General features: G+C 41.7%; 2 protein-coding genes across 6 annotated transcripts; one reads left to right on the top strand and one right to left on the bottom strand.

The window, feature by feature from the left end:
• Positions 1–10,882: 10,882 nt before the first annotated feature.
• COG2 (component of oligomeric golgi complex 2) lies at positions 10,883–43,808 on the top strand. Of its 5 annotated transcripts, none has more exons than XM_074863097.1 (18): positions 10,883–11,071; positions 11,879–12,040; positions 12,818–12,883; positions 13,816–13,896; positions 14,530–14,633; positions 15,956–16,064; positions 18,853–19,032; positions 22,022–22,146; positions 23,441–23,567; positions 27,259–27,398; positions 30,528–30,589; positions 31,897–32,048; positions 33,422–33,622; positions 34,466–34,538; positions 35,777–35,916; positions 38,212–38,351; positions 41,583–41,763; positions 43,369–43,808. In XM_074863097.1, the coding sequence occupies exons 1-18, from the start codon at positions 11,000–11,002 to the stop codon at positions 43,468–43,470; spliced, it is 2,217 nt and encodes a 738-aa protein (XP_074719198.1). In that variant the 5' UTR covers positions 10,883–10,999; the 3' UTR covers positions 43,471–43,808. The 5 variants fall into 5 exon arrangements, with proteins under 5 accessions (XP_074719198.1, XP_074719196.1, XP_074719199.1 ...); XM_074863095.1 differs by having other exon boundaries at positions 35,774–35,916; XM_074863100.1 differs by having other exon boundaries at positions 10,887–11,071; positions 11,883–12,040; positions 35,774–35,916.
• Positions 43,809–48,699: 4,891 nt separating this feature from the next.
• Positions 48,700–62,383, bottom strand: AGT (angiotensinogen). Its single transcript, XM_074863094.1, has 5 exons — positions 62,286–62,383; positions 55,923–56,739; positions 51,848–52,112; positions 51,259–51,403; positions 48,700–50,396 (listed from the first exon to the last, which is right to left on the bottom strand). The coding sequence occupies exons 2-5, from the start codon at positions 56,713–56,715 to the stop codon at positions 50,205–50,207; spliced, it is 1,395 nt and encodes a 464-aa protein (XP_074719195.1). The 5' UTR covers positions 56,716–56,739; positions 62,286–62,383; the 3' UTR covers positions 48,700–50,204.
• Between the last annotated feature and the right edge of the window lie 8,760 nt (positions 62,384–71,143).

The raw sequence follows: 71,143 nt of genomic DNA, 5'->3' as shown, positions 1-71,143 counted from the left end.
ATGTGGGTCCTCTCCATAAGGAAATGGGAGACTTGGTTACCCAGGATATGGAGAAGTCTGAGGTACTCAACAATTTTTTTGCTTCAGTCTTCACCGGCAAGTGCTCCAGCCACACTGCTCAAGGCGCAAAAGACAAAGGCAGAGACTGGGGGAATGAAGAACCGCCCACTGTAGAAGAAGATCAGGTTTAAGACCATGTAAGGAACCTGAAGGTGTCCAAGTCCATCAGACCTGATAAGATGCATCCACGGGTCCTGAGGGAACCGGCAGATAAAGTGGCCAAGCCACTATCCATCATATTTGAGAATTTGTGGCAGTCCAGTGAAGTTCCCACTGACTGGAAAAGGGGAAAAAATAACCCCCATTTTTTAAAAAGTGGAAAAAAGGAAGACCTGGGGAACTACAGGCCAGTCAGTCTCACCTCTGTGCCCTGCAAGGTCATGGAGCGGATCCTCCTGGAAACTATGCTAAGGCACATGGAAAATAAGGAAGGTGATTGGTGACAGCCAACATGGCTTCACTAAGGTCAAAGCCCTTCGGTGCCCAGGAAAACTCATGGAGCAGACCATCCTGAGTACCATCATACAACATGTGCAGGACAACCAGATGATCAGGCCCAGTCAGCAAGGGTTTATGAAAGGCAGGTCCTGCTTGACAAACCTGATCTCCTTCTACGACAGGGCGACCCGCTTACTGGATGAGGGAAAGGCTGTGGATGTTGTCTACCTTGACTTTAGTAAGGCCTTTGACACTGTTTCCCACAGCATTCTCCTGGTGAAACTGGCTGCTCGAGGCTTAGATGATCGCACGCGTTTCGCTGGGTAAAAAAATGGTTGGATGGCCGAGCCTAAAGAGTGGTGGTGAATGGAGTTAAATCTGGTTGCTAGCTGGTCATGAGTGGTGCCCCGCAGGGCTTGGTTTTGGGGACACTCTTGTTTAACATCTTTATAGATGATCTAGACGAGGGGATCAAGTGCACCCTCAGTAAGTTTGCAGATGACACCAAGTTGGGTGGGAGTGTTGATCTACTCGAGGGTAGGGAGGCTCTGCAGAGAGATCTGGACAGGCTGGAGCGATGGGCTAAGGCCAACTGTAGGAGTTTCAATAAGGCCAAATGCCGGGTGCTGCACTTGGGCCACAACAACCCCCAGCAGTGCTACAGGCTTGGGGAGGAGTGGCTGGAGAGCTGCCAGTCAGAGAGGGACCTGGGGGTGTTGATTGACAGCCAGCTGAACAGGAGCCAGCAGTGTGCCCAGGTGGCCAAGAAGGCCAATGGCATCCTGGCTTGCATCAGAAATAGCGTGGCCAGCAGGGACAGGGAAGTGATCTTACCCCTGTACTTGGCACTGGTGAGGCCACACCTCGATTACTGTGTTCAGTTTTGGGCCCCTCACTACAAAAAGGACATTGAATTACTCGAGCGTGTCCAGAGAAGGGCAACGAAGCTGGTGAAGGGTCTGGAGCACATGTCGTAAGAGGAGCAGCTGAGGGAACTGGGGTTGTTTAGTCTGGAGAAGAGGAGGCTGAGGGGAGACCTCATCACCCTCTACAACTACCTGAAGGGAGGTTGCAGAGAGCTGGGGATGAGTCTCTTTAACCAAGTAACAAGCGATAGGACAAGAGGGAATGGCCTCAAGTTGCACCAGGGAAGGTTTAGACTGGATATTAGGAAGCATTTCTTTACAGAACAGGTTGTTAGGCATTAGAATGGGCTGCCCAGGGAAGTGGTGGAGTCCCCATCCCTGGGGTGTTTAAGAGTCGCATTGACATATTGCTTAGGGATGTGGTATAGTTGGGAACTGTCAGTGTTAGGTTAATGGTTGGACTAGATGATCTTCAAGGTCTTTTCCAACCTTGATGATTCTGTGATTCTGTGAAATTGTGCCTGACCAATTTGGGCCTTCTATGAAGGGATTACAGCATTGGTGGATACAGGAAGAGCAATTGACTCATCTACCTGGACTTGTGCAAAGTATTTGACACTGTCCCATGCAACACTCTTGTCTCTAAATTGGGGAGACATGGGTTTGATGGATGGACCATTCAGTGGATAAGGAACTGGCTGGATAGTCATGCTCAAAGAGTTGCAGTCAATGGCTCGATGTCCGAGTGGAGAGCAGTGACGAGTGGCATTCCTCAGGGGTCATTACTGGGACCAGCAGGGTTTAACATCTTTGTTGGTGACACGGACAGTGGGATGGAGTGCATGCTCAGCAAGTTTGCCGATGACACCAAGCTGTGTGGTGAGGTCGACAGGCTGGAGGGAAGGGATCCATCCAGAGGGACCTGGAGAGGCTTGAGAGGTGGGGCTGTGCAAACCTCATGAAGTTTAACAAAGCCAAGTGCAAGGTCTGGGATGTGGGTTGAGGTGATCCCATGCACAAATACAGGCTGGGCAAAGAGTGGATTGAGAGCAGTCCTGCAGAGAATGTCTTGGGAGCAGTAGTGGATGGAAAACTGACTATGAGCCAGCAATGTGTGCTCGCAGCCCAGAAAGCCAAATGTATCCTGAGCTGCATCAAGAGAAGTGTGGCCAGCAGGTCAAGGGAGATGAGTCTGCCCCTCTACTCTGCTCTCATGAGCCCCACCTGCAGTGCTGTGTCCAGCTCTGCAGCCCCCAGCATAAGAAGGACATGGACCTGCTCGAGCAGGTCCAGAAGAGGTCATGAAGACGATCAGGGGGCTGGAGCACCTCCCTTTTGAGGACAGGCTGAGAGAGTTGGGGTTGTTCAGCCTGGAGAAGAGCAGGCTCCAGGGAGACTTTATAGCAACCTTCCAGTACCTAAAGGGGCCCTACAGGAAAGATGGGGAGGGACTCTTTATCAGGGAGTGTAGTGATAGGACAAGGAGTAATGGTTTTAAATGGAAAGAGGGTAAATTTAGATTAGATATAAGGAAGAAATTCTTTACTGTGAGGGTAAAGTGAGGCACTGGAACAGGTTGCCCGGAGAAGTTGTGGCTGCCCCCTCCCTGGAAGTGTTCAAGGCCAGGTTGGATGGGGCTTTGAGCAACCTGGTCTAGTGGAAGGTGTCCCTGCCCATGGCAGGGGGGTTGGAACTAGACGATCTTTAAGGTCCTTTCCAACCCAAACCAGTCTATGATTCTATGATTCTATGATTCTAATCATTGAGCAGTCCTGGGGTGGAGCCAGGGAGGAGAAGGCTGATGGCTGGCTGGGGAGGCAAACAGCACCCATGGGGCAGACGTGGGCCAGGGCCTGACAGGGAAGGCCAGGTAGCAATGGAGTGCCTTGCTGGCTCTCTTCCTTGTGAGCTCTGCCAGCAGCAGACAGCTTTAAATCACCTCTCAACTGGTACATAGTCCTCCCCTGCTGATCCTGTTTACTTTTGGGCTGGCTCCCAGCACCTAGCAGCCATGAGAGGTTGCCAGCGTTTCATGATGCTGCTCCCACTCCCCGAGGAGGTGCTGGGAGCTGGAGGAAGATGGGGTGAGGAGCAGAGCTTGGCCTCTTTGGAGTGCAGGAATAAAATTGTGGGTTTGGCAGAGATGGGAAGGATCTCACCAGGAAGGGAGTAAGAAAGATTTTTCATTTCTCATTTCCACTTTGTTTCTGATCACTTGCTCTGCTACAGGCTGAAGTGTCAGTGTTACTTCAGCACAGAAAATGGGAGGCTGAGATGGAGCCTGATCTCACTCGTTGCTAAGAGAGTAACCTAATTTGCAGCAGATGGTGTTTATTGTTACTTCCCATCTGCATGAGGATTAAGAATTCTTCTCAGAAGAAAATGATGCAGCCTGACAGCATCCTGGTAGGAAGGGGCAAAATGAATTCCAATCAAATATAGCTTTCTCATAAAAGACAGGTTTTTCTGAACCTTTGGGTAAGCTTAACTTAAATAGAGTTTAGGATTTTTTTAAAAAATATCACTCTAAGTTTCTAGCTGTGCAGAGTCATTTTTAAAAATGTACAGGAATGGAGTCAAGTAAAGGTTAAGCACATTGTTGCCGATCAAGAAGGAACTTAATGTCAAAGCTGAGATTAAATTTCAGCTCTCCAAGGTTGAAATGGATGCAGTTCCATGAAGGAACTGGTAGCACATCTTGTAAGCATCTGTCCTTGGCCCAAGCACTGATAAAAGAGAGCTATAGGTATGCTGTCTACGAATGATCAGTCCCTTAAAACCACAGATGTCTCTCTTACATGTGACTCCCATTGACCAATGTTGCCTCATGGCTCAGCATGTCTTTTTGTACATATTAAGAAACTAAATTTTTGTTCTATCAGTATAATCCATCTGAAGTCATAAGAGTTATACCAAGGTGATTAGTACACTGAACCTCATTATAGTCTGCCTGGGGTTTTTTTGTATCCCATACCGTAAAATTTACACCTTGCATATACCACTGCCACTATCACTTCAGTTGTGTCTGGGCTTTAATGAACACACAAACATTAACATGACTACAACTTAGAAACAAGGATGAAACTTCAAAATGCAAATGGAAGGAACTGATGGTGGACAAAGCAAAAAATAACAGTATTCAAAACAGAGATAGCAAAAGAACAAAGAAGAAAATGATAATTTGATCAAGTATGTGTTCATGTGTAAGGGCAACTTGCCTTAACATGTGGGCCAGTCCCCAGATGGCAACGGTTATACTGTATTTATAGTGTACCTTTACTTCCACTCTCTGTATGCTTGCTTATAGATTCATTTTTTGACTGGCGTGCCCTCTTTTCCTTCCTGCAGTTTATATCCTAGAAGAAAGAGCAGAGTCTGGCTATTTTTCTGGCATTTCTAGAAATCAGGCAGCCCATGGCAGATGGCTGGTGGTGCACGAGCAGATCGACTGGGTATGTCAGGAAATTCATGGCATTCCAGGCAACGGGAATGTGTCTGAGGCCAGTGGACCTGAGCAAAACATCTGCCTGCACTGCAGTAGACAGCCGTCCCTTGCATGGTGGCTGCACAGTTGATCTGTACATTCAGAGCAAATCCAAAGCAGCTGGGCTATGTCTGATATCTGGCATATGTGCTGCATAAATAGAAATCTCTCTCTAGGATTTCTTGAACAGAAATCTGGAAGTCCTACACACATCTGTAGCAGGTATTCTAGTGGTTGCTAATTTAATGCAAAAATCATGGCAGCATTAAGTCATTTGGTATGCTGCCTTCTTGAGACTTGCAGCACAAAAGGCACAACAGTAGTGGCACATAAATGGTGGTGTTGGCCTGAAGATGCTTTGCCATCTTCAAATACATTTATTAAAATCCTCAGATGTGTATTTTTCCTCTTAACTGGTTTATACAAGAATGTCACATCTGAGCCTTTTTCATGATTTCCTCTCTTGTGGTGTTACTAGGTGGATTCTGTGTGAGTGTACACTTATGTGCAATATCCATTATACATATGCCACAACTCACATTTTTCCCATGCGGAGTTTCTCTTCCAGCTTGGTTATGCTCATGCCTCTAACTGAGCTGTGCAAGAAACTTTGCAGGCTTTGTTCCCCAGAGTCTTACAACAGATGATCTGTTTGCTACCTAAAAAGCCATGAAGTTCAACACAACTTGGCATTCCCAACCAGATCTCTGCTTACTGCACACTGATGATATTTGCTCCAATTTCACATAGAAATCCTTCTCCTTCAAACCTTGTGCTCTTTAAGTCATTTTTTTTACCGTTTGGAAAAAGTGCACAGATTTCTATGTTTCTGTGAACCATTAGTGACATCCAGTGGCTACCAATGCAAATGCTAAAAATGAATAATCCCTACTGTGAAGGGACACCTAAACTGACATCTCTTTCTCTAACAGATAGCTATTAGAAAAAGGAGAAAGGTGAAAAATTTGTGTTTCCTGGCTCTTTCACAGCACATTCTTATAGTGGATTTGATTAAACCTCAGTGAACTTGCAACATACAACTGTTACCTTTTCTTTGGGATAACGGTAAGAAACTATAGAGCTCCCTTAAGAAACCAAGAGGCTGAAACCATGCCATCTCCAAGCAAAACACAGATACAGATCACAATGGAAAACAAACACGTGAAACCACTGAGAAATATAAACACATAAGGGTTTCACTAGGTAGTCTTCCAGGGAGGTATGTGCCCTACAGAGTGAGACAAGCTGAAGAAACAATACAGAATGAAAAAAAGCAACACCAGTGATCTTCTGGACAGTCATAGCATCATAGAACCACAGAACTAAAGAATGATTTGGGTCAGAAGGGACCTTTAAAGATCATCTAGTTCCATCCCTCCTGCCATGGGCAGGGACATCCTTCTCTAGATCAAGTTGCTCAAAGCCCCGTCCAACCTGACCTTGAACATTTCCAATGGTGGGGCATCCACAACTTGGGCAACCTGTTCCTGTATCTCATCACTCTCATCATAAAAGTTTTATTCTTTATATCCAATCTAAATCAACCCTCTTTCAGTTTAAAACCATTGTTCCTTGTCTGTCACTACAGACCTTGGTAAAAGGTCTCTCTCAATCTTCCTTATAAGTCCCCTTTATATACTGAAAGGCTGAAATAAGGTATCCTGGAGCTTTCTCTTCTCCAGGCTGAAAAACCCCAACGCCCTCAGCCTTTCTTCATGAGAGAGGTGTTCCAGCCCTATGACCATTATCATGGCCCTCCTTGTGAATAATGTAATCCTGATGAAAAGCTTAACAGGCACTTTTGGGCAGACCACTGGCTAAAGGAGATTTCAATCCATAAAACAATACATCATGCTGTTGTTTGTATCCTCTTGTCTTAAAAAAGGTAAGCTTTTGTACTTTGTCATAATAAGCACATTACCAAAGAAATAAACAATTCTACCATCTGTTTCCCCTCCTGATGGAAATAAGTTGATAGTCCCTGAATTTTGGGTAAGAGTCTGATGAATCAGATACAGGCAGTTATCTCAGTTTCAGTTTTGCTACTTTTGTGCTGCCTGGGATATCACTGAACTCCAATTAGCCAGCTAACAAGTCAACAACGCAGAAGAAATTTTGAGATGAACTCAAAATAATTGAGTCCCATTTTGAGAGATTTCCTCACTGTCATCATGAGCATGTCAGGAGGAGGAGGTGGAAACCCACAGGTTTTTTTAGTTATTATTTGGGTCACTGAGGCAGGATGTCATAAGTTATGTGGCTCCTTTATGCTATGATTTGTTTGGGCATGGCAACTCAAGCAAGAGAGAGAGGAAGCTTCCTTCTTCCCTGTCTCCCCTCCTGCCTCCCTCCTTCCTCATCTCTCTATACTGAACATATCTTTGATGTAAAGTATTAGTCTGTACTTAACACATGAGGGAAAGGAGACAATCCTGCAATATTTTAACATGATATATGTTCAAAACATGCTTTAATTTGGTCCATTTTCATACTGCAGTTCTACATTTTACATACATTCACAATAGATCTTAAAGCACGTAGAATCATAGAACAGCTCAGGTTGGAAGGGACCTCCAAAGATCACCTGGTCCAACCTTTCATGGGAAAGGCAGCCTAGATGAGATTATCTAGCACCTTTTCCCATTGTGTGTTGAAAACCTCCAGCAATGACGACACCACCACATTCCTGAGGAGGTTGTTCCAGTGAATGATGGTTCTTACTGTAAAAAATATCTTCCTATGTCAAGATGTAGGTTTGTTTATATCATACATATAAAATAATATCTTAATATAATCACAAAACAATGGCATTACTGCATTTTATAGTTGGCTTCCAATATCCACCACTCAAGGAATTTGCAAACTTCTTCTTTACCTTTCTCATTTAGGACCAAGGCTTTTTTAAGCATGACTGCAACCTCACTAGCTGCAGTAGGATTATTTACACCTTTGGAGTTAGGCATATGTTGCGGTGACTGACAGTTATCACAGAAATCAGCAGCATTCACTCATTGACTTCTTCAGTGTTCGGGACTGCAACCAGGGACATAAACTCCTCTACCTTTATTCATGTAAGCAATTCCATTCCCAAAAGGAAACAAAATAAAGGCACTCAGTAAGATCTCAATATTAGGAAAATACCCTTTTCTGCCTTGAATTTCCATTAATTGGTGTTCATTGTTTTTAACATCTACTAAAAGCAGCTAACACAGAACTTTTCTTCCACAATTTTTTCAGACAGCCAAGTGATACATTGATGGAGATACCATTTTAGGAAGGTAAGGTATTAAAAATAATTAATTAGCACTGGCATGTTAGTTTTTCTAATATTATCTGCATTTCCTGAAGGTTCTTGGTGCCTGGAGTGTCTGCCACAAACTAATTGTAGTATCTCTGCCCCTGCCTGCTGCACACTGTCATGCTTTTCTCCTTTATCATAAATTGTATGCAATGCCTTCAGCTTTTTAAAATACTAAATCCAGAGAGAAATCTTAAGAATGTGGTGGGAGGTAAACCTAGCTGCTTTCCTTCCCAATTTAACTGATATATACTGGAATGGAAGTATTTCCAAGATAGTGGATTAGTCACTGGCAGCCTTCAGGAAAATAATGATACAATTATACGAAACATCATTTGTCATATCATTACGCATCCTTTGAAATGTTCTTTATTTGAGAATAAGAAGGGATGCTGGAATCTTTAAAATTCAGCACCCACACAAGAGCTACAAGTAGCTCTTCTACTGTCTGGCACCTACATCATCCCTATTCAGATAACAGCAACAATATTGAGACAGACTTTCAGATGCCCTCTCTTCATTGATCTAATGGTCCATTAATGATATGTTATCCAAAAGTTGCAGATAAAATAGTGATTACAGTTTTCACAAGAAATTATTGTCATGTCTTTGTGGTTGGGAAAGGATGATGGAAAAAAAGAGTTTAAAACTCTGTTTTCTAAGCCTGGAAATCTTGAAATGACAGTGATGAGAGTCAGGAAAGGAAAGGGATGAAGGGACTTGTAGTAGAAACGAGCTAAGTAATCCTAGCACAAAAATAATGGAAGTAAAGAGAGCTTCATATGACTCTCTTGAATGGTTAATTTCCTCACTGCTTTGTAGTCTCTTCTGTCTTGGAGAAACTTTACTTTGTGCACCACTGTCCCAGTTGAAGATAGCTGTTCAGGAACAGCATGTGGAAATAACCCATGAGTCTAATTCTGGTTTTACTATTAACTTACTGAAGTTGTTATATTGCAGTTTCCATTGGCAAATTATTAAATTCCACAAACTTCATATTTAATTTATGACATCAATAAATCCAAACAGCATAAAGAGCCTATCAATAAACAAATTTAAGTAGAATTTTATTTCCTCGAGGAACTTTGTAACTAGAGCTTTGTAAACAAAAGCGTAAATGACAACAGTAGGTCTTTTTAGAGCAAGATTTGTCTTAGCTAATAGATAAGACCTTAAAAAAGTAGGTGTAACTCCTTTGTTAAGGAGTTAACATTAATAAATGGTTAGAATACTAATTTCAAGCATCCAGCTCATTAAATTAAAAAGATAGCTGAGCAGTAATGTGGCTTTATTCCTGTACCAGAATGTAAACATTTAAATATCACAACAAGAAATCCTTTTTGATCTGATACATATAGTCATATCTGTCTCAAAAAAGTGCCGGCGTGGATTTATGTGGTGGGTGTATCTTTTCTGCTCTCTAGCTGACAACACGTAACAGCTATAAACCCTGCCTGCCAACATTTGAGATCTCTGAGACGGTTGGACACCATAAAATACATCAGTCTGGAAGAGCTTTCCAAAGGGACAACGTGAAAGCAAGCAGGGGCAATTAGCACACAAGGAGCCAGCCAGCAGGTGCACGTGCGCAGCACATTCAGCACTGAACTGCTCGGCTCTTCATACTTCTAATAACTCAGGAAAGTCCTAACAAACTCAGTGCCAGTTATGAATCACTGGCACAAATCATTGCTTGTTACAGGCCAGCCGGGCCCTGCAGCAGCGCTGATGGAATTAGACAGGGGTGTATGCATTGGCCCTGCTTAAATGCTGGCTGCCCAGGAGGTCTGGGGGTCTCCAGCCCAGTGTACCACTGCAGCGGCACTGCACCCATGTCCATCGGGCCCACGGAGCAACCAGCAGAGCTACAGGAGATGCTCCCTTACAACTGTCTGGTAAGGCGCTGGGCTCACTCCTCATTTGAACTCACCAAGACAAAATTAAATCCATAAAATGTACGTGCAAGGAATGAGATCATTTGTTGTCTTCCATTCTGAGGCAGCAAACAGAAATGCAAGTGACAGCAGGGAGGCTTTTTAGAGTTAAATTTGTCTTCGTCCTTGACAAAAGACTTTGAAGGAAACAAGACCCTAATAGAGGAGCCTGCTGAAAAGCAGGAGGAGGGAGGAGGTAAGTTATAGGACTTGATCCTGTTACTCAGGGCCACGCAGGCACAAACTGCAATAAATTTAAACATAAAGAAAAGCTTTTTTTGGCTCTTAAGAGCAGTGAGACCCTGGCACAGCTTGCCTAGAGAGGCTGCGGGACCTCCACCCCTGGTGATACCCACAGCCCTGAGGGGATGTGGCCCTGGGCTGTCAGCTCTGGATCACCCTGCTCAGGGCTGGAGGTCTGAACCATGCTGTCCCCTGCGGTACCTTCCCACCTCCGCAGCCCTGGGTCTCCATGACTTGTACCATGGGCCCTGACAGCTGGACCCTGCAATTTTACATGCTGGGGGCTCACCGTGGGGCACCAGGCACCTACTTCAGCAGCCCAGCCCAGCCCATCTCCTCTAACTTCACAGGGTAGCAGGAACCCGAGGACATCCTGGGAAGAGGCTGCGTAGGCCAGCTTTAAAGGCCCGTGCCCCACACCCCAGCACTCACACACCGCCTCGACCCGCCATTTTGAGATCCCTGCGGCCCCGCCCTACCCCGCCCCGCCCAGTGCTGCCTGCAGGGCCTCTCGGAGCCCTCCAGGGGGCGCTGCCGCGGAGGCGGGCGGCCGCTGCGCCTCTCTGGGCGCAGGCCCCGGCCTGCCCCGCCGGTGCCGAGCTGGCGGAGGAGGCGTTGCTGTGGCAGCGGCGGGTGCTGCCGCTGCCTTGAGTCTGCCGGGCCGGGACCGCCGGTCATGGAGGCGAAGAAGATGAATCTGCCGCGGGGCCCCGAGAACCTCTGTTTTGACAAGGACGAGTTCATGAAGGTGGGTGGAGGCCGCCGAGGCAGGCGGGCTGCGGAAGGGCGCTGTGGGCCTGGGGGTGCCCCGGGGGGGGCCTCCTGAGGAGAGGGGTGGCAGGTTCCCGGGGGGTGAGAGGGCCCGGAGCCTTGGTCGGAATCGTCAGCGCCGCCGCTGGGTTTTCCCCGGGCTGAGGTCTCCGGCGAAGCGCTGAGTGTGTCACTGAAAGGGGTATCTGGGCCGTTCGTAAAGCCAGGCGGCTTGCACCCCGCGGTTGCACCCAAGCAGGGGTTGCGTCTGGGTCTGGCGAGACTGACGCGGAGTCTGGGCGGCGGGGGAGGCCCGCCCCAGGAGAGAGAAACCGACAGGTTTGCAACCGGGTGATCCGAGTGGCCCTGACCCGGCCGGGGCCAAGTGCTGCAGCTCACCTAGGGCAGGCCCGAGGTGTCCCCCCTCCAAATCCTGCTCGGCGTGCTTTGAAGCCAAGTTGCCGATAGACTGATAACCAGCTTTCAGGCCGCATTGCTTGGAGAGCTTAAAGTAGTTCTTAATACTGTATTTCGACTTTTGCTTGGTTGGGCTTTTTAAACTGTATACAGGGAATATAAATCCCTGTATTTTGGAGAGCTAGTCTTTTAGGTACTCTGACTCAAGACACTGTGTGCTTTTGAGATTGAAGACCAAGACTTTGGAACATTAGAAACTACTCTGTTAAGTAGCCTTAGTTTGCTCAACTCACTGGCATATGGAATACTTTATTTTGGGCGTGGGGAAGGGTGTGTTCCTGGTTTGAACTTTTTACTTACATCCTTCTCTTTCCTGTTTCATTTTCAGCCAGATTTTGATGTTGATCACTTTGTATCAGACTGCAGGAAACGTGTGCAGTTGGAAGAGCTCAGAGAGGATCTGGAGCTCTATTACAAACTCCTTAAAACTGCTATGGTAGAACTCATAAATAAGGACTATGCAGATTTTGTTAATCTCTCAACAAATCTAGTAAGTGTTACTAAGTTGTACTGTGTAGTTCAGACTTAATGTGGTTTAGTGGGATTTTTATTTTTCATATGAAAAGTATATGGCTTGTATTTTGGCATTGTTAAGATTTAAGACATCTTAAACCGTGACCCCTTACACAGAGAGAAACTGAAAGACCGTTTCTGTAGAACTTAGTTACTGTACAGAATTGCTGTTGGCCTGTAATAAATGCTTTTGATGTATGCTTTTTGTCTTGAAATACCGATTCGTTAGGAAGTCAGACTCAAGGCAGACTTTTTTTCAAACTGCCAGTAGTTTAAAATTGAAGGAAATAAATCATTAAAATAGAATAACAATGATACAAATAAGGCCATTCTGAAGGATTCTTTTAGGACTCTTTAAATTTCCTATACAGTCAATATATCATAAAAAACCCCCCAACCTACTTGACTGAAAATTGTAATAATTTTCATATTAAAATGTCTTGTCCACTGTGTCTCCTGCTCTTTCACTCCAATTTATCCAGGTTCAAAGACTGAGTTTTAACATTTTTATGGGAAGAAAAATTTCCATAGGTTGAAATTTTCTTTAATTTTTCGCTTTGTGTGACAAGCAGTCTGATACCTTTATGCCTGAATTTGAGGTAACATTTATGCATTGTGTTTAAAACTGGAGGCTATGAAGGGAAGTATCTTTTCTCGGTTCTCTTTTAATATCTGTAAAATGATAGACGTTGTCAGTAATTCACATATGAATTTACCTAAAGAGTCATAAATGTTTTTATGGTAATTTCTTTAGGTTGGCATGGACAAGGCTCTTAATCAGCTTTCAGTACCCTTGGGACAGTTAAGGGAAGAAGTTATGGTATGCTCTAAACAATCATTATACACAACTTGGTAAACTTCAGCTCACTTTTATATTATGTACAGAATGACTTTTACTCATATTAATAATTATTATAATAAACTTCTCTTTGAAAAATGATGACTTAGAGTGGTAGGAGGAGAGGCATTTTGTTTTCAAGCAGCTGTAGTAGTAGTAAATTTACATTTTCTATAGTGCCTTTCAACCAAGAGCTAAAGGATTCCTTAAACATGATAAATGAATGGACTCTTGCAAGACAAGTTTATGGTGAAATATTGAAACTGTTTCAATATTTGAGTAAGTTAAAGATGATAGTAAATAACTTATATGCAATGCAGTCCCATTAAGGACTTTTTTTTTCTCAGTCCTGTGGTCCAAGCATAAAAGATCACCCTCTTGAAGGTGGGTCTTATTCTGGCTCTTCCACAGTGACTTGGTATTTTGCAAAGGGCAATTTTTGGCCATCTTGGTAGCCAGTTCACAGGGATGTTTGCTGCATAAATGTGCCTTCAAAATATCACAGCCTTGATGTCCAAAACAGAAAATAGGTTCAGTTAGCATGGAGAAATACTTATTATGTGAAAACTGCTACTTAAATCTGATTTATAACTTCAGTTTCAAGACATAAAATTGTATTGGTTTTATTGCCTGTTTCTGAGTGAACGGTGGTTTGTTCTCTGTAAGGTACTGAAAGAGCACTTCTGATCAAAATAATGATACTTGTGGTGGCAGTACTTAAGGAGCAGGTTGTACTTTCAGTTATTTAGTCTTATTTCTGGCTTTTTTCACTTAGAGGGCAGTTGTACTGTAGCTTTTATTAGTCCTGTATTCTTATTAATCTGTCTCCTGGTTTTAGTTTAGATTTTTGAGTTAAGGATTTTTTAAACCTTAAGTGGAAAGCCAGCTTCACATACTGACTTTCTCTCTCACAGAGTCTTAAATCATGTGTCAGTGAGGGAATTCAGGCGGTAGATGACCGGATGACTAAACAAGAAGATATTAGAAGAAAAAAGGTACAACAAATAAATTATCACCTTGAAAAGATCCTCCTTGGGATGGCTTTGGTTTTGACATTAACCCAGAGAAAATGAAATTTTAAAAGTTCTAGGCTGTCTAGATGCACACTGGCAGGATTTTATACTTGTAAAAATAATTACTGACATTTTGTTCGACAGACTTCATTTTTCACAGTGTCTAGTTGATCATAAATCTTTATTTTACTTTACTTGCCAAAAACATGTATGTTTGATTTTGTTGGATTTTTAAAAATTACAGTTACTCTTGTTTCTGTTTGTAATAATATATAAACTTGCTTATTATGAATGTAATTGAAATATAACAGTTTAATTTTTATATGGGGAGACACACACTAATATTTGTTTTTGTACTTAACTTGGAAGAAAAGCATGGATAAGAACAGCTGTCCTACATCCATGCCAAACATTGTGTGTGGGGTTTTATGGACTTACGTGAGCAATACTCCAACTCAGACATGACTCAAGTATTAAGATGGAGGGAGAAAACTTCCACCAGCAAAAAAAACCCAAACAAAAAGCTAAAAAAACATCCAAAATATCTTCAGGGTCATTAGGTAATGTAAATTGGGATTGGGGTCAGACGTGAAAAAAATCTTTCTTTAATTACAGATGTGTGTCCTGAGACTTATTCATGTTATTCAGTCTGTTGAGAAAATTGAGAAGATTTTACATTCCCAAGGCACTAAAGAATTGTCCTCATTAGAAGGAAACAGGTAAAAAATCTGTAACTTTCAATTTTGTTCGTAACTGATGGGACTAACTTAATTTCATGGTATTGTTGTAGATGAATTTACAAGCATTAGAATATATCTTTAGAAATGTAACTCTGATGGAATAAGTGACTTATTTTAGTATTTTCTCAGTTTTAGTCTTCAGCAAACTGGTTATTCGCAGAATATGTAACTGAGCCTCCAAAGTTCTGAATTACTTGTAGTGCTTTCAGTAAACATGCTTTTTGAAGTTTGCATGCAGTCATTTTATTATTTTTTTTTTCTTGGAAGTCACTAATCCTGTCATGTCTAGAATACTCTCTATAGTATAGTTTAGTCCAATATCATTTGGAAGTAAAATGAGAAATAGCTTTTCTTATTTTCCCTGATTATATATAACTGAAAGGACTGCTGCAAGAATAGTCAAAGGCAGGCAAGCCACACATGTCATGCTTCTGGTACAAGGAGGGTTTGTGACAAATTCCTCTCAGACTCCCAAGTTTTGTTTTTTAACAAATTGATGGAAAATGTCTTCTCCCTTTGCGTTTGCTGAGGGATGGACGATGTCTTTCAGCCAGTTTTGGAACTGAGGTACCAGCCATGTGCTTGAAATAGTTGACTGGGATGCAAGCACAACTTAAGCTGGAGGAAAAAGGCAATTTTTTCAACCTGTTTGAACATGAGACTGTCTCTTCAGTTTAGCATGCTGGATCACATGGTAGTGAGTTGGGGGAAGTAGACAGAAGAATAAGTTGATACTTAGAGGGACAAAGCATATGAAGATGTTTTTAGTCAGGGTGAGGCACTTTGCATATTTCTGTTTGGAAGCAAGATTGTACTTGAGTGGCTGAAAATTTGGCTAATTATTGTGATTGTAGACCTGAGAAGGGTAGGAATTTTTCTCTAGATATAGCTGTCATTAGTTTTACCACATGACAGAAAGGGGAAACAAGAAACAAATCTGGATGGTGAAGAGCACTTACTGCAGTTTCTGAGCTCTGTAAGACTGGCTTTTCATGTGACAATGAACTACTGCTGTATAGAAAACAGTGCTTCATACTGCTGAGGCAAGATCTTATGTTCCTCTCAGCTTCTGCTTCACCCACTTCATATGCTAGTAGCTCCAAAACAACTCTAATCGTGTAGTCTGTTCCAGATTATTATTGCATGATTGCAGTAATTGTAGTAGTACCTATCAGAATTCCAAATATTTAGATTAAACCATAAAAATTGGGAGAGAGCATTAGCTATCTGCTGCAGATGAAAGTGAGTTGATTTGAAAGGATCTGACTGTGTGTTCTCATTTTGTATCATCTCTTTTCTAGTCCACTTTTAACTGGACAGGTTTTAGAGAGAATTGCCACAGAATTTAATCAACTACAATTTCATGCAGTACAAAGCAAAGGAATGCCCCTTTTGGACAAAGTGAGACCAGTAAGTATTGCATGATACCCAGCTTATCACTTGTAGGATCAAGGAAAACCAATATAATTGGAAGACAGATGCCTGTTTTGGCAGAGTTTTACTGAATTAATTTATGGGGGTGTCATGGTGTAAGCCCAGCCAGCAACAAAGCACCACATGACCGCTCACATGCTCCTTCCCCTGCCCCCAGTAGGATGGGGAGGAGAAACGGAAGAAAAAGGTAAAATGTCATGGGTTGAGATAAGGACAGTTTAATAGGACAACACAAGGAGAGAAGGAACAATAATAACAATAATAACAGAATATATAAAATGAGTGATGCACAGTGCAGTTGCTCGCCACCCAGAACCCGACGTTCAGCCCTTCCCAAGCCACGATCCCTCCTTGGCCAGCTCCCCCAGTTCCATACTGAGTGTGATGCCATATGGCGTCAAATATCCCCTTGGCTAGTTTAGGTCGACTATCCTGGCTGTGCCCCCTCCTAGGTTCTTGTGAAAATTAACTCTATCCCACCTGAACCCAGGATGGGGGAAAGCGGGCTTCAAGAGGTTGTTTTTGTCAGTTGTCTAGAAGTATTGCTGCTTCTGAGGGTTTATGCTTCGTTTGCTAACTTCTTTGGGATAAATTACTTAGACTAAGAGTAGGAAATACACAGACATTTTTGTCAGCCTAATGTAACTTGCATTTTATCTGCTTACTGATATTGAGGCCTAGTTCTAGAGATTTATGTTGGTTTTGTTAGCTGCAGCATACAGACCAGAATATAAATGGATTGTGCCTACAGAGTGACTGGTTTGAGCATATTCAAGTTTGTCTTCTGGTGAAATTTGTTGCCTCACTGGCTATTCAGTCTGGTATACTAATCTCCCTAATACCCTGTTTGTAAGAACTATCTACTGTAAAAGATGAATTGATGTTTTGGTGGGGTTTTTTCTTCTGTCCATTCATTGGAGAGAGGGCACAAACAAAGACTGGTGCTTAAAGGTAGATAGAATGGTATCCTGGTATCCTGGCTTGCATCAGAAATAGCGTGGCCAGCAGGGACAGGGAAGTGATCTTACCCCTGTACTCGGCACTGGTGAGGCCGCACCTCGATTACTGTGTTCAGTTTTGGGCCCCTCACTACAAAAAGGACATTGAATTCCTCGAGTGTGTCCAGAGAAGGGCAATGAAGCTGATGAAGGGTCTGGAGCACATGTCGTACGAGGAGCGGCTGAGGGAACTGGGGTTGTTTAGTCTGGAGAAGAGGAGGCTGAGGGGAGAAATCATCGCTCTCTACAACTACCTGAAGGGAGGTTGCAGAGAGCTGGGGATGAGTCTCTTTAACCAAGTAATAAGCGATAGGACAAGAGGGAATAGCCTCAAGTTGCGCCAGGGAAGGTTTAGACTAGATATTAGGAAGCATTTCTTTACAGAACGGGTTGTTCGGCATTGGAATGGGCTGCCCAGGGAGGTGGTGGAGTCCCCATCCCTGGAGGTGTTTAAGAGTTGGGTTGACATATCGCTTAGGGATATGGTGTAGTTGGGAACTGTTAATGTTAGGTTAATGATTGGACTAGGTGATCTTCCAGGTCTTTTCCAACCTAGATGATTCTGTGATTATGAATATGGAGACGGGCCAATTCTTTAAGCTGATAAGCATGGAGCTGTCATCCTTGATGGCTTTTGAGCTAGTGAGGTAGTTCATAGCCCGTTTTTCACTATGTGTATGCCTATTGGCAAAATATACATGTGTTTCAGCTCAAGACTTCCATGGCACCATGTTGATTCATGGACAGTTTACAAGACTGTTTTGGCCACTGAGTTATCAAACATGCATAATAACAGGAGTAAGTGTGAGCAACAGAGTAAGTAGTCATGATGGGAGAACCTTTGTTACTTTGTTGTGTGGCTTCCTTAATGATGCTTGCCAGGACTTCTGTCCTGTACCTGTTGTTGCTAAGGGTCATCAGATTGTAGGTTTCATGACTAGTCAGCAGTTGGGGTGCTGACTTTGGCTGTTCAGAATAGATTCTATGTAATCATTTTAGGATGGATGGACACAATACAGCATGCAGAAGGGCAGAGAAGAAATTTGACTGGTTAAATTGGTAGTTCAACTGGGACTACATTAATGTATTTCTGAACTTGCTTCAAATACAGAGTTTTAAGGGACCATCTTGGGCCAGGTGTATATGTGCAGGTAGTGTGGCAATGAGTTGGATCTAGTGCAAGAGATGTAGGAGGAGATCAGGGAAAAATTGTTAGCAAAAGGGAGAATATATGTTGACTGAAGCAGCTGTTTGGCAGAAGCCAGGAGTCTAATGACATGTCATTTTTTTTGGCAGTGTCACTCAATGTCTTTGGTTTGCAGTAATTTGACAAGTGTTGCTGAGAACACACTGTCATTTTGGGTTTTGACAGTGAGGGATTAATGCCATGGTTGTTACCCCTGGTGACTTACTGCAAAGCTTTTGTGTATTACCACACATAGTGGTTCAGGTGAACAAGGAACAATTATTGACCTACTTCTTCAGAATAAAGGGGACCTTAAATAAGTTACCACATAAATTACAACATATAGAGGAAAATAATTGCCTTTTAACCTTATTATAATAAATACGGTGTTAAATAGCATCTGTAATCCATTAAGCTTGTGTTAGTGTTCATTTAATGCTGACAGTTGTCAAAACTTGTGCACCTTTCAAATGAAAATGGAAAGCTGAGCTAGGTATTTCTGGAAGAATTTACTTCAGCAATGATGTAAAGCAAAGCTTTGCTTTTGGATTTTATTACTATATTTTGTTTCTCTTCACAGCGTATAGCTGGAATAACAGCTATGTTGCAGCAGTCTCTGGAAGGGCTGCTCTTGGAAGGCCTTCAGACTTCAGATGTTGACATAATACGTCATTGTCTTCGCACTTATGCAACAATTGACAAAACACGAGATGCAGAAGCATTAGTTGGTCAAGTGCTTGTAAAACCTTACATAGATGAGGTAAGATAAAATCAAGAGTCCTAAGAAAATTAATTGATTTGCAAACATGCTTATTTTTCCTGTTAACCTCTGGCTTTTGTTAGCAGCTTCAAAATGCCTTTGTGGAGAGAGCAGGAGAACTGAGCCCCAGCACAATGTCAGTTTGTTTGTTGTTGTTATTTAAGAAAAATGGTGGAGGAATTCTTTATCTGCCTGTCACCAATTTCAGGTTATATCCAGTTGGGATTCTTTTTCTTATCTACATTTTTCTTGAGGCAAGGAATCCGAAAAACAAACCTTAAACCAAGAACATGATGAGTAAAATCCTATTTATTCTGGATCAGGGTGCATCTGTGGGAATTGGATCAGATCTAGGGTTTGCATTTCCCCATGGCTGGCTCAGTACCAGGCAAAGGCAGCAAAAATAGTTCTTAGTGCAATGTCCTTCTCATTGTATGGAGAAGCAGTTTCTGCAGTTCCCAGCTGTACTGGAGCATTAGCAAGAGCAGGAACAAGGGTTTGTTAGTGAAGCATTTGCTGTTGTCTGGTGGGAAAATCGTGTCAGATGGCCAGTTTCTCAGCTCATGAGAAACTGATTTTAGTAGGTCGTCAGTTTACAATACCAAGTTGCACAAATCACAAAGTACTGATTGAATTTTCTGAAATTAGGGGACTTCTCATTCTCCTGACTGTGAAACTTGTTCCTCACCTTCATGTAGCACTGGTTGTTCTTACCATTTTTTCTGGCCTGAACAGTTGGTGACCTGTCTACACTACTGCTTTTCTTCTTGTTGTGGTTGATGATAGTGTAATTCCTCCAAAAAAACCTCTCAGACAGTAACCTGCCACAATAGTGTAAGAGTCACCGAGTCAGTCAGCTGTGTTCGATTTTTCTTGTATGTCAGCATACCTGCACTAAAAACATTTTTAAGGGCCTACAGTTATACTCTGGTAACTCTGGTTTCAAGCTTCGAGTAAAAATCTAAAAATTAATTTTAAGATATTTGATAGTCTGAGTTTGAAATGACTTGATAATACAGGTTTGCTAAGTTTTTAATGAGTGTGTTGAAGTGATGTTGCTATAATACCAAGAATTCTTTTGAGTGTTTTCATCAGTGTGTTGGGAATTATGTCCAGGTCAGGTAACAATCCCATATAATTTCAGAGGTTATTTGTTCCCTACTGAGATCTGAATCACTGCCCGTTTGCAATGTAGTTACTAGTGCTAACTGACTGCCCTGTTGCAGGAAGTTTCCCTGGCTTTTACTAGGTTGTCAGAGTATTTCATAAATGCATTAAATTCACTGTCCTTAAAGAAGTTGTTAAACTGGGCCAGCACCAGGGCTGTAAAGCTGTTCTAAAGCTAGCATTACAAATCTTTCAGCAGGATTAATTTTCCTGCTCCTGTGGGAAGGAAAAACTGTAAAGTAGAAGAGCTGCCTTGGTGATTGCAAATATACACTTGCTTGAATTTGGGCGTGTTAAGAGAAGGCAGAATAGATCTTCCCCTCATCATTGCCTCTGTAATTCATAGCATGTTTCAGTGGCTTTGAGTCCCAAGTTATGTTATTGATGTATCTTTGCTGGGGGAAGATCTATTTATATTATAATATTTAATAATCTTCTCTGTGCTCAGTAAACTGTGAGAAGCATGTTATGATGTGAGGTACTCTTTTCTGCTTTCACAATATTTAAAACAGTTCATTCTCTACTGATATTTTACAAAGAAATGAGACTTCTTATAGTATAGAATTAACATTTTTATTAAGACCCATAAAAGCAATGTGAACGTTGTTTCTAAAAGTATTGAATATGTTTCTGTAGGCATTAATGCAGTTGATTTTTCTTACACTGATGTGCCTTTCTGAACGTAAATGCAGAAGTGACCTTAAGGTATTTGCTTCCTTTTTAAGTTTAGTGGCTGTTTGCCACGGTGTTCCAAACCAAGGCAGGTGAAGAGTTAATCTGTATAACTTTTGCTGAAGTAGTTGTTCTGCTAAATCAAGATAGGGAAAAGAAATTACCTTTTTTTCACTCAGTAATGTCTTCAGCAGCCAAGAGATAGAATTGTTACCTTTCCCTTCCTTGTGAAAGAATAGGATGTCTGATAACACCTGAGCTGTATGTCATTGTCAGTAAGATGTTCCTTTTCTGCTGTTGGGAAGGAAAACTTTACTTTGTATTCATACAGATTTACAAAGCAAAGCCAGGTCCTGGCTTTTGTATGGGAGGGGGAGTTGAAAGGTGGTGAAGTTTCCTCTTAAGGGCAAACTTCCTTTGGGTGCTTGCTAATGTAGCAACTGCTGCGGTGGGGCACAGGTGGTGTTCCCCTCTCAAGTTTTCTCCCTATCTACTCTTTCTCCACTTCTGCACTGTTCCACTTGTTTATGTAGCAAGAGGCAAAAGTGTTCAGACAGGTGGAAGAATATCAAGACATATAAGCTATTGTTCTTATTCTGTATTTTCCAACTACTGTCTGTCTTTTCTTTATGCCAGAGATTATCCCTTTTCACTGAATATGAGGGACTGTCTCATCAAACTGCTTTACTAGCTGCGTTAAAGACTTAGCATTGTCACAGAAGATTCTTGGCTATTGTCTTACCTGCATTTGGGATTGGACCAACAACCTCTAAATTTAGAAGAAATTTTTTACTTTATTCTGAGGTTTGATTAGCTTTTGCCAGTCACCTGTTCAACTTCACAGACTGCTTCAGGTGACAGTGATGTGTGCAGGCAGTGGGGAGCCAGACACCATGGCTAACATTTAAAATGAAGGAGCTCATTCCCATTTTTGGGGCCAGTCTTGCCAGTTAGAGTGCTGCATTGAAGGAAGTAGTAATTAAAGCTGGCAAGTTACGCTTGAAAACTCTAATATAAAAAAGTAATAAACTGACTATCCCAGTATTTGGGGTTATAGTGTTAGGAGTTTTGAGTGAGCAGACTGTGAGTCTTGCATTACTGTATTTTATATTCACTTTTCTGACATTTAATGATGAACTCTTTCTGGCAGGTGATCGTGGAACAGTACGTTCAATCTCATCCTAATGGCCTTCAGGCTATGTACAATAGACTGCTGGAGTTTGTTCCTCATCACTGCCGTCTCTTGCGTGAAGTAACGGGGGGAGCTATTTCGAGGTAAATATCTTGGGGCTTCTTTCAGTTGGACTAAAGTTACAGCAAGTATCATATACTTTTGAAACGCTTTGCATAAGTAGTTTCCATGTGCAAACGACTTATCTGGCCTTTCCTGAAGATTTATAGTCAAGTTTGAGTTCTCTCTCATGTCTGTGTTTTTCAAAACAAAACAGTGAACAAACTCTCAGTGCTGTGGCCAAGACCTTCAGAGGAGGGAAAGAGAATCCTGTATTTCACTAGTAGAATAGAGTACTGTTCATAATACAATGTGTCAGATACTTTGGTTTTTTTAAATCCATGAAATACGATTGTACACTTCACTCAAGGAGAAGGGCATAATAAAGCTATTAAAAAATGTAAGTTCAAATGTTACTGGGTTGTTAGTGCACATCAGAGAAGTGGGGATGATCCCCAGAGGTTTGACTGAGTTATTGCGTATACTGGAACTACAGGTTTAATTGATTTGTGCTTCCAGTGTCTTCTCCAAAAGTGCTTAATTCCTCATGCAATTAAATTGCCTGTTTTGAAGTTTAAATAATTCAGGTCTACTGAATTGTATCCATTTATTCATCTCTTTGCAGGCTGGTTAATATAGTAGCCTGCTGTAATTAGCAGAACTACGGATGTAGCCCCTAGGGACTGCAGAATTACTATTCTAATTAGTCATCCATTGCTGAGCTTTTTATGACTCCTAAGTTTTACTAACATTTAAATTCTTTTAATTCCTCAGCAAGTTTTAATCTTTCTTCTTAATAATGGAATGTTTCTACTTTGTAGCGTGGTGTACTGAACTGGAATTAAATGCTTGTATCTCTTCTTTCAATTTATAAATTTTCATAATCAAGGTAGCTTTTAATCTTTTGCTTCGAAGCACAATATCATGTACAAATACAACTTGGAACAATTATGAAAAAGTTCTCCTTTTCATTGGATTAGTGACATTACTCCTATTTGGTACCTCTTTGAAGTTTGGAGCTGTTAAAACTTGAATTACGCAAGTAAGAATAGAAGTTCTCAGCTGAAATGTACTCATTTTCCAGAACACACTTGCAAAATACGTAACTGCTAAAATTTTGAAACACTTTGAGAGTTATAAAAAATACCTTGCATTTGATGAGACTGTGGGATCAGATAAGAAACCTCAGAGGAAGACTAGTTTAAGAGAATCAGCATACCTGTGTAAAAAAACTTAATTACATTTTGTCTAATGCAGTACGTGTCTTTTTAGTCATCCCCACCTCCAAATAGCCTGGTGGTAAAATATAACCATGGAATAATTACAATTTTATTTCAGTGAAAAAGCAGATACTGTTCCTGGATATGATTTCTTAGTGAATTCAGTGTGGCCAGAAATAGTACATGGTTTAGAAGAGAAATTGCCATCACTGTTTAACCCTGGAAACCCAGACGTGTTTCATGAGGTAATTCATTTTAATTTTTTCCATTTGTGATTCCTTTGACATACACAAGAATTGAATGAGTCATGTTCTCTAGCTTTTTTTTCCCTGCTGCTTTTCTGTAAATCCATGTTGTTGCATGGCTTGAAAGAGGAGGTTATCTCAAATCACTTGATTTAAGTTTCACAGAAATTAATTCTCCCCTCAGGTTTCTCAGGAAAGCTCATACAGAAATTATCGGAAGCCATTTAGTCATGTGCATTTGCTTTACACTATGGGAAGGTTAAAAAAATTCTTTGTTTCACTTGCTTGTGAAGAGCTTTTGCTCTCTTTCCGTGCTGCAGATTATGTTGTGATTAGAAATACAAGTCAACTAAAAGAAACAGAAATACATGGAGGCAGTGTGATAAGGTTTAGAACATGAAAAAAGTCTTTTCCCTGGTATTGCAACCAATTATGAAGCAAGCTTACCTTATAAAATGAATTTAAAGTACTCATCACCCTTGTATTTTCATCATTGGCAGTGCTGCTCTGTCTCTAAAAGATCATCTTTTACAGCTGAAGCAGATTTCTTGGTCTAGTATGAAGATTGGCTCTGACGGTACTTTATTAGTATGTCACAAGGAGAAAATACGAGCTTTCTGCTTTTCTTCATGTCCTGTCTGTCTGTATTTAACCATGATTGCTGAAATATTTGGATTTTTTTTTTTCCTTGCACCTTGACTTATGATTACTGTGAAACCTTTTATTTTCAAGATGGAGATGGCAGGCAGTGATAAATTGTCTGAAGGAAGGCATAGTTGGCAGGTCAGGACAGATGATTTAGGGAAATGTTAGATTGCTGGTGGAGGTTTCTAAGGCAAACGATTCTTCCTGTGTTCATCTAAAACTGTTTTTACTAAATACATTTTTCTTGGAATTTAAGATCTCTTTCATACAGATACATTGAATAATTGAAGGCAGACAGGTATGACAGTGAATGTTTGCAGGGCTGGCTCTGAATCAGAAGCAAATGAAATGGATGTTAAAGAAAGTTGTGGTAGTGCCATGCAGATGACACTATAGGGTCACTATTCTCACCCCGCCCTGGTGAGAATATTTAGTTTTCCATAAAATTTCAGTCACTCTTCAAGCTTTTACATAATGTTCTGCATACTGCAAATTGTGAGCTATGCTGGGCTTTTGTCATTTGTCATCATTCTTGGTTTATACCAGAATGTATTTTATCTTCAGAAGAGCTGGGTTTGCTGGTTTAAATTACTTATTTTTAAAAGGCTGTCATCTTATATTAAGCTGACCAACACTGACATTGTTTATTTTGAAACAAAACTACTATAAAAACCAGACACCCCCTCCATGACCCTCAGGTAAATCATGTAGTAAGTCTAAAGTACTTTCCACACTGCTTTTGACTACTTAAGTGACTCAGAGTCTAAATCATTAAAATATTTTATCTAAAAATCAGTAAGAAGTTGATGCCTTGGCACCTGAAATGCCAAGTGTAAAAATGCTGTTATGTCTAAGCCTAATAGTTCTGAATTAAGAGGAGGGAGGAAAACCCTTTAAAATTGCTTCTGCACTGCTGATAATCCAAGTAATGCAACAGATTTTAGACAGTGATCTTCTATCTCTGTTTCCTAGGTTGATAGAAATGCAGAAGTCTTTTTCTCCAGGTTTGTTTGCATATGTATACATGTATAGGTTTAATGCTGAAAAGTTTGAATATGCAGTATTATCTGTTAGAAGGTTTGTAGATGTAGAGGAGGGGAATGGAAAAAATTTTTTTTTTTCAAATCCTGTAAAAATCAGACTGGCAGTGTTAAGTGTGTATGTTTAACTATTTACTCATGCAGAGGTGGAGGGTTTTTTTTAATTGTTTCAGGTTGTCGTGCCCTTATTTCTGAGTCAGATTTGTAGATTTACATGTATTTGAAAAGAATGCTACTTTTATCCCTAAACTTTCACTTGAGATTGTTTAAATTTAGATTCCTCTGTTTGAAAATTGCTGTTTTGTTTCCCACTTTAGCTTCTCTTGGATAACTTTGTGCAGTCAACAATCCAATCCTAGAAGCTGAAATGGGTATCAATCTTGCAGTTCATTCCCTCTCTTGGATATAATGTTATCAAGAACTAGATAAATGTCTCTTGGGTTGTCTTCTATTTTGAAAGTGATATGTCTTTTCAGAGTGTTTGGTTTATATTTCTGACTAAAAATACTTAAGGTAGCGGAGCATTAAAGGCTTGTTTGCCTTTTTACAGTGCTGGGTTTACTGTCTAAGAAAGGAGGCCGGAAAGAGCACTAATCTGTCATTCACTCTGGATTTAAATCCCATACCTTTTACGGTTCCATTGTGTTACAAATACAGCCGTGCCGGGAGAAGAGTAGTTGCCTAAAAGCTTTTGTGTACAATTTCCAGAATACTGTCTTGACATACTGAAACTGCAGCGTCACAAGAAAAATATGCTGTCGTTATACCTTTAACAGAAAGTTACAAATTTATTGAGATACACAACACAAGTATGCCCGTGGCAGTGCGTGTCCTGTGGTTGCAGGAGTTTCTGAGAGCAGAACCTGTAAGCAGCAACTCAGGGTCTTCTGAGAATGTTTTACTGCTTCGTAGGAGGCAAAATCACATCACTCATGTAGTGCTCTGGATTGTGGTAAAAGCCTTGTTGCCACAGCCCTGCTGCTGCTCTTCCTAAAATGAAGTCAGAAGCACTGAGAGATTCAGTCAGGCTTATTTCATTAATTCAGCAGTGGCTTAATGAGCATGTATGATGGGTATGGCTGTTTTCTATTTTTTTTAATAGAATAAACTTGCACATAAGCCAAACTGTTTTTCATTGCACAGAGGTAGATTTTAACTTTAGCTGTATTTTGATTTTTAAATTGAATTACATAACCTTTGTGTTTTGTTGGCAAGGTCTGTTTTGTGTGAAATAACATTAATGCACTATTTTGCTTCTGGTTTTTGCTCGAGTGTTTGCTTTTCTGCTTTGTGTATGATTTAATTTATTACTTCATTATTTTCAGGGTGTTAATAAGTTACTGTTGAGAGTAAGCCCACAGTGCCTTTGAGGATTAATGTAATTTCTCTTTGCTTGCAACTAATTTAATACTATTTGTAAACATCTTATTAGAAGTATACACTGGATAAAGTTACTTTATCTGAAATTGTTTGAAGTTCTGCAAATATTTGGTATTTGCAAAATATTTTTAGGGAAATAGTTCTAGAAATTCCTATGATACAGGTCCTGTATAACAGAAAAAAGTCATGCTTTCATTCTTGTGTGTGTTTGTTTATATGTACTCCTGGGTTTTGTTCCTGATTACTTCTGTTGTATACCTTTATCTCCTGCAGCTGACTCTGTTCTGAGTACTGTGCAGCACTGTTGTTCCACCCCAGTGACTTAGGTTAGAAACACTGATGCATCTCTCAGATCAGTTCTGCTTGTTCAGGGTACTTGGACAATCCTATGCTTTTTAGAAGTGTCCTGAAATAGGTTTTCCTATGGTAGAGTAACACTTAACTAGCTATTTAGTTTTGGTTTCATTGCAATCCAGGATTTTAGCCTTGTATGATTAGGTTATTCAGCCCATTCTGAACCTTGAGCTTAACTGTAGCATGATACAAGAGTTCTGCTGAATGGGTGGTGGGCTTCCTTGTTTGCTGAGACCCTGTGCGTGATCAAAATGCTCATTTTTTTTCTGCAGAAGTACACTACTAGTATGGATTTTGTACGGAAATTTGAAAGACAGTGTGGCTCCCAGGCCAGTGTGAAACGGTTAAGATCTCATCCCTCTTACCACAGCTTTAACAACAAATGGAACTTGCCTGTGTATTTTCAAATAAGGTTAGTATGCATTTTTTTGTTCACTCTTTCAAAAGCAGAGTTCAGTCACAGCAAGATGAGCTGGCTTAGGGTCAGACCTCCTCATTGTTCAAAGTTTCACTTGTCAACAAGTCATAATAGAAGTCAAAATAAGAATTTAATTACTAAGACAAGTGACTGTTTTATACATCTTTCCGATGTAGCAAAATCACAGCCAGCTACTCTTCAATATGTACTGTGGTGTTGTTGCACTGAATTTGATATGCTACTCGTAAGACTTTCAGGAACAGATCTAGATGAGTCTTGAAATCGTGTTTCAAATTCTTGTTCTCCAGTGTCCCTGGAACTGAACTGTATGTTGAAGGATGCTACTAGTACAAATCCAGAGGAATACTCACTGTGAGGAAAGAAGCCTTTCTTTTTAGAAATACAGAATTAAAGGACTTGACAACTTGTAGCTTTTCCATATGTAGCCATGTTTCTGACATCCTTTTTATCTCACAGGATGCACTCTGTATAGTGCTCGGTCTTATAGTGTTGCCTTCCCAAAGATTGCCCTACTATTCCCTTTTCCTGAGGAGCTAAGTAGTAAGTTTTAGCTTACTTTTCCAGCAGGTCTGATGTACCTGTAGTATTACCTTTTACAGATCTTGCAGCTAGAAGAAAGCAGAAAGACCCAAGAAAGACCTGTTTTAATTCTAGTAATTCTAGAATTTTAATGAACAAAACAGAACGTAAAACCATACTTTTAGAAAGTGTAGTCTACACATAAGCCTCCAAGCAAGAAAGAGAACTGTTGATGAAGTCTGATGTTTATTTTTAACCTGGATCACTTCAGTGGCCTTTTCTTATTGCATGGTTCTATAACTGACAATAACAGTACAACCATAGCCACGTACGTACAGTTTCTTTGATACAGGATAAATCTACATTGCTGCTGAAAAATTCCATCCAGGAATCTTATGAATGCTATAGCTAATGTAAGAAAAGTGACAGGAGCATGGGGCTGGGAGCAGGGTCTTAGTGTTTTGCTGGTTCGTTGTGTTTTGTAAAACAAAAACCCCAGCCTCTGACATCCTGGTTTGGTTTTTTGCTTGCACATCTGTTCCTGCAGCTGTGTAGTGAATTGATATGAAGATCTGTTACCCTGGGCAGAGAAAGGCTGATGTTCAACTCCAATCAATTTCTCCAAACCACTTAACTGTACAAATATTTGCACTGGCCCAAGGGAAAGGGCAGGAGTACTCACTAAAGTAGCAGTGCTGAGTGCATAGACTAAAAGTGTCCATGGAACTGTAGCCTTTATGAACTTTTTAACAGATGTATATCATTAATAGGTCTGTGAGTCTGCCCCTTTTGTTTGAAAGTGCAGCTTTTCTAGTAAGTGACCACTTGATGAAACTTTGATACTCTTGCTCATAAAATTGAAAGGGAGCTTCAACATATTCTTTCTGTTCAAAAATGTTCTTTCCCATTGGGTATTTTGAGCTCTGACTGATAAAAAAACTTTTTAAAAAATCATTTTCCTTTAATCCAAGATTACTGTAAATCTAAATAGTGCACTATTTCAGTAAATGTTTGGATAACAGCAGCTAGTTCATCTTTCACCATGTTATTCCTATATATTGGAATAATCTGATAATTTTCAGAAGTGCCCATGAATTCTTTAGTGCACAACTGTGAAAATAATGCAAGATGTTCATTATATGTATCAGGGAAGCGTTTTCTTTGATGTATGTTAATATCCTTAAGTCATACAGGATTTTTATTGAAGTATTTTCTCACACTATGGCATTTATAGTTAAGATTGTTGGGTTTTTTCCTTTTTTCAATCACAGAAATTACCCAGAACAATCAGCCCTCACTAAAGCCTTTACAAACGATCCTTTGAGGAACAGATGGGTGTACAGGCATTTCTTCTGTAGCAGTGCTGGCACAAACAGCCCCTGTAATTCTTTCCCCTACCATTCCTTCAGTTACGTCAGTACAACTGATTGTGGAACTGTAGTGGGGAAATTTTTTTCATATGTAAGAAACATTCAGCAAAAATTCTGTCATTGGTAAAAATCTAATTCCATTCTCTAATCCTTTTCACCATAAGACTTAAACGCACTGCTCTGTTGGTGGAAGTGGTGCATAAGCAGGAATGAAGTTTTGAAGCGATTTAACAACTATTTCTAAGATTTGTTTAGCTGCTAAACAACATCTAGTCCATTAGGAGTTTGAACAAGAAGATCTAGGTGGGCCCCTGTTCTGATCTGGAAATGGCAGTTGAGAGGCTTTAAGAGGAGCCCTACAGGTTCATAATTAGTAAGTTTGATAGGGTTACAGAGTTACTATGATGCACATAAAAGCAAGAAAGGGGAAACCAGTGACAGTAGAGCTTTCTATAGCGGAACTTAAAATGACAACTTTGTTTTGGTATTTAGAGGGAAAACCTGGTGAAAGAAGAATTTTCTGCAACTCTTGCTTGACAGTTTTTAGATGAGGGAAATGCTATGTTGTTTATCCAATATGTTTTAAATACAGAAAAGTATCAAAGGTTTTAATATTAACTTTGCTGTTATACCTAAAAAATTGGAGAGGTGGGATTTTTTTTTTTTTACTTTTGCGAAGGGTGAATTTTTAAAAACAGGGGTCAAGGTATCCTGTGAGGAACTATTGATTTTTATCAGGTACAGAATTGTTTGCAGAACCTTATGCCACTGTTCATTAACTAACAAGTAGAAAGGTGAAGCCTCCAGTGTCACATGACATATCTGAAGGTCAGCTAAACCGAGTATGAGACAATGTGTTCACTTTTAGTTTAAAAACAGTAACAAAACAAAAAACTTCACTCCTCAAAAAAGCTGAAGACTTGATGCTCTGTGAGCTATCATTCTGATAATGTTTGCAACCATGACTTTAATAATTCCCAAACTGTAAGCTTTGTATTTGCCTGTAAAATGTCGAAGGTTTTCTTTCAAGTGTTTCAATGTTGGTCTGGTTTATATCCCAATTTGTTGGACAAAAATAACCCCATGTTTAAAATCTGTGTATGTGCATTGATAGCACATGGAAATAATATTGAAATAAACATTGGAAAAAATGTTTAGCCATCCATTTAAGCAATTGTTGAATTGTAATATTAAAAACTTTTCTGTCTCTCAGATTCAGAGAAATAGCAGGGGCCTTAGAAGAAGCACTTTCAGATACGCTAGAGGAAGCACCAGGTAAGCTTTTATTGCAAAAAAAAAAATTTCTCTATCGTGAAGGAATCAGTGGTATAAGTAGCAGTGGTTACTGTCTGTCTAGTGAGTATTTAGTAACATGCATCCTGTGGGTTCACATGAACTTTCTGTTTTCTGATGAACTGATTAAACAGTATAATACATTTTTATAGAGAAGGCAATATGAGAGTACTGTTCAGTGATCACTTTACTTACTGAAAACACCCCTTTTGGCAGCAGCTATTAACATATTTGTGGAATATGTTCAGTGCAAGAAGGAGCTAAATTGGCATTTGGCATCCTCTGAATGACAACCAAAAGGCTATGCTGTGTTATTGGGGCATATTTTTCTTAATTGTTGTAGGGCCATGCAGAGGCGAAAATGGCTATCTGTTGGCAGCATTCAAGCTTCCTGTGGTTTATAGTGTTGGTGTCTGCTCCAAAAATATACATTGATTTATGAGCAGATGAGGAGGTATGCACAGGAAAGACCAAAGTGGAAGGGAAAACCTGTTATATTCATTAGAAGTATACTACAATCAGAAAAACTTAATTCAGTTAACAGAGTAAATACTTATGAAGAAGGCATCTAAGAGCCACTTACATATGTGTGTGTGTGTGTATATATATATATATATATACACGCACACATATATGCACACACATGCTATCGGAAGAGAGCAAGGAGAAGAAAATCCTAATGGAGATGGAATGCGTAAATCCTCCTACTTCAAGGTGTTTGCCTGGAACTTGCAGACACATTCCTTAGCTCTCTAATTGTATGCTGTAAAATGTTAGTGCGTGAACTGCTTTAAAAGTATTTGGTTTAAATCTGGATATTCCCACTGTGTTTTAAATAAATACTTGTAGCACATATCTCAGACATAACTGTGACAGGACCAGTAGTTTAGTGTTAAGGGAGCATTACTGTTATGGCTGGCAAGCATGTCTAATATAACTACTTCATAAGACAGGCAAAAATTATCCTGGAAATGTTATCTCCTGAAGTGGATTATTTGGCCAAGCTGTTCCTGCCTTTGTTGCAGGCAAATTCTCATTTGTTGCTTTTGCGTGCATAGCTGCAGCAAGACTTAGTGGAATTTGAAATCTAAAGCAGTGAGGAGCTTATATTTTAAGAGTTTGTTTCAGACAGTGCTTAATAAATCCTCTTTGCTATCTTTGCGATTGTGTCTCTTTGGAAGAATTTTTTTTTACTTTTTTTTAAAATCTCAGGTAATGCAATTACATTGATCTTACATCTTTTAAAAATGTGCTTAGGAACTTGACATTTGTTGTCTGATTGTTTCTAGCTGGCAGCTCATACTGTCTTTTGGCCACTCACATGGTCTGGATGAGTCTTCTGAAGTGCTGGTCAGATCAAATGTTTTTACCATTATTAGCACACAGATTGTGGAAACTTAGTCTGCAAATTTTGGCACGCTACTCTGTGTTCATTGGTGAGGTAAGAGAACAGCATGCTTATGGTTTGGTGATTGGGTATGTCCATCAATAAGAGACCTTTTGAAACAAAGTATGTGACCTCTCTTTAAGCGATTTTTTTTTTTTTCCTGAATTTAGCATTCTTTAACAAGAACACTTTCAACCAGTTCATGAGTTGTTTTATAAAAAATATCACTGCAAAATATGTTATTAACCACAAATAATCAGTGTTGCTGCCTCTGTCTGATGGTTGCCACAGCTGCATTTCCATGTATGCTTAAGGCTGCCTCTGTCACTGAAAGAAGTAGTCACAACTTTTGGTTTTGTTCTGTGTGAGTGTTTACTTGTTGTGAAACTGAGCCAGGTGAAAACTAACCCTGCAAAAAAAAAAAAAAGGGGGGGGTAAATTAATCCAGATCAGTTGCTCAGTGCTGAGACTGTAAAACTGAAAGTTTCATGGGCAACTGACTCAATATCAATGATTCCTTGCTTCTGAGCAGGAGAAGTTGTGCTTTGGTCTTCTACTTCCCACTCCCAGCCATACAAGTTTCCCTGTTTCTTGTGTCCTAGAAAGACAGCATGATAGAATAATTGGGATTGAAAGGGACTTCTGAAGGCCCTCTGGTCCCAATTCCTGCTCAAAATAGGGCCAGCTTAGATAAGGTTGTGCCGTCTTTTCAGGTTGAATTTGGGAACCCTGATCCAATAACTGACCACTTTTTCCACGTTTTTGATCAGAATTTCCCTTGCTACAATCCATGTCCATTGCCTCTCACTCTGTCACTGTACCTCATGGAAAAGTCTGATTCCATCTTTTCTATATGTGCCCCTTAGGTAGTCAGAGGCATCAGTAGGATCACCCTTTTTCCTTTTCTTAAGACTCAGTGACTCAGTCCTCTCAGTTAAATTGATTTATGAAAAGTACCGATAAGTACCAGAGTTAAAACAGAGTGGTTGAGTGAAGCATGTGCCTTACAGCAGAGGGCTTGAGGAGGTGGGAGGAAGGAGTTGTTTGACAGCAATGGTTATGATTTTTGTATTCCAGCATATGAAAATAAACTGTGTTTCTGCGAAGCAGATAATGATCAAATTTTTGGTCTTGCACATTCCTCCAGTGCAATAGTTCATTTGAACACCACACAGGTGAAAATTGCTGTGGGACTGGACTGCCCTCTACTATAGTGACAAATTTGCTCCAAATGATCCAACTCCATAGTGTACCAAGAACTGTTTTAAAAATATCTTTTTTTGACAGAATTTAGGAATGCTAATATCCCTTGTAAGTGTGGCATTCTATTGCTGAGAATTTACAAATCCTGTATATACTGTTTCTGTTTGTCCGACTTTAACTACTTTCACTGTTGCTAGGGTTCACATCTTAATTTGATGTTTCAGGTTTCTGTAAGGCCCATTTCCAGTGAGAATACAAAGGAAAGCAAAAAATCTGTGCCAGTTGGTAGAAAGGAATCTTCTGTAAGCCTCAACCCTAGTGAGGACCAAGGGAATGGGTCTTCTCCAGAAGGTCAGCCATTGCCTTCTGTATCTAGTACTCAGCTGGTATATGTTGCTGCAGATCTGGAAAAACTCCAGGATCAGGTTTGTGCTTGTGATTTTACTTACAAAAGAGTCTTCATTGATCTATGTGCCAGTATTGTTTGGCATCTTTTTAAACTGTTTAAAATAATGTACCATAAAGCTATTTATTTTTTGTTCTAAATGCTAAAACTGGTGTAGTCTAATATAGAAAATATCACCTGAAATAAATGGTCTACTCTGTGCTTATTTGGGATGGCACATTACAGAAAAACCACTTAAGGTATTTAAACTCTTTTTTTCAGTAGCAGCCGGAATTAATCCCTAAAATAATATGTTTCTGCTCATTTTTGGTGCAAAGCGTCACTGTGCTAGAGTCTTACCTTTGCTAGTAAAATCTCTGTTGCAGCTTGGAGTGTGGTGCAATATTCAGCTTTAATATTACATTCTCCTTTAAATGTTTACTGGATTTAGTTTTTGAGGTTGAAAAAAGTTTTATCATCATGATTATACTTTACTAGTGGTCCACAATTTTGAAAAGAGATGTATGGTATTAATTTTCTTCCAGTAGGGATGACTTCTGTGTAGTATTGGTCAATAAGGCTGAAATTTCTGTAATTTGTGAAGTTCTAAGTTGCATCTGTGTTGATAATATTTTGTTAACTTTAAATTATTTCCTCTGAGGACAATAGTAAGGTAGCAGATTTAGTGCATGGGCCTTAATTCCCATGAATATTGTATTCTTCTAGTACTGGTTTCCCATAAATGCAGTAAAAATACAGAAAAGATTGAAGGCATCTTTTGATGCACTGGAAACTTACAGAATGTAGAAAAAGTAATTAAAATATATTTATAACATTATAACATAATATTATGACTGTATCTCTTCTTGGTTTTTTTGTTCAGATTCCTGACATCTTAGAAATGATTAAACCAAAACTTGAAATGATTGGCTTCAGGAATGTATCTTGTATTGCAGGTAAAGCTGAGAGGCTGAATTCAGTCTCTTTCACCTTTCTCGCAGATTCCCTCTGCCAACCAAATAAAATCAGCTTTTACATGTTATTTGTAATGAGAAATTTGAAAATACAATGTTTTTATTACTTAATGAAGCTTGCTTTAGGTTTAAATAATTGTTAAATAGAAACTATCTTGAACAGACATGTTGTGTCTGGAAAATGTTTGATTTAGAATTGAGTGAGTCAGAAGTGCATTGGAGTTGGGGGGGTGGGGTGGTTTTTGGGGTGGCTTTGGTTTTGTTTTGAAGTAACTTGTCATTTTTCCAGTTATTAGGGTACTTCTTCAGCAAGTGGGGGGCCTTAGACTAGAAGATTTATATCATATCTTTAAACTCCTACTTGTAAAGGAAATGAGGAAGAAGGAGAGGCTTTCCATTTTCCAGTTGAAACTAAAATATTTTTCTAAAAAGATTTTTCTTTCTCTGGCCTGATGAATCATGTAAGGAGGAGAGTTACCAGTTTCATAGTTAAATACATTAACTTCAGAGGACAGAAATTATTTTAGCCTCTCTTTCCTAGTTTGTATTTTTTTTAAGCTGATCATTCTTTGTGAAACTTGGAGTCTGATTTTAATTTAGTAATTAAAGCCAGGCATGTAGCTGGGTGAGTGAACTAGTCCCTGTCTTCAAGTATAGGTAGAAGTTCTGCACTGTGAATTCCATTTAAATCTCTTAAATCAGGATTATTGGTAGATACCCAAATCTCTAAATCAGGATTATTGGTAGATGCCCAAGTCCGTAAGAGAGGTAGGAGCCTGTGCACATCTCCCACTCAGTAGGTGGTCTGTTGTCAATCACAATTTTCAGTTGAGCATGTTCCAGTCACTCCACAGGGAATTTAGGTACTGTGAAAAAGAACTTCACAACCATGGATTCTTTGGTAGGTTGGAGCCTTTTGAGTCAAGTCCCTTGCTATATTGGTAATACTGAAAAAACTGTGAACCTGGAGAATATTACTTTAGCCCTTTTTTTTCTTTCCTTCCTTCCATCTGTTTTTCTGCCTGAGGAATGGTTGATGTTACCAGTGATGTTTCATAAATGGCTGGTGTGTATTTATTTAATAAGCATCCTGGATTCAACACCAGCAGCCATCTAGGATAGTGAGTGAGATTGGGATGATGGGGGAATTCACATAAATTTCTGTTGTGATTGGGCAGGGTAGCTCAGTTTAAACTTTAGCATTTTTACTTCAATAGGAGCCTTGGAAGACTCGAAGACTTCTTTATCTGCCTGTGTGCCTACCTTGAATAATAGGATTATCCAAGATCTCAGTGAGTCCTCCTTCACTTACCTGAAGAGTGCACTGGAAGTTCCAAGATTATATAGGAGAACCAATAAGGTCAGTGCAGGTTGCAGATGAAAAAATATATCTCAGAAAGGCCTGTGCTAAGAATGTTAACCGGTCAGTACATTTATGAGTTCTTCAGGCCTGTCCATATCTGCTTGATAGTAAAGAGCACTATTATATACCTTGACATAATTTAGTGATTTACTGTTTACCTCATTGCAAAGGAAAAAAAAATGGTATTTTCAAAATTTTAGCTAGGGTAACAATGATGAGAGCATAGACCTGAGATAGAAGGAAGGGCAAGGAGTAGAACTGTTGATGTGCAAAAGAAAAGGGTTAATGAGAATAAATGTGTTTCCCTCATGTCATAGCATATACCACAAGAGGTAGTGTTGCTGAATGGCACGCTTCTTTTGGGAAGATTATACTTCTGCCTGCCATTGCAAGAAACTTCTTCCCAGTGAGCTAGCTGCTTGGATTTGATCCAAGAAGTATCTTGCACAGTAAGAACAAGATGAGAATGGCTAAAAAGAGTAATCTGTTGAGAAACTAATAAAAAGTAATGGTGAAATACGGTACCAAAACCAATTGTCTGACCTTGGCTTGTTATACTACTGTGATTTGCCTTGGCCAGCCTGTCTGCACAGTTGTGTTGGTAGTTAGCTTGATATCATTCAGGCAATAGAGAAAAATCTGAGTAATGGGAACCACAGACTACTACGTCCTTGCCTAATTTGAACACAGAAGGCAGGCTGAGATGGGCAAGGCCACAGTTCTTTCCCATTCACCCCTCTCTCCTTGCTCTCTCTTCCTACTTGTTTGTGGGGTGGTTTTGGTCAGGGGTGGGGGGAGGGTTGCCTTGGCTCACCAAAATGAAAAGCACTTTCCTGACTATAATGAAGAAACTGTCCTGCCACCAGCGATGCTGTACTTTTTCAATGGCTACATGGAAGAAATTAGAGCTGTTAAGTCTACTTCTTTCAAGGATATTAAATTTTCTTTGGGTGCTAAACATTTAGGGTAAGCTGGAAGAGAAATTGTTCCTAAGGGAGTAGTTTATTACCTCAGTTTATTACTAGGGTTTCTCACTATCTTAGTTTTAAGGACATACTTAATAAGAAATTGTATTTAAAAAGAAGAAACAACCTCAAGGCTAATAAATTCATCTATGTAGTGACTAGATTGTTCCATCTTTAACACAGAATATTTTTACTGAAAGTTAAGGAAAGAGTAAAACAAAGTATGTAAGTCCAAGGAGGGTGAAAAACCCCACAACGCTACACTGCTTAGCTCAGTTACCTGAAAGCGAACTCTGCATAGTGATTTAGTGACTGCCATCATCATTGCTGTTCATGGGATATTTAAGCAGATGGTGGGCTAACTGTGCCAAAACAAAGACATAGGACCTAGCCACTTTCAGGTCAGTCGAGTTGCTAGCTTGAGCTCTGTACTCCATGAGTGTGACTGCATTGCTCTCTTGGCTGGCAGTCTAACTGGCTTTATGTGGTGCGAAGCCCGAACAGGAGACAACTTGGGTAGAGAAGGTACATTATTACAGTCATGTTAAGTTCTGGCAACTTTGTTTTGACTATACACTGATTTTTCAGCAGAATTCAGAATTTGGCATGAGGATAGTCTTTGCAGGAACTGGATGAGCAAAGGCCCTTTTGCTTGGCCAGGTTCTAAGATTTTGAACTCTAAGACGTTAATGAGGTATTTCAGGTGACAGATTTTGTGTACCCTGGATACGTTCTGTTGCTTTGCAGTGCATGAGGTTCACCCAAGCTATGTGTGGATCATTCCTGGAGAGATGAAGCATTCTGCAACCAAAACTAGCTGAGAAGATAGTGAGGGGATATTAGTTATCCCAAAAGCATTCTTCTGGAAAATATATTGGGGGAGCAGGATGGTGTAAGAACAGAAGGAACAACGTCTTCAGTTTAGTGAAGTATAGTATGAGATAGTAGGTATTAGTAGATATAATAGTCAGTTGTGGACACTGAGTCTGATCAGCTTTCTCTGAAATCAGCATGAGCAGGAAGTGTATTCAGGATCAAGCCCTGGTATTAGGAGTGGCTGGCTGGCACATGCATCTCTCAAAATCCTTGGTCGTTTTGAACCTTGTTCTATATTGTATCACATTGTATAACACTACTGAATGATTTTGTGATGGTGTCTTTCCTATCTATGATGACTTCTTCATTGGTTTGTCATGAATGGAGTGTGTATCTCTTTGCTTAGGTGCAGGCTTAGCATTTTATATATGTGCTAGAATTTGGTGTTGATACTTTCAGTGAGTAAATTACTGTTTCTTTTTCCCCACCTTGTTTCCCGGTCATCTACCAGGAGGTGCCAACTAAAGCTTCACCTTATGTTGACAGTGCTCTTAAGTCCTTCTACCGACTGCAGAATGAATATAAAGATACATTGAAGCAGCCCATGATTCATCAATGGTTGGAAGGTGCCCTGTCTGAAAGCACACAAAAGTAAGAGAACCATGTGGAACATTCTTTGCATTAATTAAAAACTCCAGTGTCCATTGAATGGGCACAGGAAAAAAACAAAACACTATGAATTAAAACAACTGTAACAAAAAGAAGAATATGCCCCTCTTTTGGCAGGGTATATCTTTTCAACTTACTCTGGTGTTGTGTATTCAGCAGGTGAAAAGCAGGGCAGGGAATCCAGAGGCTTGGCTTCTGCTTGGGTCTGTGCAAACCGTGACGTTGTGGATAGGGCATTTGAAAGATTATTTAGCTCTAGTAATGCAAGAGACAACTAAAAAGTTGCATTTTGTGTCAGAATTGATCTTAACCTCATGTTATTTTCAGTGAGCAATGGTCAAATTTTCAAGAAACTCGAGTTCTATTTTCCTTTGACTTTTTTAATGTATGTAATGATTATCCAACCTTTTAGTGGTTTAAAAAAAAAAGCTTTGGATTTTTTTAACTGCTGAAGAGCTAACTGCTCAGTGTAATAAGGCAGTCATAAAGCAATGCTTTCTTTAGTAGAGCTTCTGTTTCCTAGTTAACATCTTGAGAACTTCTTGAGCTTGAATATCCATCTGCATTAAGATCCGTAATGGTGTTTGTTTCCATCTGTTTGTCCAGGTGTATTTTAAATTCATACCGCTGTGGGATGTTGCATTCTATGAGTTCAACCAGTTAAACTGTGTAACATGGGAATGCAGTACTTGCTTTTGTTTGGAAGTTCTGCCAGATAATTTCACTGGATACCTCCTACTTCTTGCACTGTGAACAGTTTATTCCTTGTGCCAGCTATAATATTTCATATCTCTGTAATCTTGCTTCAGACTAAAGAGTCTGCTTAGCCTATTTTGATGTTTCTTTCCTCTTCCCATCTTGATAGTTATTGTTTGCTGATTTTCTTTGTCCTTTCTGGTCATAGATGGTATGATCAGAAGAGTCCATACAGGTTAAAGTGTGATGCTGTGATTTCTGTCTGTCCTTACATGGTTTTTATAATAATTCTTAGCATATTGTCTTGTCTGTTGACTGCTGCTGAGTATTGGATTGATGTTTTCTGAGAATTAGCCACATAATACTGAGGCTTTAAACTGTAGTTAGCACATGAATTCTTGCCTGCCCTTCATCTCCTTATCCCTCCCTGCTCCACTTCTGGCACCTCTCAGGTACTTATTAATGCCCAATGAATCTGCAGTGGTTTGCACTCACTTTTTTCGTTATTCAGAATAAACTTAATGTTATAAGACAATTTTGACACTCAAATATTCACCAACTATCCTTAAAACTGTTCTTAAGTGTTTTGGACAGGGCTAAGCATAGATTGGTCTGGATTCCACTGGTCACTTTCATTTAGCACAAAAATTAATTTTTCAGGCTTGGTGTCTCTTCATTTAACCAGTTACTAGTCCATAAAAAGAAGCTTACTCTTAACCCACAGCAGTTATGTTTAAGTAACATTGTTGAAGGACTCCAAAGATTTATGGAATGTCAGGTCACACCTAAAATATCTTAGACCTAAAATATCTTAGAGTGAATTCTTGTCTGTCTGTTTATCTACCTCTCTGTGTCTAGTAAGCCTTGCTTTTACAGTTTCAGTAAATCTGGTGACAGCACGCAAAGTAAGTAGCTGTTCTGTAGTTCCTTGGATCCAGCCAGAGCTTTTTTTTCCCCCAAAAAGCAGTTTCTCGCTTTCCATGTCAGCATTACCAAAACCGACTTAAGTGCTAGGTTAAAAATGGTGGTAGTGGTTAAGCATGGGTAAGACTGGCAGGTTCATTTGTTAATTCCTTAAAATTTTCTGTTGAATTCTGGTTTTGTGATTTGTTGTTACTATCTTTATCAATTTGTTTCAAAATGTCTTATCCTCACTGAACAAGAGAAGAGACAAAGAAACTGAATTTCTTAAATGGAAGAACATTGTAGTTTTTTCATTGAGAATAGTGCAAGTAATTAATTTAATTTCCTGCCATGACAATATCTTCTTACATTCAAATGAGAAGAACAGAGAAGAGCATAAACTGATTAAAAATCACTGAGGACTAAACTTGCTTAAATGGCAGAAGAACTAAAAAGAAAAGCAGAAGGAGGAAGCCTTCACAAGTGAGTGGAGTGGGACTAGGATATGAAAAGAGACCACAGTTGACTTTTATTGGGATACTTTTACTTTTTGTAGAATGGTATCTTGAAACAGTCCCCATGGCACTGGCAAGCAATTTTTCTTTACCCATTCTTATCCAATTATCCCTTAAAAAAGTTTGCCTGCTTTCTGTTGCTTCCCTGTTTAAAAGTAAGCATCAGGAAGATTCTTTCAACTTTCTTAATTTTTACAGTAGTAGCTTGTTCACTGTCATAGAGAGGGTCTTTGAAAGTTACAGATTTTAGCAAATTATAGAACATAGCTTGATCTGGTCACTTCTCTTATGGCTCCTCTAATATCCCATTGTTGCTCTATTTTCTCCTCTTAGCTATTCTTAACAACTCACTATCCTGGGCATCTGTTAATTAATGTATGTGATATTATGCCCTTCCCATTTAGGCATGGGATTTCAGTCCATAAGGTTTTTTGAACTTCTGTTGATTAGTTGGTTTCTTTACCTTGTTTGATTCTATGCTTTCTGTAATGTGGATCCCAGTATGTGGGAAGTGGTGTTTTATTCCACCTATGCTATTTCTAACTGGGCATTAGTGTTGTTCTGACTTTTCCTGCCAGCTTTCCAAGAGTCCTGTTTAGATCAGTTTCTTTATTTTAGAAATAGGCATTTCTGACTGGTGTGCACTTGCATGTTCTCATATACACATACACTTCTGTAACTTGTCTAAAACAATGTATTTTTTGGTCTGTCAGGCTGTTATTCTTGTCCTTTTTGTAAAAGGAATTTTACTTAGCGCTTTCTTGGTTGTAAATAGAGGCTGATCCAGACTCTTTAAAATTGAGCAATTACATTCCTTGGTCTCTATTGAGTTCAAATATCTTTATCAGGGCAAAAATATTGTGATGAGAAGAAGGCTTCAACACTGACTAGTAATCTTCAGATTGACTCTAGAAATAATGACGAAAATACTAATTAGTTGATAATGATGGAAACATGAGTAGCTTCCTTGCAAGGAAAACCATTCCTCCCAGAATTGTTCAGCATTTTTCTCAGGGCCAGTGATGTACTGGTGTGTATGAAGTAGGCTCTTCTGTAAAAGTGTAATTTTTTTCTTTCTCATTAATCTTCCTTAATTTAGGTATTATGAAACTGTATCTGATGTGCTAAGTTCTGTTAAGAAAATGGAAGAGAGCCTAAAAAGGTTGAAGCAAGCCAGAAGAACTGCAACTTCGAACCCTGTTGGTACAAACGGGGGCATGAGTGATGATAACAAAATCCGCCTGCAGCTGGCCCTAGATGTTGAGTATTTTGGAGAACAAGTAAGTTCTGAGAAACAAGTTTGTTTACTATTATTACTAGTTTTGGAAGGGAGTGAGATGGAGGAAAGGGAAGCTTGACATAAAAAAGCTTTGTCGGTATGGTTTGGGTTTGGGGTTTTTTTTCTTTGTTTTTTCACAACTGTATAATGGAGGTGACATGAGACCTTGGTGATTGTAGATCCCACTTGAGCAATGCATGTTCTCCTGTCCTTTCTTATACAAATACAAAGCTTGTATTTCTGACTACTCAAAATTCAAGTAGTGCTTACAAGCACAAAGAAGAAACACTGTGTGGACAGATCAGAGGGCAGGGACCTTCCTTAGCTCTGCTGGAAACATCTTTATGGCCCTGCTTTTGTTTGCCTTCTCCCTGGATATTTCCAGCCTTGATTTACTGCATAGTCAAGGGTCTGTTCCCAAGACCTTTGAAGAGGTTAGCTTTATTTCTTGTGCTGCATAACTGTAAGTTCCTTTCAGTGCCAAATATGAAACCTTAAATAAAAAAACAAAAGAAGCTAATATTCCAGGAAATGTGTGCAGCAGCTGCATCAAATTGTATAAGCCTACTGTTTGTACTCATTAATTTCTGAAAATTATATATAAACAAACTTCTAAGTGTAAGTCCATATCATTAGTTGCCAAGCAGTTGTCATCAGTCTTGTTTATGAGCAGATGCTGTTGATGCATTGTAACAGGTAGATAAAAGTCCGTCTGTGTGTGACCAGATGCTTTTCTCATATCTGAGGCTTATCACAAAGGAAGAAGATTTGGGTGAAAGTATGGAAATCTTACTAACAAGAACTACTATTTGACAGGTTTTGGCTGGGGTTGGGCTTTTGTTCTTTTAATTCCTATTATGTGCACTAACATCACTGCAGTGTGAATTTAAGCTGAACTGGGATAGATTATTCATAATCATTTAGGAGCTGTTTTGGTACATGTGAACATTACAAAGAGTTCCAGCAGCAAACACCTTTTCAGAATCATTCCATTATGGTTTCATTTTGATCCAGATTTTCTTTTTCAGTGCACTCTTAGTTTTCTCATGGCTGTATTTTTCTAATTGTCAGAGCAATAGATTTCCTGGGTAAGAAATGACTCATAGCAACCTCTCTATTTGTGGAGTTGTTTTCATCCCCCAGGAAGTTCGAGGGTAGAACCATAGGCTCTTGCAGCCTATTGAAATGCTTTCATCATCATGCTCTTGGCTGTTCTTGGATGTGTTCATGTTTATCTTTAAAGTTTTGCCCAGAAACCTCATTTGGGGTTTGAAAAAATTTCAGTTGAAATCAATGCATTAAAAACAAACTTACAGCCAAGTTTCTCTTTCTGACTGTTTCATTGGAAAACTTTCAACTGGCTTTAGTTACAAGTTGCCTAGAAGATGGTTAAATATTTTCCTGCAAGACACTACATTAACTGGAAAGACTTAACTGAGCAAAGTTGGATACAATTTTTTTTATAGCGTGCACTATATGCAGTTGTGGGTTTTTGCCACATGTTGATGCAGGACAAAACATATGCTTTGCTAAATGTTTTAAGTAGAATAATTAGTGAGCTTTTGATGTTTTAAAGAAAATTAATGTTTCTTCTGTGTCTTTTTAGATACGAAAGATGGGACTGGAAACAAGCAACATAAAAAGCTTTTCAGCCCTTACAGAGCTGGTTCTAGCTGCCAAGGATCAGGCTACAGTGGAACAATCCTAGATATTTTTGAAAACATGTGATTGAAGATAAACAATGTCCCTAACAGAAAGAGAGAGAATTTAACTCTTCTTTATTTTACCAAATAAGTAGCAATGAAGTGCTTCCTAATGTATCTAGAGCAACTATTCAGTTCATCTTCTGTCAAGATAGGCTTGCTTCACCAAAAGACTGAGAATTTACCATAGTTTTCCATTATATGGAAAGCAATCAAAAGTTCTAAACTTTCTACTATAGAACAAAAGTGGAAGAAAATGTTTTTTATTTTTGTTGTACATCTTAAAATTGTAGAAGAATGAACTTATATGATGAAAATAATATGTAATAAATTGTCTTCCTAACTTTTTATGTCCCATATGTTTTTGAATCAAATGTATTCATTGATGGCTGTCAAAAGCTTTCAAAGTGACTTTATTCCAGCTCTTCTGGAATAAAGAATGTGCTCACAGGAATAGGAATCTGCTATTTCTTGTTACTGCTTTGCACTTACCTGCTTTCCCTCATCATGGGATATGGTTGTCTCCTTGTTTGGGTTTTGAATGTTTTCATTTTACTGATTTGTTTTTTTCATGGACCTTGTTGTTGAGAAGTACTGCATTAAAAAAGCTCTTAAAGTACTTTAAATTTCAAAAAGAATCTCTAGTATCAGTATCTAACTTACTGGCTGTTACATTCAACAGACCTGTTTTCCTACAGACTAAAAATTCACTAAGCTAGAATTTATTCAGAGTTGACATATTTCTGATTTGTATTATACTTTCTATTAGAATTCAGGGGAATATTTTGCCAGAATACATGCAGAATTCTTGTAACCTCAAACTTAATTACTTAGTACATTTTTATATAGCAGCAAATTTGAAAGTGTTACTAGGATTTTAAATGGTAGAAGGATTAACAAAGAGCTTTCTTGAACCTAGAGTGATTTTGCCTATTGATACTTCACTTTTATATGTGAAGGACAGGTAATGCAGTGTGGAGACAGTAGGAGGTGAATTTGAGGCTTTCAAATGGCTGAATACCCTGTCTGAGTGAAGGAAAGTTTAGGTTTTGGCTTTTTTTTTTTTTTTACCTTGTGACAATTTAACACTGGGATTCTCGTTCATGTTTATTAATTAAGAACACCCATTTCTTCCTAAAGTATTTAGAGAGTTTGGGTCTTAATGGGAGAGCCAAAGATGATGCAAGTCTTCCAACTACTTAGAGACAGGGAGTTCGTAGCACATGGCTGTTATGTAGTGTTGAAGTTGTAGTGAACAAACCTTTCACAGCATTAAGGCTTTTATTCTTCCTCACTGTTGGAGAATTGACCGTACTTTAGTTGAGAAGGCACAGCTATGTGATCACTGTGCTTTTGAAGCGATTAGGATAGGTGATTGTTGTGACTTTTCTAAAATTAATTTTGTGAAGAGGGGCAGTGGGTAGAGTACTACTGCTTAAAATTATGTTCATTCTTTGATTCAATCTGAGTAATAGAGGGCAGGATTTGGCTCTTCTAATTTGCTTAGCACCTCTCTGTTCATGGCAACATATACAATAGAAGAGCATCCAAACTTATTGCTGAAGAAAGAAACACCAAAGTGAACCAACTTGCAGATGTCCCATCTGTTTGTCTCATTCGGTGACATTGAGATACTCAGCCAGCCAAGGGCTTAGGTAGACGCTTCTGAATAAACGTTAACTCTTACTGCTTTTGAACAAGAAGCTTGTGGTCTGTATTATATTTTTCCAGGCTTCTAATTGATGAACCTGGAAAGTTTGGTTCCCTGCATCTCTTCATTTGCTGTTATTACGAGTCAATAGTAGACACATCTTGCTACCACTTGCTACTGTTGTTTTCAGTGATGTTTTATTATAAAATGAACGTGTACGTTGTAGGCTGAGACTGAAATTGTAGTACTGTAAATGCGTGGTGCAACTTCTTGTTTTGGAAGGTGTGTATAAATTTAAATTCCTATAACAGGTCTCACAAAAGTAGCTGATTCTGAGATCTGTGCATACTAGTGATTGAAGATAGAACAGCTTTGTTTGTAGCCTCCAAAATCAGGGAAAAGGTTGCAATCTGTTTACCAAACCAAAAAGGCATGAAAAGGTTACTTGCCCTTTTGTTCCACGTGATTTCCCACATCTTCCTGCAATAACAACACTTCCTACTTGTTGTCATCATCAGCTTGCTGAATATACAGGCTGAATTCTGTTCTTTTCCATTGAAGACCAGCTCTAATTTCAGGGCAGGAAATAACACTGTATAGCAAATCAAAATTATTGAATGATCCCATGATTGTGGTAAATGTCTAAATCACTGGTTTTATGTCAGTTGCCCATCTTTGGTTTTTGTTCACTTGAATAGCTTTTAATTTTCTTTCAGTGAAATACGACATTAGTTAAAAATTTGTATGATACCCCCGTTGAAAGAAAGAAGAGGTGTGCATTGGCTTTGTCTTAGGTAAAATGAATTTTAGCATTTTCAAATACTGTGGATCAGTCAGGAGGAAGGGATCTACCTTGTAAGTAAGTGTGTTCTCATAGAGATGTCTTTTGCTACTAATCCTCTTTCTTCTATTCCTCAGATTTTATTTTTTTTTTAAGTACACTTCACTTCATGACAGTAATGCAGATTTTGTGCCTCCTTCTTCCCTTCTAGGACTTCTAGAAAACTTGCTATGCCTTTCTGAGTCTGAAAGGAATTTAGCTGGAAGTGGTTTTGTATAATAGCATTGAGGAGGGAAAGAGTGGTGACATGGTTTTTTCTAAAATGGTAATTGGATTCTCAAGTTCATGGGTTATACCAGAAGTGGACCAGACTCTTAACCTCATCACCTAAAGATAACTAGCTATATGTATATTTGGCTGGACCACTCAATATTGAGGAGTATTTACTCTCCTTTTTCCATCAGCAATTGTATTTTATATTTTCATGCTTGAACTGAAGGGATGAGGAAGCAAACTGCCTAGATCTTTTTTTTTTTTTTAAAGCTTATCAGCATAATTGGCAGCTGTGCTCAGGGATAAACTATGATGTTTTGATGAAACTTTAAAAGCCCATCTTTGTCTTTGTTTTCTTTCTCCAAATCTTCTGTCTGTTAGAGCATGATTTTAGGTGCTTTGTTCACTTAGGCTGTTGAACTGTAGACTGCAGCTGAGAGCTCAGTGTGTGACTGATGCTTGGGATGTGCATCATTATGTGCCTAGCAGAGGAATGTGGTGGCACTGGAGGAGAGTGAAGAGTATAAAATGTCATAAAAAGTTTAGATGGAAAACTGATGCCAGAAACAAGTCTCAGGAGAGTATGCATTGTTGGGGAAGTGGAGAAATTTAGTTGGGATTTTTTGGGGTGGGATTTGTTTGGGTTTTTTGTGGTGTTTTTTTTACCATTTGAGTATCTAGGAGAACGGGTACATGTACAGATAGCTTATCTTTTTGGTACAGTAGCACTTGCTCCAGAACCTTTCTCTTCTCAGTCCTTACTCTGGCCAGTATACTTTTAGTTACCCATCTCTGCACTTTCTTCCTTTCTTTTCTTCTCCAGGGTGTCAGGGCAGAGGTGCTTTCCACCACAAAGTTTCTTTTCACAGAATGGAAGATCACCCAGTCCAACCATTAACCTAACACTGACAGTTCCCAACTACACCATATCCCTAAGCGATATGTCAACCCAACTCTTAAACACCTCCAGGGATGGGGACTCCACCACCTCCCTGGGCAGCCCATTCCAACGCCTAACAACCCGTTCTGTAAAGAAATGCTTCCTAATATCCAGCCTAAACCTTCCCTGGCACAACTTGAGGCCATTACCTCTTGTCCTATCGCTTATTACTTGGTTAAAGAGACTCATCCCCAGCTCTCTGCAACCTCCCTTCAGGTAGTTGTAGAGGGCGATGAGGTCTCCCCTCAGCCTCCTCTTCTCCAGACTAAACAACCCCAGTTCCCTCAGCCGCTCCTCGTACGACATGTGCTCCAGACCCTTCACCAGCTTCGTTGCCCTTCTTTGGACACACTCGAGTAATTCAATGTCGTTTTTGTAGTGAGGGGCCCAAAACTGAACACAGTAATCGAGGTGCAGACTCACCAGTGCCGAGTACAGGGGTAAGATCACTTCCCTGTCCCTGCTGGCCACGCTATTTCTGATGCAAGCCAGGATGCCATTGACCATCATGGCCACCTGGGCACACTGCTGGGTCCTGTTCAGCCGGCTGTCAATCAACACCCCCAGGTCCCTCTCTGACTGGCAGCTCTCCAGCCACTCCTCCCCAAGCCTGTAGCGCTGCTGGGGGTTGTTGTGGCCCAAGTGCAGCACCCGGCATTTGGCCTTATTGAAACTCCTACAGTTGGCCTTAGCCCATCGCTCCAGCCTGTCCAGATCTCTCTGCAGAGCCTCCCTACCCTCGAGCAGATCAACACTCCCACCCAACTTGGTGTCATCTGCAAACTTACTGAGGGTGCACTCGATCCCCTCGTCTAGATCATCAATAAAGATGTTAAACAGGAGTGGCCCCAAAACCGAGCCCTGGGGGACACCACTCATGACCGGCCGCCGACCGGATTTAACTCGGTTCACCACAACTCTTTGGGCTCGGCCATCCAACCAGTTTTTTACCCAGCAAAGCGTGCGATCATCTAAGCCTCGAGCAGCCAGTTTCGCCAGGAGAATGCTGTGGGAAACGGTGTCAAAGGCCTTACTAAAGTCAAGGTAGACAACATCCACAGCCTTTCCCTCATCCAATAAGCAGGTCGCCCTGTCGTAGAAGGAGATCAGGTTTGTCAAGCAGGACCTGCCTTTCATAAACACATACTGACTTTTCTGGAATGTGGTTGGTTTTGTGGGTGGTGGGGTTTGTTTGTTTGTTTTTCTGACTGTAACCACTGAACAGGGTATAGAGTCCTGCAGCAGCATGCAGCCCCCACCTGTGAGTAATGGCTTTTTGTCCCAGAAGTTACTGGCAGCCTGACCAGGGCCTCCCTTTTGTTATCCTCCATCTTCATCATAGAAGTGGAACATTTTGTGGTCTGAAATTCTGTTTGTGGCTGCCACCTTCTGACTTTAATGAGTAGATGGGATAACCCTTAAATTAGTATGAACACTTGGAAGCTGCTTCTTTCATGCTTAGAGCTGTATCACTGGCTGTATTGCATGATAATTTGCAATTTACTGTCTTAAAAAACACAAATCTGACTTGGAGCAAACTTCAGAAGCCAGAACAAGGGATGTAGTTATGGACATAAACCCAAGTGAACTGTGGCAAAGCAACTTGGAAGTGGTTTTATTTGCATCTTTCTGTCTCTGCATATTTATAGTTAGTTGCTTCTGTATATAATACCAGTACAGTATTTAGATGTTAGGGCATCTGGAATACATACAGTATAATCAGATAAATACATGGATGCTATATCGTAGCACTCAAAATCCTAGTATTTTCGAGAGTGAGTTGTGTTACTTATTAGTCTTTCCCATTAAGCTAGAAGGATCTGTCATGTATCTACATCACCGCGGGCATTAGTGAGTTTGGATTAGACATTTGGGCCACTGTGGATGACGATGGGCTATTGTGCTCTGTAGGATACATCTGGCATCACGTACTGAAGAAGTTCACAGTTATTTTCTAAATGCCATCAGTGCAAAAGACAAATCTAGAGATGAGAGGTGGAAATCCTTGTTCCATGGAGAGGCTTTCCCTAGTACCAAGATTTCACTCCCAATTCCTCACTTCCTAATTCAAGAATTGTCTAATAGTCTCTTGTTCCAGTTTAATGTTTCAAACCTTTATGACTCTGTTAAGAGTTGGATTGGACCACTGAAACCTTTTTATTCATGTGTAGCAGCACATCCACCATTTATACTAGTATAGGTTATTGCCACTACTCCTTTTTTTAAAAACATATGGTTTGGCTATGTTATAGTGTGCTGATCTGGGCTCTATCCAGTAATGTTCTTTTTTACTATAGGGCCGTAATAAATGCTTCTCAAGTTAGAAAGTAATCCAAGGAATGGAACTGTATTGGAACAGTAGGCCTTTTTTTTTTTTTCCTGAGAAAAAACTGAGATAATTCTGTCAGGCTATGAGAATTTATCTATCACAGTTCATTAATGCTACCAAACCCTATTTTTAGATTTTCCATAGAGTTAAGAAATGAACGTATCCATCTGGGCTGCAGAAAGAAGAAACTTTCTCCAAATCTGTTTTTGCTTCCAAGGCAAAAAATCTTGTCTCAGTGGGCCAAGCAAAGCCTGCTCATACTGTTGGCAGCATTTTAAAGGAAAATGGTGCTGATGAAGCTCTGTGGACAACTGTAAAACTTTCACTGTAATGTAAAAGGGGGTCTCTTGCAAAACTGACCAAACTGAAAAAAAGTGACCTCTTAAAGAATAAAAAGGTCCTTTTCTATACCTTTCTATAGTGAATGCTGCTTGTGCTTAAAAAAATAATTTTGTAAGGCAGTGCCCTGCTGGCTACTACTTTGTTCCCACTGCACTGAAAAAGGGAGCTGGGGGCAGCAGGGAGACAAAGTGGGAATAAGGAAAGAAGCTGGAGGAAGAGTTTGAGTCACCTCATGTGAAACAGATGAACAAGGATGAAAAGTTGCAATGTTTTAGCTTTCAAAAAGCTGTATTTCAAACACTACCTGCTTCATCTCAAGCTAAGTAGAGCACTCAACAAAATCATAAAAATAGCTGATGAATAAGAAAAAGGTGATGGGAAATGTGCATCATTCCCCTCCCTCCCCATCCCTCGTGCTTGTATTTAAACCCCGTGCAGAGGGTTTGTTACTCTGCCAAGGAAAAGCATTGCCCTTGACTTCTCTTCAAAAACAGCTAAAAGGAAGGGCTTGTTCAGTGTTACATCCAGGAACACCACATCTTCCTTCTGTGCTATGGCATCTTCTGGCTGATCTGTTCCATCACCAGTCAGTTTGAAAAAGGCTTTATTTATTACCTGTAAGGCAAAATGGATGAGTAACTCTGGAGTCATTGGAGCATGATAAGTGAAGAGACAAATGAGAGTTTGAGTAAATGATAAAACACATGAAGTAATTAATAACTTAGATCAGCTGTAAGCAGCACAGGATAGGCTCCATGGATGCTTAAGAAAGGTGTTGGAGTACTTGTTCCGTAACATGAAAAAGCTCTACAACTACTTATACACTCGAGCTGTATGAAATCCTGGTACCCCTGAAGCCCCTGACAGAACTTCCAAGGTAGGGCACCTTCTAAAAATAAAACTAAATAAAAGTAAAGGCACTTGAATTCTACTTCTGGAGCATAATTTGCCGCCTTTTTATGAAAGACAGTCCTCTCCTTCAAGGTCTCCTTTCTTCCCCTTGGGACTTGAACACTGGAACCTGTCTCCAGGTGAGGTCATGTGCTGCATGCACCTCTGTGTTTGCAATTTCTGGGAGTAGTCCCTAAGGGATGGAGGATTATCCTCAACAGCCCAGTAGCTGCAGCCTCTGCTGTACACTCCAGCTCTGGTGCCTGGAGGTGCATAAGCTGGCGGTGGTAACGAATGCAGTCTAATTTGGATGTACAGCGCCTAACACACTCACATCTCAAACTTTGATCAGTGCTGCATGTTGTATTTGCTGCAGTGATGAAATTCTAATATTTTAAGGCAAACCTGTTGCTGCTGATAGATTGATCTAAGGAATATTCACATCGTTCAGTCATCTTGAAAGTCCCCTACTGAGCATGTGTCCCACATGGCTCTGACTGGTTTGTTCTAGGTAAATTTACACAGTTAAAGAGGCTGAAAGTGAACAGGAGGCATATTTTTTAAGTGCTGGTGATGGGTACTGTACCTTTCCAACTGTTAGATTGATGTTGCTTATTTTACTGAGATCTGCCCCCTTCCCCAGCAGTGCAGGCAGATTCATATCTGCAAGAAGCTCCTGTAGATCACAGCTGCCTTCTATTGTTAACTCCGGCAGTCTTAATCTAATTTCTCTGCAGAAAAGAGAGAGAGAGAGAAGTGAGTACGTGCTCTCCACTATGGAAGTGTGGTGTTTGGGCAGTCCCGGGGAATGGGCATGTGAAAACAGCTGCAAGAAGTGATGGGCATCATGGTACTGTTTTCAAGTGGGAAGTCACCCTAAATCTGCTCTGGGTATGTTATTAAACCCTGGACCATCCCACCTCATGGGCCCTGTGTTGTCAGCTATGGAAAGGCACTTGCTCGTTTCCTTGAAATACCCCCAGATAAAAAGCTGATCCCACCGAAGTCAAGCTCCCTCGGAGTGACCCCTGCCCCTGGTTTTGCAGGTGTTTCTCTTTGTGCTTGGCGTTAAACCCTCCCTGGCAGGATCCGACCTGCTCATCGAGCAGGCAGGCCTGCCGGGAGCACCCTGTCCCCTTCGCCCCTGGGGGAGGGTGCGTGTGCCCAAGCCCTACCTTGGGGTCAGCTGCTGAAGCCAGGCTGAGGACTGCAATGGCAGCTCGGACTCCACCTGTGCCAGGTCGCTGCCATTGATGGGCTGCAGCAGCACCAGCAGTGTGGTCTTGCTGATGGGGACTTCCACCACAGAAAAAGTCCCACTGGCATCAGTTTTGTATTTGAATGTCCCCGTGACTGACAACATAGGGACCAAGACCTTCGTGTTTGAATCCACCCAGAACTCCTGAGGTTCTTTGAGCCGGGAGGCTTGCTCAATGTTCACTGAAAAAGATTGAGAAAGAAGAAATTGATTCTTCTCTTTCTTCACTCCTCCCCTCTCCCCCTTAGCTGGTATATATGTTTGTTTAAAAACAACAGACTGTGCATTGGACAAGGGCTGTGTGTATAAAATCATGTTTAGCTACTATAAACATACATATCCTGCCTTTAATATGCCTTCTGGTAGCATCAGGCAGCGGCTGGTGCAGGCTCACAGCACAGGGACAGCGGTTGGTGCAGACTCACAGCACAGGGACCACAACTGTCAGGGCTGCAGCCAAAGCTGCTGTATTTCTACTGACTTTGTGGCCTTTCTTGGGCACAGTATTTCTGCTTGATTGGTTGCCTGCTTTCTCACAGACTGCCGCATGGCTCCCAGCTGCCTCACAGGCCTGTGCACAGGGTCTGCTTGGATTTCGTCTCCATCCTTCAAGTGGTGCTGATTGCAGGTTTGGGAGCTCCCCATCAGGGCCAGCCCTTACTGCAGGAGCGCTCTCAGGTGAGCTCAGGAGAGGGAAGGCAGCACAAGCTCTGGCTGAGGCCTCACCCTTGGCGATCTTATGAACCAAAGCAATGAGGAAGGTAGTAAGCATAACGCCAAAGCATTGACTGAGCCGAGGAGGTTAAAAAGGACATACCTGAACGCTTGCTAAACCTTAATATGAATTTCTTACCCAGTTCACAAGTATGGGAAGCCTTGCTCTCACCTCCTGCTGCTTCTGTGCAGCTTTGCCTTTCAACATGTTATCTGCTCACTGCCATAGATCAGTGCTGCTGCCCCATTAGGCAGATAATCCTGTTGGCATTAAAGAAACTACTGCCATCAGCAAGAAGGGCAAAGATCAGAAATCTCAAAATTGCTCTTTGGTGGAATTAGGGAATTAGGAAAACAGATGCATAAGTTGCGGTAAAGAAAGGAACACCTTGCATTAAATTAATATTGGTATAAAATAGGAGCTGGTCTAGCTGTACTGTTAACTAGTCCATTCTCCAATAAATCCAAATAAATGCTGGACCCTAACATATTTAATGTGTAGTAAGTGGTTTTGCATAGGAGCACTTGCCTCTTAAATGAGCTTGCATAAAAAGAGCATTTAGGCACTTTCACCTACTATAACTTCACCAAAAAGAAGCAGCAAGCAGGACATGTGACAGGTGTAAGCAAAACAAAGAATAAGGAAGTAGAGTTGTTCACCTTTTTCTTATTTTATAAGAATAAGAGATGCAAGCAGAAAGAAAGGAGCCACTTTCACAGGGTCTGTATAACCTGCAGAATTTATTCTCACAGGATGGCAAAAGTCAAGACTGTAACAGTTAAATAAAAGGGAAAAAAAAAAAAAGGCATTCAGATAGCTAAATGTATCGATGTGGGATAGTAATTGGTTTTAAATAGCCTTGGGAAAAATATTGCAAAATTTCAATGCTCTACTATTGACTTTGGGACTGAATCCATTACTACTGTGCTAGTCATGAGCCATGACAAATCAACACTCCTGTATTTGAAGTGGCTCCCTGTGGCCTTCTGCTAGGTGAGGGTCTGGACACCTGTGATCTCAAATGTGTAACTAGGTGTGTACTCCCCTGAAAGTGCTCTAAAAGCTGTTAGTTGTCTTAATATGACTGTTTCTTACAGCGTTTTTTTAGCGTACAGGAGAGATGTATTTACTAAAGCAACCCTGCTGCTTGCCTCAGACACCTGGAATGTAAAAGGAAAACTGAAGAAAATGAACATCCCCTTTATGGAAGGTGATAGCTGACACACTGGAAGAAAAGTTTTCTTACAGTGAGATCTTTCATATAAGGACACAGAAGCTGTGGAATTGGGCAACCTTTCAGCAACCACACCAGAGCAGGGAAGAAACCTGTGTCTGCAATATAGGGAAGATAACTGAAGTGAAAAAGGCTGTCAATCATAGAGCAGAGATGTAGCCTGGGAGGGTAAAAGAGTACTCTGCAGTACTGACTTGGGAGTATAGGAAAGAAACATTGGGCCTCTCTGCTTCAGGTGATGATCTTCATGTTCTGTAATACAGGCTTTATGCCAGGCTGACAAGCTTAATGAATGCATGACTTACTGTGGAAAGCTATGACTTTTTACTTTTAAAAAAAAATAGCAAAAAGTATCCTACCAAATTTCTAGTTAAAACTGAAGTTGTTGAGGGTTGTCTGTTCAGAAGAGAGTTTAAATTTGAGAAGGTAAGGGTGCAGTCCCATGGTGCTATTTTCATTCACTAGTTTGTAATTATTTTGCAACTTTAAAAAAAAAAAATTATCAGTAAAATTTGGACCTGATGCTCTGTATTGGAGGGCAGCCCCTGCTCAGCAGCAAGTCTACAAATGTGAAAACAAATATGTGCAAGCAAATAACAGTTGAGAGTGTTGGAACATTTAGCTGTTGTTCTGTATGGATTTCTGTCATGTTATTAATCCTATGGCTGTTGATAGCATCTCAGGAGCATATATAATGTGTTTCAGACCAAAAAATGTACTTTTTCCTTTCTGCAGCTATAGGAAGAGACATAGAACATGACAGCCTTGCAAAGCAAATGCTGAAGTCATCTCCTGTGTTTATTAGAAGAGAGCTGCTTATCTAATTCATTTGTTCTTGAGCCAGTTTTCTTCATCTCGCATGTGGGGACTACAACATCTCAAGTGCACCCTTCTGAGAGAGAGGAGGTAGTAGAGCTGATCCAGTGACTCAGACCCTCGAGTATGTGTTCCTAAGCTAACAAAAATACAAATTTTCAGTACAGAAGAGGAAAAAATTGTTCTGCTAAAGGAAAACTGCTCTTGTGTCTATGCCTAAGTCTGTAACACGAGAATTATTTTTGCAGTATCATCTCTATGCTACACCTTACACTGAAGAGAAAGCTGATGCTCACAGCTCCCTGAGGAGTTGGGATCGGTTAATGACAGCACCCATGAAAGGCAAAGAAAACCTGATATCCAGTTTACAGGTGAGAAGATGAAGGCACAAAAGCATTTCATGGGCACCACAGCTCCACCTTAAGCAGCAGAGGCCCACTTAGAAAGTTAAGGCTCACTGCAAGTTTTCTGAAATACAGTCACTGGTAGGCAAGCTGTCCTAAAGCGTGTGAGCTCTGGTATTGTGTTCAGCCACAAGGACATTGAAAAGCAGCTACACTCAGAAGAGGAGGGTCAGTTGTGGTACAGGGGGATTTCTGGGACAGCAGCATGGAACAGCCCTAGGTAATCATGGGATTGCCTTAATTCTTCTGGTTTTGTATATGCTCCCTGCTTTCATAACCGGTAGCTTGTTTGGTTGCTTCCTGAGCCAGAAGTTGCTTCTAGGCTTCTGTGTTTAATAGCCACTAGAGGAGTCATGTCCATTATATTTTTTAGCCTTTCTTGAAGCTGTATCTCCAGCCTGTTACCACCAGCTCCCCTGTGGAAATACAGGTTCTGGGGAACAGTATTTCTTTGACTTGCTTTAAACCTACTTCCTGATCATTTTTGCTAGAGGCCCCACATGACTTTTAGTTCCTTAGCAGTCAGAAATGCTGCACAATTCTCTCTTATTCATCTTCCCACACCTTTCCTAATCCTTGGCTTCCTGGACAAGGAAAGGATTCCCTCCACCTCCTCCTGCTTGCCCTTGCTGATTCATGGCAGAGTGCAGGCAGGATCCCCAGCACAGTGGTGGGGAGCAGGGCACTGTACCTGGAGCAGCAATCCAGCCTTTTATCTGAGCCCTTCCCTCTCACCACGGGCCAGGCACGACCTTGCTTCCTTCCTGGGAGCAGGGCCACTGTCCGTCCTCCGCCCAGCCTGCCCCCGAAACAAGCAGTGTACCTGTCAAGCGGACATCCACCGCAAACAGCAGCTCGGCAGAGGGATCAATGTCTGTCAGTAAGCACTTGGTTTGGCCCTTGCTTTTGGCCTCCATGAAGGCGTTTATTTGCTTTGCTGCCTTGCTTGGGTTTGTAAAGTCAACAGCTCGGACGTAGAGAGCATCAGTGGAGGGGAGCAAATCCTGCACAAACAGTTGGGATAAAGGTACACCAGGAGCAGAAAACAGGCAGAGCATCTTGGAAAACAGCAGTTCCTCGTCCATGCTCTTGATGAGGCTTTCGATCATCCTCAGGCTGGAAAGGACTTTGTGTCCGTCCACCCTGGAGGTGCAGTCAGGCTCTCCAGAGGGGGGAACAAATCCCAGCAAACGCTGCAAATCAGCTGCCGTCTGGTTTGAGGCACCCAGGTAGAAAGACACCAAGGAGCCATAAAGACTGGTTGGGGACAGGAGCACGTTTTGGCCCTGCCGTGCTTCCCGCAGCACGCTGTAAAACCGTGCACCCAGGATGTACACAAAGTGCTTCAAGTAGCTCAGTTTCTGTCTCCCCAGGACACTCAGGCTAGGGGCTTCCAGCTTGTCCTTGTCATCCAGGTCATCTTCATAGGCAGGTGTGGTTTGGGACTCAATGGAGACTGGGACAAAAGTTTCCTTTCCCTCCTGGACCAGGCTTTCCAGCTCCTCACAGGTACTCTTGTTGAAAGAAAATAAATTGAAAGGGTGGACATAGACCCGGTCACAAGTCACTGCAGTGAGGCACGCCAACAAACAGAGAAGTTCTGCTACCAGGTTCATGTTGAAAAATTGCTGCCACGGTGTCTATTGAAAGAAAAAGTGGAGAGGAAAGAAGACTGATCAACCTGTTGTAAACATGGTTTCTCTTACTCGCAGTGTGAGGTGCTAGTGTTGAGTTGGAGTTACAAAGGCAGTAATTTCAGTATTTAATGCTGGCTGGTCTGACTCTGTCCCCTGAAGAGCCCAGGGTGAGATGACCACTGGTTTCAATGATGGCAGGTGGGGAAATGCTAAGCACAGATTTTACTCCATTACCCGCTGCAGTACCCTAACGATTTAGCATGGGAAGCAATATGATTGTGCATGCCGACTAGTCAGGCATGCAAACTAGAGTGTGCTAGTTCTGGCAAAATATTATAATAACGCAACTATATTGCTCCTGAGACCTGGTCAGAGCTATCTCTGCAAACTGCTGCACTAAATCTTGCTGACATATGGACAGGCTAAGTGATTTGCCTGCTGTTACACGGGAGGTGGGTTTGGAAATCAGGTCTCTTAAGGTCTGACCACCGAACGATCATGCTTTGTATGTCTAGTCAGCATAATACTTGGCACTAGCAGAGTGTTTTGTGTTTTCATAGCCCAGTGCAAGCATTCATTCTAGCTTCTAGGCAAACACACTCCAGGCTTCCTTATACAAATGTGCTAACACTGAAACCATTTTCATAGCACCTTCTTTATCTGAATACAGAGTTAGAAGGGGTAAGCTGAGTTTTACTCTACTGTACAGGCAGTCTTCTCCTGTGGTAAAAGACCACCTGCCGCTCTTGATTTTTTTTGACAAGTAGAGAATTTTACTGGATGTGGATATCACTGGTGTTTTGGCACAAAGGATCTGGTGCATACTGGGAATAAGAAAGTCGTGGGCACACATACACACACATACATACATACACACATATGTGCAAACACACTGACAAATTTTTGCATTTTTATATTTCTAACTTTTGCTATATCTGATTTTTTGATAACTAATAGCTCTGCTGTACCTTTCCTGGAATTCTAGTATATGACTTTGGATTTGTGTATTTGAAATCCAAATGTGTTGGAAATTATGAATCTATAACACTTATTATTGGCCAAAACACTGTTATTCAGAGCTGTATTTTTATTATACTAGTAATTTTTTGTTTATTGTAGCTCTGTTCACCCTCTTTTGCCCTTGCCAAGCTCTGCAGAGCTCATTGGATGGGCAAAATGCTAACAGCCTTGCCAGTAACCAAGTACTGCTCTCTGCCTTCTTTCTCCAAGATTTTTTGAGGATCATGCCAGCCTGTCAGGTATTGTAAATCTGGCAGTTTGAGCCTTTTGAGAGGACACAGTGCAATGTCTGTCTCACCAACACTTTAATTTACATAGGCTGGAAGTGTCTGGGTTTAAATCCAGCCATTCAAGACCTGACACCATCCCGATTTACAACGTATAACTATATTCATTTCACTGAGGGTTCCTCAATTGTTTCATGCCTAATAATACTGCAGTTTACAGTATCACCACTCTCTTGCAAATACCAAACATGAGATGCGCAGATGTTTGGTAATTAGACATACCTTGCTAAGTACATATGCCTGTTAATGTGCACATCTACATTCCCAGGCTGTAGGCTCCTGCTTAACATCTTGGTTTGCAAATGGAGTTTCTGCTGTTGTGATCCCTCAGGATGTCTGAGCGTCTTCCTAGTGGGTGTCTGTGGGTCAGGCCTGAAACTGTTTGCTATCCAGAGGCACTCAGGGGAGGACCCACTGTAGAGCTCCAGCCCTGTGCACTTGCTCATTAACTCCCACCCCATCCTCTAAATTAGGGTGTAGGCAGTGGCAGTCGGTGCTGCTGTCCCCTCTGCTCCCTGCCCTGTCTTCACCTCCCCAGCCCCGCTGGCAGCAGGTGACATGCATCACAGATCTTCATTGCTTATGATGGGTGAAAAAATTATCTTGGGAGGTGCCTTCCCAGTTATCCCAGCCACGGTGCTAGTGCATTTCTAGACTTCTCGCTGCACTTTCCAGATTGGGACAGCTCAGGAAAACAAACCAAAAAGCCACACTGCCCTTCCCACTCTGTTCTCTCCATAAAATAATTCTTTTGAAGCATTTCTTAATCTTTCCTGTAGCAGCAGGGAGGATGACTCTGTGCCACCCAGTCAGGCTGTGCCATTAGGCTCTGTTGGTGTCCGGTGGTTACTTCTCTACAGCTGCCAGAGCCCCCATGTCAGCTCTTTTCTCATGAGCAGAAGCAAGAGGAGCAGTTCTCACTACCAGCACTTACACTAAGCCCCATCTTTAGAAAGCCATCATGTTTTATTTCCCTAAAGAAGTCAGCCCCGAGCCTTTCAGAAATCATGAAAACCTGAGTTGAATATCTGGCATTCAAAGCAAATCCAGTAAATGTGCTTACTCGCCTCTGTCCCGGTACGTGCCGCCCCTCCGACACCTTACCCCCTTGGGCAGGCTCCTCACAACAACTCTTCCCCCTGGAGCAGGCTGGCGTGATTGCAGGTGAATTTATGCCCTTTCCATGGGAGGGCCCTTTCTACATGTCTGCAGAGGCATTGCACAAAGCTATCTTACATCACAGGCTGGGGGGCCAGAAAAAGTTAGCTCAGGCCAGACAGGACCCAATGAAACCTGAGCACGGCATAACACCAGCTGCGTAGAAAGTTCCAGGGATGGATACACAACCTTTAACCAGATCCAGCACATTTGTGTAGCCTGCAGTTGCACATTTACTAAGACAGACACGGGCGTTTTACTGTGCATAAGAACCAATTATAGGACCTGAAAATAGCTCAGCTTGTTTTGTGCCAGACTGAAAGGAATGCAGATTTCTTTGTACCTGTGTTTGTTGTACAGTTGGACCAGATTTTTTTCTTCCTGGATAAATTGCCTTTAATCTCTACCTTGCAGTCTAGGTATCCATCAGTGAGTGGGATATGTACACTACTGCAAAGTAAAATGATTAAGCTCTCAATTTTTACCCTTTCCCTCTTGATCTATCCAGAAGATCAAAAGTTTTTTCTTTTTCCTCTTCAAAACAAAATGTGTTGAAAAGGAGAGGATGAAAGCTAGATGGATTAGATTGCCAGAGCCAGATCACAGAGACTTCATCCCTCCCAGTTTCAGCTTTCCAAGTCCTGTTTGGCAAAAGGGGTGGGATTTGGAGATCTTTCTCCTGCTTTTGAAATGGTCCTCCAGTTTTTGTGTGCCCCTTCTTCCTCTTTAAGCAAATAAACAGTGAATCAAACCAGGGATGATGCAGTTGGGTTAGACTGGGTCTCATTCAGTGCCCCTGTTATATAGTTAGTAATTAAAAATCCCATGGCTGTAATGGGAGTAGGGCTGATTTAATATCCATGCCCTGCTTTTAGAGGGCCCGTCAGGCGTAGTTTGTGCTGTGGTGCCCAGTTACATGTTGGGTTCAAGGAGAGAGCCGAGAGAGATGTTTTCAGTGCACCTGGGCAGTCAGAGCTGGTGGAGCTGAAGTTGGAGACAGAGACAGCCAAGTCCTGCCAGCCTGAGTGCTGTATGCCAGGTGCCTAGTGCCAAAGGGATGGCAAATTTCTGTTTCTGCAGCTCTACTTTTCATTTAAACAATCTGATTACCTTAGCATGAGGTCTGAAAGTGGTTCTGAGCACAGGCCCGTATGACATGCTATTATGCACACAAAGCTTAAACAAACAGCTTGAAATATTCAAGGTGTTTTGTCCTCTTGCTGCTTGAGCATCTCAGTTGAGGGAGCATCTGGCAACAGAACAGTCCCTGAGCATTTGTACTGTCTCCAGACGGCTATAAAATGCATGCAGCCCAGCCACGGATCCAGGCAATGGGAGCAGTAGTTCCTCCATTAAAAAATACATTTTGTTCAGCTAAACGCTAAGAGAATGAGCTAGGTTTCAGGTTGCAATCCCCCTTCTTTCCCCTCTGCCCCAAAGAGCCCTTCCTGCAGACAGAAAAAAGCAGGTCCCTTAGAAGCTAGTGGAGTTGCAGGTGGGACGTGTGACAGCACAGCCCAAATCCGCACCTCCTGCACCACCACCCATGCGGGTCTGCATGAGGCACTGGGCACCAGCGGTGTGCATGAGCGGCCAGACCATGCTGTACTTGTGAGCTGTAGCTGGTCTGCTATATCCTCCTGGGTGAGGCTTGGACACAGGGGAAAAGCAAAGCCAGCTGCATACGCTCAGTATCATGGATGCAGAAACAAAGGCTGTTTCAGTGAAGGGTACCTTGTGTTCTGTAAAACTCTGGAAAGTATCCTTATTAGCAAGAATGATTGACTTAGCCTAATAAGCTACAAGTGATGCTAATAACTTATACTACAGCTGCCAGACTTACGTGTTTGCTGCGGACAATAAACACTGGAAGGGGAAATCACATAACCCCCAGCCACTGTATTTTTTTTCCTTAAATCATTATGTCTCTGTGCTGTAGCACAGAGGGCATTGTTGTTTGGGTATCACCTCCTGCTTCCAACTCCCCTGTGGGCCATGACGAAGTCATGCTCCAGCTGGTGGTCTCCTTTTGCTATAGGTACCAGCCCCAAGTCAGGCATCCCTGGCTGCAGAGGGAGCAGGAGGCACCTGAATGATAACCCCAATGTGGCACTCTGGTGGCTCTGTCACATAAAGAAAGTTCAGGTTTTAGTTGAAAGTTCTCAGGGTTTTTGACCTTTGGGGCTCTTTTGGTGTTTGTGCACTTATTCTATTGTTTTCTGTTGACAAAAAATTGTGAATGTCTTTGAGAAGCACAGGAATCTTTCTTCCCGCTCCCCTCTTCCCCCCATCAATAAAGTCATTGAATTAAAATACCCAGCTTTCTCCAGAAAAAAGTTTCACCAGAAAATGTTCAATGACCCACTTTCACTATGGTGCTCCCCTCCTGCTTTGGACCACTGGGAATTTGGCTGGCCTCAGTAATGAGGGCGAACCTTTGATTTCACCTTACATTCATGCCCTACTACAAAGCTCAGACACAACTCCCCCCTAATTTGCTGGTCACTTATGCTCACTCAACTAGTATTCCCCTATTCAGATCCATCACGCACTAATGCACCTCTTAATCCTTGCCTTTTATCTTCTCACAGTTTATACTAAAGGAGAAGCTGTCAGACTATGCAGAACACCTGGAACATGTATTATCCTAGTAGGACTTAATTACAGTTAGTCTTTCATTTTACTTCTGAGCCATTTTTAAGCAGGAGTACATGAGCATTACTCCAATTACTATATGTGGACCCTGTTGTTAGACTTTTTTTTGGGGGGGGGGGGGGGGGTGCCATGGTTTTAGAAACGAGCGTGTGCTTAAAGATAGAGCTTCAGCTTCCGAAGAAGAGAGTCTCAGTCCTGCCCTTCGGCTCCAGTGTCCGAGGATTTGGCTCCCTGAAGAGAGCTGTGCCAGAAAACCTGCATTGGGCCAAACTTGAGCAAAAAACTTTCTGGCAACTAGGAACTGAGGAAGGTGAAAGTACTGCTGTTCCTACAGGCATCCCCTCTGCAAAGCAAGCCCAGGGCCCACGCACATTTCCTAATGAATCTTTCCCTGCAAAAGCCGCAGTAAAGGTACAAAGAAACACAGACCTCTCAAACTTGCTCTTCAGCGAAGAGGTTCACGGTCTCCTTTTGCCCCACTCTTCCCGATTTTGGAGGGGCACTCAGCTCCCCCTTTTATACGTGCTCTTGCATAAGCAGGGCCCTCCCTCCCTCCTCCCCCCCACTGCCCTCATTTCTCTTCAAAACCTGCCTCTGTTTTTCCTGCTTGTTATTCATGGTAGCTGCTGAGAGGGAGCAAAGAGGGGTGGAAAAACACTGGTGCTGTAGTTACAGTTCCTTTCCTTTACAGCCACTCTCAAAAGAATCGGATCTCCTGGTCAGCCTCTAATGGGGAAACACTCCTCTCTGCCCCATGAAAATTTCTCAGTGATGGTGCTGCTAGCACTCCTTCATGTAAATACTGTCAAATAGGCTTCAGATATTTTAACCCTGGCAGAGGAACACTAACCCTACAGCCGGCAGTGTGTAATTCGGCCTTGAGTGGGAAAACAATTTTGTCCAAGCTAGAATTTCGATTGATTGGCCAGGTGGCTCTTCTTTCGCTGAAGAACATCATGTCTCCACTCTGTCAAAAAGTGTTTTCATTGATCCAGAACGTTCTGGGAAAAGCTGTATTAAATTCAGCACTTTGTGTGGAGACAATAGTAAATATTTTATTCTGTTTTCTTCAGTTTGTTTTCCAGTTTTCCCAAATTTTGCTCTGAGATATGAACTCAAAGGGGCAAGACATACTCCTGTGATGATGTTCTTGTCTCCCGCGAGGTTATGGTGAGAGTCACGGATGAGGGATAATAAATTACCCTGCTCACAGCCTCAGACCACAGACCTTCACATGGGCTCTTTGTAGGTTGAGTTGGCATGTCTGACCTACACAGATTATGAATTAATGTATGGCTAACTCAGACATAATAGCATGTACATGGTCATATATCATTTCTAACTAAATTTGAGGGTTTCTTTTTTTAAGACTAAAAGTACTTTGAATGAGAAGTAGGCCACAAATAGTTTGTTTATACAACCTGTGGGTTGATGTGGGTAATTGTAAACATCTATACCCATCAACATTCATAATGTTCCCTCTCTCTTCTGCTTTGGTAAGGGAAGACAACGTGGGATCTCGACAAGGTACCCAACAGAGAGGGCAAACAAGAGGATCCAACAAAAGGAAGACAGGGATATCACTTCATCCGCTGGTGCAGTTGTTGCTCTAGGTGTGGCAGGCAGTCATGACGGTGGAAGGACCACCATCTGTGGGACACCCAGGAAAAAACTTTGTAGAGCAGCCAAGTGCCTACAGAGACTACAACACTTCGTTTTGGAAGAGAAACCACTGGTATGGGGAGTATAAATGTAAAATGATGAAAGTGAACAGATAGTCCTGAATTACTGTTTTGTAAGGATGCATCTCTTCAAAATCAGCGGGTTCCCAGTAAAATTATCAGGCAGCAAATGTAAATGAAAGGAAGGGTCCTTTTGCATATATAAGCTGCAGGACACACTGCCTTAGGATGCTGCAGAGACTGAAAGTCTTAGCTGGTACAAGAAGAGATTAAATGAAATCACAGAGGGCATGGCTATTGGAGGCTGCAGAACATGATGGCCCAGGTATGACTGCTAACTTGGGAAATCCCCAGACAGCCGGCTGTCATGAATTTTAGCTTGATCCATAAACCAGCTCTCGTGCTTCTCTCAAAGGGCTTGTCTTCAACTTGCAATGGAAATAGAGATGTCTGAGCTGAGGCTAGTTTATGCTGGCTCATTTTTCAGCACAGACTGGAAACACTCTTTCAGTAGAGCTATGCCAGTGAAAGATCACACCCAGCAAACCCAACCCTCAGTCTCGGTGTTGCTGGGCTGTGCTCCTGTGCGCAGCGTGTTTAGGAACCTGCTGCTATCTCTTCAAAATCAACAGAAGCCCTGGAAAATATGAACAATTTTCAAAAACTGTGGGTAGGCTCTTAATATTTGTTAGTCACTTCTCAGTTTTTTTCTCTCTTAATCAGGGTGCATGTACTAACCAGTGACAGAGTTACTGCACTGGGGTCTGAAATGTGTCTCTGTCTTGTGCCAGACCTTTGGGCTCTGTTTTCACTTCAGCTGCACACAAAGACACGGTGACTTTTTCCTGGGTAAGTAAGCAGGGAAGAAGGGGTACATCTCTGGCAACGGGTCAGGGAGGTTTCTAAACATTAGTAAACCAATTTTCCCCCCATTCTGTGAGAACTGTGGCAAGCTGCCATAGGACTGATTTGTTTGGTTTTGCTGTCTCTGGTGGGGAAAGACTCTGCAAAGTAATGTGGTTTTTTACTGTTTTAATAAAACTTTGATAAGGAATGGGTTTGCATTGATTTTACCCATGTTTTCTCTGTACACCTGACCTCTGCCCCTTGTTGGCTGGAACCACTTTTCTGTGAAAGCAGCTGGTGAGCATGGGGGATGTACTCAGCTTGCCCAATATTTTGTGTAAAGAGGATTGCAAAAATGCTTTTCAATTATAGCATTCAAAGTACAGATGATGAAAGAGAGACATTATCCTGCTTCTGCTGCGGGTTCTCACAGCAAGGAGCAGTGGAAAAATTGGTAACACAGCTGCTACAAACCACAAGGACCACATGTGCCATCCCTGTGCTGGGGCGGAGGGACACGGTGTGCCGGCGTGGATGATGGCAAAAATGCACATGATGAGTGGGTGGCCAGAGAGCTGACTCAGGGAGCTGGGGCCTCCCTGAACAAGGCACGTGTGGCATGTTGCTCCCTCCTCATGGGAGGAGAGGTGCCCTGGCTGTGCCAGCTGCCCTGGCAGTCACTGCCCTGGTGGTGCTGCAAACCCTCTGTGAAGGAGGAGGGAGCATCACCACGTCTGCATCTCTTTCTGCTTCTCAAGGAACAGTCCCCTTGAGGGAGGTCTGTGCGCTGATGATCCCCTATCTGTGGAGCTCTTCTAATGATTTAATACCCAAATGAGCTTATATTGACACTAGCATATGTTGTTCCAGCTTACAATTACATCTGGTTTGTTATGGTTTCTGTTTGCAGGCCCTGAGTGTGGAGATTGCTTTAAGTTTTTGTAACCCTATTTTTTTCCTCTCTCAGTGAAAGATGCAGTTTTTACTAGCATTTTAAGAACAGTCTATGCACAGCCTGAACACACACACAGAAGCATGACTGCGTGCCCACTGTGTGTGTGGGCAAAGGGAACCTCCTGCCCTGAGGACCTCAAAATACTTTGCAGTCTAACAGTTATGTGGGTGATCTGTAATTGATTTTGGGTGCTTCCCTGTGGCAGGTGCTGTGCCTGTGAGGAGCAAGAGACAATCCTGGACCAAAGCAGCCAAGACAGAGTAAGCCTGTTCTAAGAGGGAAAGTGGACATGAAGAGGTGACGTGATTCACATTCAGTCACGCAGCAGGTTGGCAACACCTCAAGAAAAAGCAGCCAGGTTTCTTGACTTCCAGCCCAGTGTGCTACCTGTTTGATCACACTGTATCTTTATCCCTTGGATGAGAGCTGCAAGGCAGAGGCGCAGGGATGGCAGTGCCTGTGCAGCGAGATGCCTGCCTCAAAAAGCTGGGGCCAGCTTTGTTATCAGAATTGATACACTTTTCATGATACTCTCTCCTGATGGATGCCTTTGTGTCAGGGAGGGATTTTGCACTGTCCCAACATTTCCCAGCTGGGTCAGTCACTGAAGTCATCAAGCTGTTCCCCAAGATGAGTGAGAGAAGCAGCCAGGTGAGCACTGTCTGGGAGATGCCACAATCTTCAGCTCCAAACGGCTCCACCACCAAACATCCTGCTCCCCTCAGTATTGCAAGGTTGCTGCATAAAGCTCAGTGAAGATTTATTCCCTGGGGATCTTCTAAGTGAGACCTTGGGAGGCTAATCCTTCCTGACACCACTGGGACTTTGAAACTCTCATTGCACTTTTTGGTCCCGAGCTACATTTTCCCCAGTGCACCATGTGCGATAGTTGTTGTCTCCTAGGCTGGAAATTCAAAGCACAGCCATAGATAGAGAGCTTTGGGAGCTGGGATACCCCTATTCCCTGAGCAAACTCAGGTTCCCCTTCCTCTTCTCTCCAGCCTCCCTCAAGCCACCTCTGACTCTTTCTCCTACTCCTCTGCCTGCAGCTTCTTGCCCTGGGCAGGCAAATAATTGCAAGCAGAAGGACTCCACTATTTTGACTGCTATTCAGTGTTCCCCTGTGAAGACTATCTGTGGTGGTCTCCTGCCTCACTCAAGGAGTGGTTTTAATCATATACAGTTAATGCAGTTCAGCATTAGTGAGAAACAGACTGGCTTCTTCTCCACTGTGGGGGTTACAGGACTCTTCCATTTTCTGGATTTGTAGCTGCTGAAAGGCAGCTCCCACCCAGCCAACCAGCTAGAGGGGCAAAACTGCAGCTCTCTTGGGCCAGCAGCAGCAATTTTCACTGCTCCAGATATAATGTATAGTATGAAAAAGGACAGACTCATTTGCGACCTGAGAGGAGTGTGGCTTTCAGATTCACTTTAATTTGAGGGGTGCACAACTGATGATAGCAAAATTGTTGGCCACATTGGACTCCCTCCCACTTTCAGATGCCGGCAGAAGGATGGAAAGGTAGAAAGCAGAGAGAGGGACTGAGCCAGGCAGCGTTACATTAAGGCTGACCAGGTTGCTAGAGCCTCGCTGGATCTCTCTCCTCGGGGGCTGCTGCGCAGCCCAGTCCCCTCCTTCAGGACCAGCTCCAGCCATGCCACGCAACAGCGGGAACCAACTTCCCACTCCAGCGCCGATGTGGAATTACTCGCGAGTCCAAAGCTGGCAACAGGAGGTGAGCGGGGTGAAGACGGGCCCTCAGCCAGCCGGTTGCAGAACTGCGGGGATGAGGCTGTTCCCTCTCCCGTTAGCCGAAGCTGCCTCCGTGCGGAGCGGCTCCGCATCGCCCGTCGGCACCGCGACAGCGCCGGTAACGTTTGGAAATGTTATTTCCTTACTGCACTTTGTTGAACCAGTAATTCTGAAAGCAAGAGGAGGGAAAACTTACCACCAGTGGTGGTTTTTTACAGGAAATCATGAAAGAGCTTGTAATGGAAGTTTCTGGGGTTTCAATAAGTGGCAAAAATCAGTCGTCTTGCAGGTCAGAATTTCCTGCTCTTTTGTTTTTACTGGATTATTTTTAAGCAAAGGTTTAAATGTTTTTGCTTCAGTTCTGGGTTCATTTTATTTTTACTTTGCTTTATTTTTCCACCTTTTCAATGTTAACTGTAAAAACATGAAATAACATTTTAGCTTACTGCTCAAGGGATAAAGCTGAGCAACAGTAAATTCAGCCCAGGATATTCCTAGTGAGAAAAGAATTAAGATTGCCTCCTGGTCAGGATGCTGAAACACACCCTGATGAAAGCCTCTGAAAACCATAAGCTCCCCCCCAAAAAAAAGATCAGTGGGTGCTCTTACAGTTGTTCTCCCAGGGAAAGCTGAGCTCCTGTAGGAACTGCCTCTGACTCAGGGTGTTGAAAACATGCTGCAACTTGGCTCCTCTCCCACACTGCCACTTGGTGTTTCACAGTCTAAAGAAAAAGAATAAAGATAATCTTAAAAGCCTTCTTTTGTTTGTAAAACAGCCCCTCCTCCAACGTAATGAATTAATGCAGCGGTGTGTGCTTAGCTCTGACAAAAGCCTGGAACAACAGCTCAGAAAGCCATGCCTGTTTGTCTGGGTAAAGCATTTAGATGGCTGCCTAACCATGGTATTTCAGCTGCCAGTACAGATAATGCTGTCACTACTTACCAAAGCACACAAGAAGACGTGTTTCATATTTCTTTCTGGGTGCGCAAAAGTGGGGGTAGCCTGTCGGGGATGCGGGGCAGAAAGGGGACAGGCGGAGCAGAGCTGTCTGCTGGCCCTGGGGAGCATTGGGGTAACCCTGTAAGCATTGGGGTAATGTGGGCAAGGTGAGCTGTGGTGGGGGAGCAGCCCCATGGGGTCACCCGCCTCAGGGCAACAGCTCAGCACCCACCAGCCCTCGGCCCTGCAGGATGTCTGGCCCATGTCAGCATTTCATAGCCAGGCATGGCAGTGAGGGCAAAGCTGCAGGTGGTGAGAGCACGGATTAGTCCTAAAACCACATTTGTGATTGACGCCTCTTTAGGAAAGGGACCTTTTGTTATTACACAGCACAGTGAAAGCAGCCAGGTTGTGGCCTCTGGCCTCTCACCACTATGTAAAATGATAATGAACATTCACTGTAATTTTAGGATTCTCCTTTGAATGAGAGTTTGATATTCTGAAATTCCTCCAAGGTATTTTTTTACTTTAATCAGCTCAGGGATTTTCAAAGGGCACTTCGTAAAACCCCTCTTCTTGATTTCCAATATCCTTTTCTCATTTATCTCCAGCATTTTTCACTAGGCTGTCCATGACATTTTGTAGGGCTGTCCAGTCCTCAGGCCTGGCTTGCAGTCCCTTCACAACCCCTAAAGCCCTGAATGACTTTTCTCACCTCACCTCCCTCTGCCTCACTTCTGCCTCTGGAAATAAGGGAGAGAAGGATGGCCCAGCTCCTCTGTAGCAAACTGTTATTGCTGGAAGCTGAAGGAAAAGTCCTTAAAAATACAGCCCCAAGCTGGGCTCAATTTCATCTGGTCTCAGCTGTTGTTAGAGCAATATAACGTGTCCCTGGTTAGCAAAGATGTGTGCAGGAGCATGTGCAAGGCCTGCCAGGCTGCAAGCCACCGGGCAGAAGTCCATGCTCTGCAGTGAGCCAAAGTAATGGAAAGTGTAAGAAACAGCATGGTTTCATGTGACCATGACTGTGGCATTTGGATTCAAATCAATGCAAGTTTCAGAGGACGCCAAGCAGTATGAAATGAGACTAATCTCGGAGACAGAACAAAGATGTTTTATATAACTTCATACAAATTCAGAGGAGGAAGGAAGAACAGAGATCTCCTGAGCTTCACATGTGGTACTTCAGTCCACATACAACATCTACCCTTAATTCTTTACAAATATAAGGAAAGCTATAAAGGGACCAAGACAAAACTGTTCATGTCTCTCAAACCCCTGGAGAAAGGGCACAAAATGAAATAATCTAGCCTAAACCAGTCCCTTAGAGAAGGTCAGATGACACTGAAGGGGTTTAGCCAGCAGGCAACAAGACTGGAGAATGTGGGATCAGTCAGGTCAAAGGCTGGGGATAAACCCTCCAACATTAAACTAATGACAGAGCATGAGGTTTAATGACAACAGGGTTATGAAAGACTTAATCAGGTTGCTGTTGTTTGAATAACCAGCTTTAAATCCTGAATGACCAGGGTCCACCTGATGGTAATGGGGAAGGAATTACATAAGTGTGTCTCAGAAAAGCACATGGCAGATGCTGAACAGCGGGGGCTGAAAGTCGGAGCTGTAGCATGATCCTAAGCAAGGAGGCCAAGGAGCAGTGGAAATCATAGTTTCCTACATCAGACCTTTTGGGTTCTTTTTATGTCACCTTCTGCTCCATGAATTACAGCTGGAGAGGGAGAGAATAATAGTCTCTCTTAGATAAAAAGCAGTTAAAACCACAGAAAACAAAATCAGACTATCTGCCTTCTTGATGAAAACAAAAAGATCCAAGGAAGTTTGACCTGAGAGCAGACAGAAATTACTCTGCTCCTGTTCCTATCAGCAGTAAGTCGGCCTGCGGGTCTGCTCTTGGCAAGGGATGCTTGCTCTCCACCAGAGCTACCACTTCTTCAGTGCAACACCCACCCTGGCCTCTCTGTGGATGTCATGGGATGAGCAGTGTGGCTAGGCAGGAGGGCGATGCCTACGGGCAGCTGCAATCGCACTGGTGTTCACACTCTCTGTGTGCTTTGGAGCCATGGCTGAAGGTAACAGCTAAAACTCCTGGTGTTTCAGGAACAGGCATTTAATGATAGTGCCTGGAAGAAAACGGTGTTCAGCTTTAACATATGTTGCCAGCCTGTGCATCACTTGTGCTGCTATGCTGTCACCTCGAAATCTTGCCTGCTGATGTGGCTGGTAGAGAGATCTCTGCAGAGCGCAGGGGCCTAATGGTGTCCAGAGGTGGCCTGTTGGGAATTAATTGCATTCAATCTGACATCTCTCAGCTGGCAGCACCTTCACACGCCGGCAGGCACTTACCTCCCAGACCAAGGACAGACCTGCTGGGAGAGGGCCAGTGGGCTGGAAACCTACTGTCCACGAGACAGTGTAATTGTGGAGGAAGGATTTTATTACTCAGGGCTGTCTTGTATTGCTTTAATGTCACAATATGTCTGTTGCAACAGTGTGTCAAATGAAAATGTACACAGCCTGGTGTCACAGCCTCTTATCATCTGTATTCACCTACTGTTCCAGGGAGTGTTAAAATGTACTCTGCTTTTACTCAGTGGGCCAGCACATCTAAGGAGCAAAGCTGTTTCAGGTCAGTGGTTCAAATCCTGCCCGCCACTCTCCTGAGCTAGTAGCAACATCTTGCTAGTGTCTGTCCATAATGGAGTATCACAGGACCTGTGTTTCATTTTCCTCCCACCTATAACAGCCTCCTGTACCTCTAGAGAGCACCAAGTGGCAGCAGTAACAGGAGTCATCTTAGGGGAGAAATGCACTTCTCACTGCTTTCAAAAGGACACTTCATGGTAAAAGAGCAAAGGTGCTTGAAGTCTCTTTCCTTGTAAAACACTTCAGTGGGGTAAATACCTAAGTGATACATATGTCTGTATGTTTCTGCCCTTCCAGAACAGAGAGCCTCAGGGATGAGCCCATGACTCGTGACTGGCAAAGTGCTTCATGTTAATGAGAACTGAGACATTTTATTAGCATTTTCTACTCATTCCTCTTTTTTCCACCTGCTCTGCCCAGGCTCCAATCTCCTGCACATTTTCAGTA

Source organism: Strix uralensis, chromosome 3, assembly GCF_047716275.1.
Source record: "Strix uralensis isolate ZFMK-TIS-50842 chromosome 3, bStrUra1, whole genome shotgun sequence".
NCBI classification, from domain to species: Eukaryota; Metazoa; Chordata; class Aves; order Strigiformes; family Strigidae; genus Strix; species Strix uralensis.
Note: the sequence above shows the minus strand (reverse complement) of the source record. Positions and strands in the feature narration are given on the sequence as shown.

Excerpts from the sequence above, each read along its gene's own strand:
- COG2 (XM_074863095.1), top strand. The coding sequence starts at position 11,000 with ATGGAGGCGAAGAAGATGAATCTGCCGCGGGGCCCCGAGAACCTCTGT. Across the intron at positions 11,072-11,878 it reads ACAAGGACGAGTTCATGAAG|CCAGATTTTGATGTTGATCA; the intron begins GTGGGTGGAGGC and ends TTTCATTTTCAG. Across the intron at positions 32,049-33,421 it reads ACTCTGTGTTCATTGGTGAG|GTTTCTGTAAGGCCCATTTC; the intron begins GTAAGAGAACAG and ends TTGATGTTTCAG.
- AGT (XM_074863094.1), bottom strand. The coding sequence starts at position 56,715 with ATGAACCTGGTAGCAGAACTTCTCTGTTTGTTGGCGTGCCTCACTGCA. Across the intron at positions 52,113-55,922 it reads GGTGGATGTCCGCTTGACAG|TGAACATTGAGCAAGCCTCC; the intron begins GTACACTGCTTG and ends AATCTTTTTCAG. Across the intron at positions 51,404-51,847 it reads CTTCAGCAGCTGACCCCAAG|AGAAATTAGATTAAGACTGC; the intron begins GTAGGGCTTGGG and ends TCTTTTCTGCAG.